Consider the following 72,089-nt stretch of genomic DNA (forward strand, 5'->3'; position numbering starts at 1 on the left):
TCTGCAGCTTTATGCTGATGGGGGTTACCAGCTGAGAATTAGGCGTCTTGAGGGTACCCCTAATTATGGTCCCTGACAAATCCCTATGGAATGAGCGCTGCCCCGTACACATGTTGGCCCGTGTTTTTATCCCAATCAATCTCCCCCTGGTGTGTGCTTTCAAAGGTAGAATATATTCGTGTCATTGATAATTCCCGGACACCCGGGGAATAAAATGGGTGTGTACATGGAGCCTTTGATCGATGAATTGGTACGTGCCTGTGAGGAAGGGGTATGGACGTATGACCGAGCTACGAAGACAAACTTCAGAATTCATGTTTGGTACCAGTACTCCATGCATGACTTACCGGCCTATGGGCTATTCTGTGCCTGGTGTGTTCACGGTAAGTTCCCATGCCCAGTTTGCAAGGAAGCTCTCAGGTTCATTTGGTTGAAAAAGGGTGGCAAATATTCGTCCTTCGATAAACATCGATAATTTATTCCTGCTGACCATCCATTCCACCTAGACATTAAGAACTTTACGAAAAGTGTTGTAGTGACAGACCGCCTACCTGCAACGATGACTGGTGCCGAAATTCGTCAATAGATAAATGGGCTCGTGGCCAATACAGAAGGTGGTTTTGTGGGATATGGTGAGCAGCATATGTGGACACATAAGTCTGGCTTGACTCGGCTCCCCTATTATGACGACCTGCTCCTTCCACACAACATTGACGTGATGCACACTGAAAAGAATGTTGCCGAGGCACTGTGGGCAACAATTATGGACATTACTGATAAGTCAAAGGATAATGTGAAGGCAAGAGTGGATCTGGCAGCGTTATGTGATAGACCAAAACTAGAGATGAAGCCGCCATGTGGCGGAAAGACGTGGAGAAGGCCTAAGGCCGATTTCGTCCTAAGCAGGGCCCAGAGGAAGGAAGTACTTCAGTGGATCAAGATGTTGATGTTCCCTGATGGGTATGCAGCTAACCTGAGTAGGGGGTGAACTTATCTACTATGCGAGTCTTAGGGATGAAGAGTCATGACTTCCACATATGGATTGAACGGATTCTTCCTGCGATGGTTCGAGGCTATGTCCCTGAGCATGTCTGGCTAGCACTTTCAGAGTTGAGCTATTTCTTCCGTCAGCTTTGTGCAAAAGAGTTATCTCGGACCGTGGTTGCAGACTTGGAAAGATTGGCACCCGTGTTACTGTGTAAGCTTGAGAAGATATTTCCACCCGGCTTCTTCAATCCAATGCAGCATTTGATTCTTCATCTCCCCTATGAGGCACGATTGGGGGGCCCGTGGAGGGACGTTGGTGCTATCCAATCGAGAGATGTCTAAAGACTATTCGAAAGAAATTTAGAAATAAATGCAAAATCGAGGCTTCCATTGCAGAGGCATACATTCTAGAGGAGGTCTCAAACTTCACAACAACTTATTATGGTGACAAACTGCCGAGCGTGCATAATCCACTCCCTCGTTACAATGATGGCGACAATGAATCGAACCTTAGCATATTTCGAGGCCAACTCGGAAGCGCAAGTGGCTCGACCACCAAGACCCTGACACATGAAGAGTGGCGGCATATCATGCTATACGTATTGACCAACCTTGAAGAGGTAACGCCATACATGGAACAATTTCTTCATGAATTTTGGCGTCGATCAAGGGACTCCACTCGGAAAACAACGTGTTCTGGAGTCTTTACGCCCGGCCTTGACAATGCCGATTATTTTGGACGAATCGAAGAAATATATGAGCTCAATTTTTATGGTTCCAAACCTCTTACTCCAGTGATATTCAAATGTCATTGGTTTGACCCTCAAGTGACGAGACGAACACATTCTAATCTTGGGATAGTCGAAATTCGACAAGATTCCACCTTAGCAGGAGACGATGTCTATATCGTAGCCCAACAGGCCACACAAGTGTATTATCTCCCATATGCGTGCCAAACGAAAGAACATCTTAAGGGTTGGGATGTTGTGTATAAGGTATCGCCACACGGGAGGTTACCTGTTCCTAACGATGAAGATTACAACTTAGACCCGGACACATATGATGGAGAGTTCTTCCAAGAAGATGGGCTAGAAGGGCGATTTGAGATAGACTTAACTGAAGCTATCAGAATGGACGTAGATATTGAAATGGTCGTTGATGAGGAGGAGGATGAGGTGCAAAATGATAATGACTTAGTAATCCTTGAAGGCAATGACATTAATGACGAACTTGCGTCTTCCGATGGTGTTGAGATTGAAATGCTTGATAGTGATGATGAGAGTTATGATCCGGCTAACCCCGACACATATGAAGATTATTTTTAATCGATGTAATGCTATATGACTTTTTATTTCGCATATGTTTTTAAATACATCTTTTTATATGTGCTTATTTGTTTACTCTTAATTGCAAGTTGTTGGACAAATATGGTGGGCGGTTTCCTGAGGAGGAGTAGGACGGCGGACGATGCAGAGCAGGTCGAGGCACAGCAGGCGGCGCAGCAGGACGACCTTGTCCAGCAGCAGGCGGAGCCTCAGGTTGACGACGACCAGCAGCATGACGCCTCAGGTTCTGGTGGCTCAAGTTCGAGGAGCATCTACCTGCGAGGCCCCGCGAGTCTCCCTCCGCGTCCCATACTTCGGGACAGGCGACCGCTGATTCAGCCGGATGGGGAGAGGTATGTAACTTTATGTTCTTCATTCTATTATGTGTTCAAAATCATAATATAAACTAATACTTTTATTTATCACTTGGACAGGTCTTGGACGGTTCTGGATTATGCTGGGGGTCATCGTCACCCCCCAATGGCATCCTCGGCCTGTTGTGCAGGGAACACTTCCCTGGACTGGTGGAGTACGCTGGAGTGACGGGCCCAGCTTTCACCTTCGACCACTATGCCATCGCCCCCGATGCCGTAGACCGGGACGGCCGGGAATTCACAAACAAGGCGGAGCGGGTGAAGCAAGAGCTGTGGGTAAGTCTTAGTATAATGTAAAATATGTCGCATTCGTTGCAAATTCTTGAAATAATGTATGGATACATTGTTTTTGTATGCAAGATTTCTTCAGAAGCAATGCTGGATACGAGGCTAGGGTGGATGTGGTGGCCACCACGAGCTGTAAGAAGCTCGTCGTGGACATGCACTATGAGGCCCGAATCCAGGCCATCGTCACCTACCATGGCTCCGTCCTTGGGGAGAGGGTGAACAAGCAGCAAGCCCGAACCATGTCGTTGACCAGGGACCAGTACCTGCAGGTAAAGTCATGCATGTTTGGTTCCAGCACTCCATGCATGAATTTTATTTTATCTTCTGATATGCACTTTACGTGTTTACTTTGTAGGTGATTCCACATTGTTGCGCCGCACATCCTCTGTGCTGGGAGCAGATGGTGGATAGGTGGTGTTCGGCTGAGTGGGACGAGGCACACACCGCTAGCCGGGAACGACGTTTGATGATGCAAGGCCCCTCCCACCACCAAGGTAGCCAGAGCCTGGGCCAATATGCCGAAGCATGGGTACGCCCTCTTTTTTATTTAGATATATAGCACTGAATTAGATATTATTTCTAACTATCTCGTTGGTTTTCTTTGCAGTCGGCGTCACATGGTGGCTGACCTTACTCCACCTTCTCGGCCTATGCTATGGCCCATAAGGGTAAGGCGACGTCCGACGTCACCTACAACCCAGATGACGGGCCCGAGGCCTACACCAACCCCGTCGTCTACAACCGCCTCCATGACTACACCGCCATGGCGCAAGAGGTCCATGGCCCAGACTATGATCCGAGCACCGAGCCGATCGACCCCGATGTGCTCATGAGGGTCGGAGGAGGCAAGAGACATGGGCGGTACTGGATTGCCGACGGGGCAATCGACTCGTCTTCCACTCCCACTCTGTCTCAGGTGAGAGCAAGGAGCACGAGCTCGAGTCCAGCCATACGACCTTGGCACGATAGCTCACAGCATCGCATACAACAACTCGAGGTTAGTGCTTCTGTAACTCGTCCTTCCTTGAGTTATATACCTTCTCTTTGAGTTACTATAACGTTGGCTTGTAATATTACAGACCCAACTAGAAGAAGAGAGGAGGGAACGTCACGAGATGGAGGCGAGGATGATGGCGGAGTGGGAGGCGGAGCGCCGGGCAGATCATCAGAGGATGGCGGAGATGTTCCAGTACATGCAGAGCCTTGGCGCCGCACAGGGCATCGCTCCGCCACCTCCATTGTTCCCTCTAGTTGACCCTGCTCTCTTCCACACTCCTATGAGTATCAAAATTGTAGTTAGATGTTTGTAATGCATCTGGTATAACACATGCAATCTCTTCTCTGTGCAGGGCCAATCTGGGGCGGCATCCAACAACCCTCCGGAAGGGTTCAGCCCAACGCAGCCCCGGTCAAACCGCCCACCTCCATGAGTTTGTGTTGAATACTTATGTCTGTGTGTTTGAAGACTTTAAAACTTGTGTTAGTCACTTATGTTTGTGTTGGATATTTATGTCAGAGATTGAGACGTATGAGACATGTTTGTGTTGGGATTGAAGTGTTGAACACTTATGTTTGTGATGTATATTTATGTTTGTGTTGGCTATTTATGTTTGTGATGATATCTGTGATGTATATATGTGATATATATGTGATATCTTTTGTTTGTGTGGATGGAATACAAAAAACAAATAAAAAAGGTGCATACTGGTCACTTTGCCGAGTGTTGCACTCGGCAAAGAGGCGCTTTGCCGAGTGTCAAGGCCATAACACTCGGCAAAGAACCAAGACCTGGGCACCGGCATAGGTTCTTTGCCGAGTGTAATGTCTCTGACACTCGGCAAAGAACCTAACATGGGGACCCTCCCTGACGATTTCTTTACCGAGTGTCTTAGGTGGCACTCGGCAAAGATGGATCCTTTGCCGAGTGTTGTCGGGCAAACACTCGGCAAAGATAACTACTTTGCCGAGTGTCCCCAGGGACACTCGGCAAAGCCACCGTCTCCGTCACCCGGTGCCGTACCGACTGCTTTTCTTTGCCGAGTGCTCTCTGGCACTCGGCAAACCTCTTTGCCGAGTGCCCAAGAAAAAACACTCGGCAAAGAAGGCTTTGCCGATGCACTGTGTGTGGAGCCTTCTTTGCCGAGTGTTTTTGCGGCTTTGCCGAGTGCTTCGGGCACTCGGCAAAGCCTGCGAATCTGGTAGTGCTCCCTCCGTCCCAGTAATATAAGTTGTGATCTCTTCAGTTATACGTACATTGATTTAGTGCTATATAGAGAATTAAATATATTTTTTGGTCTTCAAATCAGAGGTGGTTACGGCTTATATATTGGAACGGGGTAGTATTTATTTTCGGTGTGCGTATATCGTTTGGTTTTTTCATAGAACAGTAACATGTGAAAAATATATGGACTCCTACCATGAAAGGAAGGAGGAGTATGATAAAACTTTTGGATCTCTCTAGTAACCCTAACTACTAGATTAAAACCATAAAGCATAGATCATACCTCTATTTAGATCTGATGTTGTCTCGTTCGTCGGTGAAGCTCTGCGCTAGGGCAGCGACGTTCGGGGAAGCGATCTAGTCGGCGGTGAGCTTTGCGTTGCCGACAACCTCCCTCTAGATCATAGGGTTTGGGGTGGGGAATAGGTATGGTAACTACTGTGAACCTTGTACTAAGCCATCAACTCTCACCTCTCTAGTTTTAGCCTGTGCAACGGGGGCCCACCAACCTCTTCTTGGGTTGGACGCCCCCGATCAAGGCGCGAGGTCAAGGGTCCAGTTCACCGTTGGGCTAACGCGCGGAGATCACTTCCTACATTCTCCCCCTTGATCTCATCTTATACTTTCAACTTTATACTTTTTAATTCTTTTCGTATTCCATTACAGATTAGTGCATAGAGCATGCTTCGTCGTCACGGTCAATCGTCGATAGACTTAACAGCTACAATACACGTCTCCGTCCTGAAATAGATTCGTTAACTTTGGGCCCTTTATAGTCCGAAAAACATAGGCTATACCATAAACCCATGTCAACTATGTTCTCTAGACGCACTGGGTGGTAAGCCTTTAATAAGCGAATCCGCAATCACTTGCCTGTTACTTATATGTTCAATACTTTTAATAGGTTTCTGGACTTTCTCCTTTACAACGTATAACTTTGTGTCAATGTGTTTGGCAGCACACTTGACCCGTTGCCATTGGAGTGAACTATTTGAATGGTTATTGCTGTTGTCAACCTTTATCAACTCCAGGTACAATTTCATTTAACCACTTTGCCTGTCCCTTAGCCTCATATCATGCTTGTAACACCCCAGGATCCACAAACACCCTGAAATGCTATTAAACTACACAACTAACATTCATATATAAAATTTCAACAACATCTCCTTTGAAAATTTGCATAAACGTGGAAGCAACAGAGTATAAACAGATATCATGATAAGAAAACATACTAGTCATTAATAATCTGCTAGCAATGAGAAGATAACCATAACGACATGAACTGAATTAACTAATGTGCACCACTAGTTAAAAAAACAAACATCCTTTGACAAGAAGTTTCTAATTAAATTATGGTTGTGCCTGGGCAGCGTTATTATGAGAGTGAATGTGGACGTGCTGCTACTTCCCTCATTCCCAACATGAATCAAGTACCTGCATTGAGTAATGCAAGAGTGAGATGAAACATCTCAGCAAGTAAATTGTTTTGAGGAGATATTTAAACCAAAAAATTGGATTAATCAACATTTTAAAGTGATCACAATTGAGATCAGAAATACTTCTAGATATAGAACTCAATAGTCCCAAAATAACCAATGCCATCTCATTTCCACGAACAACCACAATATGTTGTATAACACTTCCCTACGTCAACATTACCTGCAAATATCACTTCAATGTATTCATAGGAATGCAATGTATAAGTCCTCTGCTTTCATACCTCTTAGAGTATAAAACCACACCATCTGCAAATATCACTTCAATGAATGCATATGAATGCAATGCATATGTCCTCTGCTTTCATACCTCTTAGAGTATAAAACCACACCATCTGCAAATATCACTTCAATGAATGAATATGAATGCAATGCATATGTCCTCTGCCTTCATACCTCTACGGGTATGAAGCCGCATCGTACCCCTCCTCGGGCAACGTACGATGCTAAGTTGTACCGGTACGGTCGGACCATAGGTCACGACAAAACTTCAGATGCAAGTGAATCATGCAATGTATATGGCATGCTGTATTTATCAATATACTTCACTTCCTTCACATACAATACAAATCTCAAACAATACTTCGTTTACCTTCAGATACAATATAAACCTCAAATAATACTTCATTTACCTTCAGGGGTGTGAATTAATCTCGTGGGTCATACTCAAATCATCATCATCATCAATATATGATTAAGAATCAATATAATACAATCAAGTAAAGCATCACCATAGGGTTCAATTATGAAAGGATTCGATGATTCTGAATATTAGAGTGTAGGCGATGAAACAACAAGTCAAAACGGTAGCAACCACCGCTACATTCACTTGCCTTCATCGAAGAAGAAAAATGTACTAGGCATGATCCAGAGTGTAGACACCTGTTGTGGGGCATAAAACTTAGTACACATATTTCACTAACATTTGCCAACAATCAACAAATCACTACTAAACCAAGATCCGGTGTAATGACTCCCACCCTGAACCACATGTCAAACAGCAGCAGCGCTGTTTGTTAGTTTTGTATCTTAAAAATTATAACAGTAGTGATATCAAACAAATACTCTAGGAGTATCTACACAAAATACTCTACAACTTCGGTATTCAATGGATAATTAGATTCTGCCGTCTATAAGTTCTAAAACATCTGACAAGATAACTGACTGAATCTGTTTCAGACATCAGCATAGTTAACTTCAAAATTCGATATCTCCCAAACTACTCAACCAAAAATAATGAAATTCTGCTGTAAGTAAGAGCTTTTATCCCTCTACAAAAGTCTCCATAGTTGGAACAGCCAATTCAGCCATTTACTAGATCAAACCTACCAGTGAACAGACCCGCTCATTTTTGTTAGGCAAACAGGAACAGCCACAGTAAAACAAACATAACTGGAGTTTCAAAATTCATATGAATGCACTCTTTAACAATCTGGAAAGCTTATGAAATTATCTACAACTTCTTTTACCAACCTAAAGTTTAATTCTGTCGATAAAATTACCTAAATCTTAAGAGAACAGATTCTGCACAGAATTATGAGACTGAAAAACTGCTATAATCAAACTGCAATAACTTTCTGATCTAATATTCGATTGAGGTGTTCTTCGCGGCCACGGAAAGATCTACAAATTATCTACGACTTATATATAGACTTTTTATTTTTTTGAGGCCACTAAGACCACGGAAAACTGGCATGAACAGAAACTGTTGAATCTGCCATTCTGCAGGAAACTAAATTCGAGATCAAAACCTAACCCCACATCTAATCCAACCTCTAATCCTTTAATCCCCATGATCCATAACCTCCAAAAGCACATAATTACAGGGAGGAACAAGGATCCCATCCATACCTAGGGTTTCCCTGAGAAATTCTGCAAGAAGAGATGGGGAAGAACATCTCCTTGATCCTCTCTTCCACTTTAATTCAACGTGCTCCTCCTCTTCTCGATCCTTGCTGCGTGGGGAAGATTAGAGGGAGGAGGAAGCCGTGGAGAGGGTAGAGGGCGGCTGCCCAAGGGGAGGAGAGGAAGAGGGAGGGGGCGGCCAAAGGGGTGGAAAGGGTGGGGGCGGCTGCAACAATTGGGAGAAGAGGGGGTCGGCTAGGGTTGGGGAGGGGCGGGGCTCCCATCCATCGGATCGAGATCAAAGGCCCAAACATGCTCTCCCATCTGAGCTCCTGACCCCAGCGGAAAAAATGCCAAAATATCTACTATTTCCCTAAGGAATGCCTCCTGAAACTCCAAACCCCAATGCCACAGAACATGAAAGAAAAGAGAAAAATAAATTTAACTTTTTTCAGAAAATTGGGATATCACACTCTACCCCCCTTAAAAAGAATTCGTCCTCGAATTCGACCACTCCAAGCAAAGCATCCAAGGTACCCCATATATCACCACCATTCAAAACATGGGTCCATTATTGGTCTTAATTAACACAAGAACTTCTACCTCGGACTAATTGTCTAAGGAAACTACACAACCTGATATCCAGCATGAAACAACATGCAATGAAGCTCAAAGCAAGTCATAGATGCAATCAACACTACGATTTCACACCATCGAATTTGGATGCAGCTATACATCAACATCAATGTCTTCAAACAACACTCTTTTATGAAGGGGTAATATGCACTAAGCACAACCCTTACCAGCTTCAACAATTCATTTTAATTCAATGGTGAAACATCCACACCAGATGAATATATAAGAAGATCAAACACCTCACCTCAAAGCACCACAAAACAAATGGTTCTATTGAAACAAAACTCCTAATCTTCCTAAAACTTGTTCTTGCCATCATGAAAAGATAATCATGTAATCTCACATTCTTTGCACCCCACAAAAGGGAGATAGTCTATAGAACTAATGGAGCAATAAAGTCGGCAAGAAGCCAATAACATTCTATGCGGCACAGTTCATCAAAGAAATGCCAAAACTCCACAAAGAGCACTGACAGCACAATAACAACACAATACTTGCTTAACCAATGTCACTATGCTTCATCCAAAACTCAACTAAGAAAATATCCAAACTAGTAAGGTTAACCTACACATAATATAAGACTTCATCTACTGTAGTTCAGAAACTTACATTTCATTCTATCATACGATGCACTCAAAATACCAGACATACATGGTCAATAATAACCATATGATCCTTCACACATTGACAAACATCTCAAGCTGATGTAAAAACCACATCATTTAGGAATAGGTGACTAACCACACCCAACCCACTCTAGGCTAGGCAATAACTTCATTCAAACTAATAGATAAGTGGTCCAACAATGGCTCCACAAGCATGCATCAGGGAGATAACCATCAGATCCCCAACGTATTAATATATAATCAATGGATCAGGAAAATCAAAGATTTATTCTACAATTAGCATGACTAACATGCAACCACTTTAAACCACATCTAGGCTTTGTGGCTACTAAAACACAAGATAGAAGGGAGACATGTAAGCCACTCTGGCTAGCTATGTAAAGACTTCCCCCAAAATCCATATAAAAGTACCAATATTCATTTCTTTCAGAACTGGTTTCTCGGCATAAACAATCATTCTTTGCAAAGATAGTTGGAGCTATCCACCAAACGCCCAACAACTTAAATTCAAATTGATGGTTACCTTGTAACCCAAAACACGCAATTCACACTCCTCTTAAAAACATCCTCAATCAAGCATATATAACAATTATTGTAATAAAACTCAACCATGAAAAACATGTTGAAAACAACATAGGCATGCATGTATATCACAAGCATAATAACAACTTCAATCTCACAAAAGACCAGCGATATCAATGGTATTAATAAAACAATATCAAAATTTAGAAATGAATTATATCAGCCATTAAGTCATAAACAACTTACCACATCACCGTAAAGGAATATGGAGGGTGAAATTATTTCATCTGCACTTCAAAAACATTAACATATATCAAAGATATTTGAACCCATGCCCTTCCTATATGTGCATCTGTGCAATTTCAGGTTCAATTTACCTAGAATCTAAAGCCTAAGCTTTGATACCAACTGTAACACCCTGGGATCCACAAACACCTCGAAATGCTACTAAACTACACAACTAATATTCATATATAAAATTTCGACAACATCTCCTTTGAAAATTTGCATAAACGTGGAAGCAACAGAGTATAAACAGATATCATGACAAGAAAACATACTAGTCATTAATAATCTGCTAGCAATGGGAAGATAACCATAACGATATGAACTAAATTAACTAGTGTGCACGACTAGTTAAAAAACAAACATCCTTTGACAAGAAGTTTCTAATTAAATTATGGCAGTGCCTGGGCAGCGTTATTATGAGAGTGAATGTGGACGTGCTGCTACTTCCCTCATTCTCAACATGAATCAAGTACCTGCATTGAGTAATGCAAGAGTGAGATGAAACATCTCAGCAAGTAAATTGTTTTGACGAGATATTTAAACCAAAAAAATTGGATTAATCAACATTTTAAAGGGATCACAATTGAGATCAGAAATACTTGTAGATATAGAACTCAATAGTCCCAAAATAACCAATGCCATCTCATTTCCTCGAACAACCACAATATGTTGTATAACACTTCCCTGCGTCAACATTACCTGCAAATATCACTTCAATGTATCCATAGGAATGCAATGTGTAAGTCCTCTGCTTTCATAACTCTTAGAGTATAAAACCACACCATCTGCAAATATCACTTCAATGAATGCAATGCATATGTCCTCTGCTTTCATACCTCTTAGAGTATAAAACCACACCATCTGCAAATATCACTTCAATGAATGCATATGAATGCAATGCATATATCCTCTGCCTTCATACCTCTAAGGGTATGAAGCCGCATCGTACCCCTCCTCGAGCAACGTACGATGCTAAGTTGTACCGGTACGGTCGGACCATAGGTCACGACAAAACTTCAGATGCAAGTGAATCATGCAATGTATATGGCATGCTGCATTTATCAATATACTTCACTTCCTTCACATACAATACAAATCTCAAACAATACTTCATTTACCTTCAGATACAATATAAACTTCAAATAATACTTCATTTACCTTCAGGGGTGTGAATTAATCTCGTGGGTCATACTCAAATCATCATCATCATCATCAATATATGATTAAGAATCAATATAATACAATCAAGTAAAGCATCACCATAGGGTTCAATTATGAAAGGATTCGATGATTCTGAATATTAGAGTGTAGGCGATGAAACAACAAGTCAAAATAGTAGCAACCACCGCTACATTCACTTGGCTTCATCGAAGAAGAAAAATGTACTAGACATGATCCAGAGTGTAGACACCTGCTGCGGGTCATAAAACTTAGTACATATATTTCACTAACATTTGCCAACAATCAACAAATCGCTACTAAACTAAGATCCGGTGGAATGACTCCCACCCTGAACTACATGCCAAACAGCAGCAGCGCTGTTTGTTAGTTTTGTATCTTTAAAATTATAACAGTGGTGATATAAAACAAATACTCTAGGAGTATCTACATAAAATACTCTACAACTTCGGTATTCAATGGATAATTACATTCTGTCATCTATAAGTTCTAAAATATCTAACAAGATAACTGACTGAATCTGTTTCAGACAGCAGCATAGTTAACTTCAAAATTCGATATCTCCCAAACTACTCAACCAAAAATCATTAAATTCTGCAGGCAGTAAGAACTTTTTTGCGTCTACAAAAGTCTCCATAGTTGGAAGAGCAAATTCGGCCATTTACTAGATGAAACCTACCAGTGAATAGACTCGCTCATTTTTGTCAGGCAAACAGGAACAGCCACAGTAAAACAAATATAACTGGAGTTTCAAAATTCATATGAATGCACTCTTTAACAATCTGGAAAGCTTATGAAATTATCTACAACTTCTTTTACCAACCTAAAGTTTAATTCTGTCGATAAAATTGCCTAAATCTTAAGAGAACAGATTCTGCACAGAATTATGAGACTGAAAAACTGCTATAATCAAACTGCAATAACTTTCTGATCTAATATTCGATTGAGGTGTTCTTCGCGGCCACGGAAAGATCTACAAATTATCTACGACTTATATATAGACTTTTTATTTTTTTGAGGCCACTAAGATCATGGAAAACTGGCATGAACAGAAACTGTCGAATCTGCCATTCTGCAGAAAACTAAATTCGAGATCAAAACCTAACCCCACATCTAATCCAACCTCTAATCATTTAATCCCCATGATCCATAACCTCCAAAAGCACATAATTACAGGGAGGAACAAGGATCCCATCCATACCTAGGGTTTCCCCAAGAAATTCTGCAAGAAGAGATGGGGAAGAACATCTCCTTGATCCTCTCTTCCACTTCAATTAAACGTGCTTCTCCTCTTCTCGATCCTTGCTGCGTGGGGGAGATCTAGAGGGAGGAAGAAGTCGTGGAGAGGGTAGAGGGCGGCTGCCCAAGGGGAGGAGAGGAAGAGGGAGGGGGCGGCCAAAGGGGTGGAAAGGGTGGGGGCGGCTGCAACAATTGGGAGAAGAGGGGGTCGGCTAGGGTTGGGGAGAGGCAGGGCTCCCATCCATCGGATCGAGATCAAAGGCCCAAACACGCTCTCCCATCTGAGCTCCCGACCCCAGCGGAAAAAATGCCAAAAGATCTACTGTTTCCCTAAGGAATGCCTCCTGAAACTCCAAACCCCAATGCCAGAGAACATGAAAGAAAAAAGCAAAATAAATTTAACTTCTTTTCAGAAAATTGGGATATCACAATGCTATACTATGTCTTTGCATCACATTGATGATAACTGCTTGTTTAGAGCTTTTCCACACAAAAAACTTCAAGTGTGAACGTTAGCGACAATTGTGAATTTCGCTACACATTTCACAAGGTTCTATCTTTGTACTCACAATCTTTAAGAGCACTAGTTCTTTCTTTTTAGCATGAGACCGATATTCGTAATTCCATTCCAATGATCTATATCTGGACTAGACACTGCCAAAACAACCCGAATACGTGAACTACGTCAGGGTAACACCATACTTGTGCATTTTTGAGCATCCAATAGCTGAAGCATATGGTGCCATATTCATTTAGTCTATTCCATATTGTCTCTCGGAACATTAAAGTTACCAAATCTATTACCCTTGATTATTGGAACAGTAGGTATTCTTGCATGCATACTTTATTTCTTTCGAACCTTTCGTATTATGCCTATTCTATAATCCTAATACCCCTTTTCTCTTCTATCTCAGTGAATCTCAATTCTTAGGATGAGAGACACTTCAATCGAGACCAATTTCATTTAATCTTGAGGACAAGAAATTTTCAACGGTAGATTGACATCACTACTAGCAAGTAAGGTGCCATCCATATATGTAGAATTAGGGAAAGCGGAATTTCCCATTCTATAACTTTGCACAAATGCAATTGTCCTCTCATTCTCTTTAACCCAAACATTCTTTTGGCTCTTCAACTTTAAATGCTACTATCTAGAGACTTGTTCTAGTCGATAAATGAATTTTCAAGTAGCATCCCTTACGTACTTTTACTATCATGGTAAAACTTTTAGCTTATGCCATGTAATCATTTCATACTAATCCAATTGGTGAATGTTGCCTTTACTTTCATCTGATGTAAATCAGATCATGGTGTGCCACTAGCACTCATTGCAATCTATCCATCCTCTTCAAGCAAGAACTTTCGATTCGAATTATGATTTTCATCTTTACATATTCCCTTTAGAGCCACATTACATCTTGTAGACCCTTTATAGCCTACTATTTTGGCTCTATTAGGAAATATTTCTGAGTCACAAACATTATTGATCATTAGTGATTCTTTTGCCATTTAGATGAGTGAGTGCCTCCATGGCTTCTTCAAACAAGGTGGGATTGTCCTCTATCTTATAGACTTTGTAATATCTGATTTTCTTTTCTTTTAAGACCATTTAGGCCTCAGATATTGCCACTTCTTTCATATGGGGTTGGTGTTGCTCTTTATTGCCAAGACGTAATTGATTCTACAATCTCCTATATCATAGGATCCTTGTTTACTTTTTCTTTGTCTTTGAATAGCAACAATAGGTGTTGCATATGTCGTACAACATCAACATGTATTGAGCAATTTGCCATTCTTAAATCATTGGAGTAGGAACACAATCCCACTTCTCTTCAAATCATAGGTTTCTATATACATGCTCCCCCAGATTACTCCATCTTCTCTAAAGATAGTGTATCTTCAAACTTTCTCAATTTTGGTTAGGTTTATTCTATTAAACTTAAATGACTCCTTAAGCACCGCTTTTAAACTGTATTCTTTGGCAGTATGAATACCATATGACTACGCTATCTTCCTATCGGAACCATAAAATGTCCATTTAGGAATTTAACTATTTCTTTTGCTTTAGGGGTATCGTTATTATGATCGTCATACTTCCCCTACAATCACATTCATCTTTTATTGATCACTCTTGCCTATGCATCTCATTATCTAAAGTATAGGGGAGTATCTTTCTTAATTGATCTCACACATATCTCCCCCTCAAAATGTGGCATGAACTTTTCTGCCACAATTTCTAAAATCATTCAAAACTCTTGTGAATTAGGAACTTTGATTACTTTCTTCATCACATGATTACATCATGCAAAATAAAATTATTTCTAAATTTGTATGGGGGTACTCTTTCCTCATTTCACTTAAAGAACTCAACATAGTCCTTTATCATTGGTACTTTTGCAAGCCATGCTCACATATCATTCTTATCTTTAGGTTCGTATGTAACTTTCAGTGTGAGTTATTTTTCATGATCGATCATTGCATTTCATCAGGTCATTCATTATACTTATCAGTGTGAGTTATTGTTTATCACTATCGGTCATTCTGATTAAATGAAAAATGAAAAAATATATAGCATGTGTGGTCTAATTTTGACCATAAAATCGTAGGAACATAAAAATTAAATAATTTGGTGAATAAATTTGTTAATTTAAAAATACAACAAAAAAAACTCTCTCTCGAGCCTGTGGCATGCGCGCGCGCGGGGGGGGGGGGGGGGGGCAGGATCGTCTCCAGGCATACATGCGGACTGCATGCTTGAGCGTCTCTCGATAGACATGGTGTCAAATAACTCCAATGCTATCAAATAGCACTTGTGTATATATATATATTCTATATTATGAGACTTAATTTTACAATAACTATAGAAAGCCTAGGTCAGACAGTGTCATTCGGTCGAGTCGGACCAGGTTCGGGCGTCTATAAAATAAGACCAGGAGCGCTAGGGTTCTGTTTTTGACGCCCATCCTGATTCACGAGCGACGGTGCCCACCTAGGCGCAGGCGGCAGCGGACCCGCGACCAGCAGTTGCGGTGGCAGCGGCTCCCCGACTCGGACAGGTAGTGACGGCGGTTCCTCGATCCGGAGTAGCGATGGCGGTTCCCTATCGGTGGTGCGGTGACGACGGCTCCCCGATCCAGAGGGCGATCAACGGCGGGGCAACGGTGCGAGCGAGCGGCGGCTACCCCGAGGCCTCAAGGCGGTGCATGAGGCTTGAGGTTCGAGCAGTGTCATGGAAGGCGCGAGGTGCGTGCGACGATGGTCGCACGTGACATCGTCCGATCCAGCGTAGTTCGGGCGACGAGTGATGGCCTCCATCCGTTCTTGTGTCCTTGACGGCGTCATTCAGCGACTACTTTCTCTGATCCGTGTTATGTCTTTTGATTATTGTGTTTTATGTCTACCACATGCACTATTTACGCTAAAAACTGTAGGATTTATGCTTGAACACGGAGTTCGTACATCAGTTCACTGCATGCATATTTTTGCATTGACATTAAAAAGGCAATTCCTTGATTTATGTTGTTCGTAATTACCGTAAAAATCAAATCAAATCACTTATGTTCGTAACTGCCAGATTTTTACGTCTGCCATAAAACTGTCCCTAATTCCCGCCTATTCGTAATTAACATAAAAAATCAAATCAAATCACTTATGTTCGTAACTACCAGATTTTGATGTCTGTCATAAAAGTGTCCCTAATTCTCGCACGACGTTTTTAGTTATTATGTTTTTTATCAACTATGCTACACGGTGTAAATATTTATGCGACTTTGTATATGAATGTATGCTCTACGTGACTCATATCATCCATTTTTTGCGCGCGTGCAGTGGAAACGAAAATATCATCCAAAATTTGCGCGCATGAAATGAAAACTCACACGATCTGCCATAATTTTTAGATCTGCATAAAAATAGAAACCAAATGCATGGGACTCCCATATTTTTCGAATTTGCCATAAAAATAGGATCGTGAATACAACCCACCAGAGCTATCAACCTCTCACATTGGCTCGGTATTTACACTTATAACTGAGAGGTTTTATACTCAAAACTTAAGGTTTTTACGCTCGAACCTGGATATGCTCCACCAGTGAACCACATGCCAGATTTTTTACACAGTGTACCGCATTGCATAAATACTTACACCGTGTAGCATAATTTGTATACGTATATAACATAAACTGGTTCTAATGAGCCTAGTTGTATGGCTGTTGGAGCGATCCTATATTTATGAAGGAAATAAAGCATTTAAATAAGATTTTTTGTTTCCATGCATGCCAAGCCATTTTCTTTCATCATACATTTCTGTCATCCTAAATTTGTGTGCATGCAGCAGAAAACATATTTTTATAAAGTATACTGAATTGCATAAATACCTACTCCGTGTAGCATAATTAGTACCAGTATATATCAGAAACTAGTTGTAACGAGTTTAGATGCATGACTGTTGGAGTGATCCTATATTATGGAGGAAATAAAACAATACATACAATTTTTTGTTTCCATGAATGTCAATTCATTTCCTTTCATCATATATTTTTTCATCATAATTTTGTGCGCATGCAACAGGTAACAGATTTTTACGCAGTGTACCAAATTGCATAAATATCTACATCATGTAGCATAATTAGTATCAGTATATATCATGAATTGATGCTGATGGGCCTAGCTGCATGGCTGTTGGAGCGATCCTATATTTATAGAGAAAATAAAACATTTAAAAATAGAAACCACCACACAACTCTTTTCTAAATTTAGGCGCATGCAGGGGAACGTGTTTGACTCATGCATGCCTTCCTATTTTTTCGCGCACACAGATGTGGGGTGTAGGGATGGATCCGGATATTTATTCGGATGTCAAATCGTCTTCTTGTTTTTATTCACAAAAAGTATTGAGGCTATTAATCTTCACAAAAAGTAAACATTAAATTCATTCTATATATTTTTAAATAATTGATATAAACTTCGGATGTCTATTCGAATACGGATTCGGATGTTTTTTCACCTTTTTTGTTGTAGGGAGAAAATAATATACATAAAAAATTATATAAAAATTTATTTAAATACTTCATAATATTCTTAATAACATTGCCAAAAATTAGCTTTCAATTCTATGTATATCTATGCTAAAATGTTAGATTTGTGATACAAGTTGGATGTTTTAGGAACATCCCTAGTGGGGTGGGGGAGCACCCGACAACCTGGCTTGGGGTGTGGGTGGGCGCGCCGGCCTAGACCAGGTCGCAGTGGCGGTCGGCCAGGGCTTCCTCTAACTATTTGAAGCCAAGTGCTTCTAATATACCTACCCTATATCTATATATATACTTTTTTGGTCAGCAAATATTTTAACTTTCGGATAGGGAGTTAGTTAACTATACATAAGTTTACCTCTTTTGATGAGAGTGAAGAGTAGGCTCAGCCTTTTTACCTTTATCAAAATGCACTTAATAGTTTGCTTCAAATCTTATGATGGTAATCACTATGTAGAATCTTAAAATATGATGAATAGAGAAAACTATTAAATGTTTTCCTAAGTGCATTTATACTCAGTGTAATAATTGGTTTTTGGAATCATAATGCTTTAGATTGAATGAATATGATAGGATCCGACAGTAAGTGAAACAATAGAACACATATAAGATGTTGCAGTTTAGCAACATAGCGCTTAACATCTAGCAATTTATTAGTCCGGTCATATGTGCTTACTTTCATGTAGAGAGCAAATTTGTATAAAAATATTTGCAAAGGGTTGTAGTAAAAATAAGGGAAAAGGAAACCAACTATTAGTGTTCCTTCAGCTCATAACCAATTAATTTAACTTCATTTCAACTTGGATCGGTGATTAGTGTTCCTTCACCTCATAACCAAATGATTTAACTTCATTTCAACTTGAATAAATCCAAACAAGGAAACGTTGGATGTAGTACAGTAAAGATAAAATTTCTGAAGGCCAAAGCCTTATGTCCGACGGCACTTGTCCCTCAGTCGTAACGGGTCAGAAATAATGCTTGTTGGTCACTTGTTCTCAAATGTTGTGAATTAAGAACAAGGCAACACACTCGTTAAGGATTAAAGACCTTTGTCATCCGAAGCATTGTTTTCTCTTAGATTCAATGATCATCGGATGAAGATCATGAAGGACATGCCTTCATCATATTATAAATAAACAAGAATGTAAAGAGATGAATACAACAAATATTACTCTTTAATTCATTCATACTCGTACTTCGTAAAACATGTATGAATATCAACAAAATTCACACTACATTGATACCTTCGGCTTGCTCGAAGGTGAAGACACGAGAGAGAGATTATAATTCAGTGTGAACAGTACGGTGTTACTGTTCATCTATTTATAGGCACGGGACACAGCCCGGGTAAAATTACATTCATGACCCTCAACATTTATTTATAGACATAACTTAGACTACTAAGGTCTATGTAGTCTTTTTCTCTTCTGCTTGATCTGAACCAAAGCTGATGGTAGCTTCGGCATTTGACATCGTTGCTTCTACACAAGGTCTTCGTCTTAAGAACCTTCGGTAGAGGAAGGGAAGACTTCTGTATCACTTTGCCGAAGGTGTTTTGTCTTGACGACCTTCGATGGGGAAGAAGACCCCCAACAACGCTATTTCCGTCTACGGTCGTCGGAAATAACTTATGTCCGACAGCCGCAAAGGGTCGTCGGCATTTACCTAAGGTAATGATCGTAACGAACAATTGTAGGTCCCGCAATTCTTATGTCCGACAGCCCAAGGCTAAGCCGTCGGAAATAAGCCTTTCTTATATCCGACGGCCCAAGGTAAAGCCGTCGAACATAAGACTATTCAGCAGGGACAAAAAAACCTATTTTTGTCCATTTCTGACATTTACAAAAAAACACAGATTTCATATATACACATTTCATATACAACCACACATTCACATTCACAATTACATTCACAAACATCAATTCACATTTGCATTCACATTCTCAAACATCAACTCACATTTACAAACATATTACAAGTTTTTGACATCAATATATAGTTCCAACATCCGTCACACATAATATCTTCATAGTTCTATATTCACATAATATCATCATAATTTGAGATTCACATAGTCTTTGACATCAACATTGACATAGTTCCAAATCAAACACAGTTGAAGAATTGTCACACATATCCGTCACCTAGTTGGTTGGAGTTGTAATCACTTCATCCGACTAGACTCTGGGTGTTGAAAATATTGTTCACCCAAGAAGTCGAGGCGTCGTCTTGACCAAACACATCTCCAGGTGCGGCAACTGAAACGGTAGGTGTCTCAAAGCCCTGTAACACACACACATGAAATAGTAACCACTAAGTTCTTCATTTTAACACATAAGACATATATGAACATAGCACACACGCATATGTGTACATACCATAGGGAATTTTGGCGGAGGTGGAGGCGACAACATTGGACGCATCAGTGCAAGGTGCGGAGGCGGCATCCGATATGTTGGCATCGGGACGTCCGCTTGTTGTGCTAGTTGCTACAAATTAGATACAAGCAATGGTTGAGAAAATAAGGTACACATAATGTGTTTTTAGTAGTTACGAACAAAATGTTACTTCAACTTACTGAGAGTAGAGCTTGATTCTGTGCCAGGAGGTTCGAATAATACTCATCCTTCTTCTTCTGGTACTCAGCTTGCTGCCTCTGGTACTCCATTTGTTGCCTCAAAACTGATTGATGATAATCTGCCTGCTGACGCAACACTGCAATCTCTATCTCTTGGGCTGATGATCGAGAACGATATGACTGCGAAGACGAGGATGTGGATTGTCGTCCACGACGTCTCAACTCCCTAGAATCAATCGTAGAATCAAAAATACCCAACCTACAAGAGTGAACCATGGACTTAGTATAGTAAACCATGGACTTAGTAGAGTAAACCATGGACTCAGTTCAATCACAAGCATATGAGAATAATTTTGAAATCCAAATGAAATACTCTCACCGTCCATGGGTTTGTCCTCCTGCGCTAGCATATGCTGCTTGAGGGTCGATTGGTTGGCTCCTCCAGTCGTAGTCCTGCCTATGGCGCTGAACCATCTCCTGCCCATATGAAGCTTAGAGACAAACATAGCAAATATAAGTGCATCACTAAGTTGATGCACAAAACATACTAGAGTACCAAAAACTCACTAGACGGTCGGTGGTTGTCTGAGTGCATAAAATATCAGGATTCTAAGGATCAGAGCCCCTATGCCCTTGCATATACACCTCCACATCTGTGGGCATACGACCGATTTTTACTTCTTGTACATACAAGTTAGAATGGCACATTTCTATGTAATTCGAAGTTATAACATACTATGACATACCATTCGCTTAGCCAAGCGCACATGCCCATCGCCGCCATAGTTGTGGAACGACTCAGTACCACGTTTTCCCTTGTTTCTTTCGAAAATGGCACGAAACTCAGGGTAAGCCCACCACCTGCACAAGGCTCGATAACCCTCTGATTGGGTAGCCATCCAAGGCACAGCCACCTACATTAAATGTTTTTCAATCAAGCAAATAGATGCATTAACATGTACCCAAAACAAGAATCAACAAAAAATTATATAAGATGCAACAACTTTTTTACCTTAAGGTATTGCTCCTCCATAAGGTAAATTGATGACCACTCCGCCTTGGTCTTCGTCATCGGCAGATCATCATCACTTGCCTTGTACCATGCCTTTATAGCCTAAAATTGTGCATAGTACATTGCATCTGCAACGACATCGTTCGCGTTATACTCAAACACGTAACGAGCGTTCAGATCATATGACCCATCTTCCGGCAACTTGTACCATTTCTGCAAAAATTAGTGTTATCATACAAGCAACCACATATGGGATAACGAAATTAGTAAAACAAATTCATACCCAGAATGCATCCCAAACTAGCGCCATGACATCGGGATTCTCATGTACGCCTTCTTTGTGCCACCTCATGTGTCTGTCTGTATTCTTGGAGATAAACAAACGTTTCAACCGAAGTATACGTTTCAACCGAAGTATAAGAGGCATGTAACGAAGCTGCTTACGTGCTACCTCGGTCGTAATGGTCAAACCATCGTCGTTTTCAACCTCTACGAATCTACGCTCACCACATATTGTACACTTCTTCTCACTCGCGGTCTCCTTCCAGAAAAGCATACAGTTATTGTCACAAACATTGATTTTTTCGTAGTCCATACCGAGACCTGAGAGCAACTTGGACTGGTACATGTCCTTTGGCATCTTGTGATTCTCCAGAAGTACATCACTGATCAAGTTCAAAAGCTCCTTGTAGCAGTTGTTTGAGAATGCAAACTTGGACTTAATAGCTATAAGTCGAGTAACGAACACAAGGACGGTCACTTTCGTGTGCTCGTGCAATGGCTCTTCGGCAGCTTTAAGGAGCTCGAAGAACTTTTGAACCTTAAGCATAGGAGGATCCTCATAATCGAGGGGTTGACGAGGGTTCTCGGAATCGACGGGCAGAAGCTCATGGCGTACATCGTCAAGCATCTCTTCCATCCTATCGTAGTCCCCCTCTTCATGTGACTGAACTACCGATACAATACCAGGAGGTGGGTCCTCACTGTGGTGCACCCACACCTCATAGCTAGGCATATAACCGTTCTTACAAAGATCTATCGACATAGTCCTCCTGTCAATGAAATAAATGTTCCAACACTTGCTATAAGGGCTCCTAACATCGGTTCCAGTCTCTGACCGAGCAAAAGCATGGTCGAGAAACGCGTCAGTCTTGACAACCCACTCACTTGATAAATCACCTCTTTTCTTCCAACCTTCATACATCCATCGACGATCCTCCTCCATACTACATACGAGACGTTAACTTTATTAGTTAAGTAAATCACGCCTCTACATCTATAGGAAAGGATAGGTTATAAACCCAGCCAAGAGTGACCAACGAGCCCGTGTTTATGGCAAGACATGTGCTCGTGGGAAATTTCGGCAGCATAACCCTGCTGTTCTCCACTCGTACGCCTATAAGTTGTGCAATTGGAGAACAGAGGGGTTATGCTGCCAAAACATGCCTTTGTCACAAACACGGGCTATGACGGTCACCCCGAGGCTATCCAATAGTGGGACAATTCCAGCCCAACACACCTCACATGCATCATATGTGAGGTGTGTTGGCCCAAAACAGACGACGTCTAGGTTTCGTTTGTTGACACTACAATAGTCTACGAATAACTAGAACCATCGTAAACTATTATGTAGTTAAACTAATAAACCACACCAATACGATATTATACAGAAAAAAACATTTCACGGGACCCTAAATCATATAAAATGACCTTATTTCCGAGGGCATAATAATTACCCTCGGAAATTAAAAGTTTAAATTATCTAGGCACCACTACATGAACTAAAACAAGCTAATTTAATTACATAATCAAACTCTGGCTGTCGGACATAACAAACTAAAGAATATTTAACATATAAATCATTTAATATTAAAAATGACTACTACTAAACAATCTATATGCATTTACAAAATTATACTAACGGCCATAAAATTACTCACTTAGCCGGCGACAAACGACGTAGGATAGGACGTGTGTTGGAGCTAGCGGGGGCGGTGTAGGCGGGGCGGGCGCCTGTGGCTGGGCATCCGTCGGTGGTGGGGGCGGGGCGGCGACGGCGAGTGAAGGAATTGCGAAATGAAACGGCACGGTCCGGCGCGACGGGCTTAAAATCACTTATGTTCGACGGCCTGTTTGACGTCCGTCGAATATAAGGCTATGTCTCACGGCTTGTTTGACAATCGTCGGGCATGAGGTTATGTCCGATGGCTTGTCTGACAGCTATAGACCGCCATCGGACATAATGTTACGTCTGGTGGCCGCTAAGGAAGCCGTCAGACATAAGAAGGCTGACGGAGATTTTTAATTTTACTATTGTGATGAAGAGGCGTAGGTTAGTTTGAATATAACTAATTTTTTTTATCAAAAGCGCAACTGCATATGGAAGCTAGTATGGAAAAAAAATGTCAAGGTGGACCAAGAATAAATTTGATTCATTATTATTTTCTTTGAGAAAAAACGCATGAGAACTGAGCTTGTTGTGAGTATATTGTCACTTTAATTTATAGAACAGTGAGTTTGAATCATTTAATAGTTCTCTCTATTCATCGTATTTTAAAGGGCCAATTCCCTGTATGTCATCGAAAAATATACTCATTACTTGTATGTCACTAGCCCTATATGTCATACACACAAAAAATATATCTATATGTCACTCAGTGACACATAAAGAATGAGTATAAAATCTGGTGGCATATCAGAAATTTTTCCTTTTTTAAACGGTTCCCTCTACTCATCGTGTTTTTATTCTTTATTGTTTGGTACCAGCCTGTGTTCGTCCTGCAATAAATATTTCTCACCATTTAACATACTGTACTACGTTACTATATAGCATATGCTGTTTGTTACTGTCTGTACTGTGCTATTAGCACGCACGAATCGCACAGCTCAGTTGGGGGGAAAAAATAGAATGCAGTATTAGCAGCAAGTCATGTACAGTAGAACTGTGCATCTCGCAAGCAAGGATAGGAGCGGGCATCAATGATCCAAGCGCCAAGAAGAAAGTAGTGGGATGGTTAACGAGGAACCATCCATACCCATATTACGCGCGACGGAGGAGGAGGCGCAACAAAGAAGACAACGACAGAAACACGCACGAAGAAGAAAACAACGAAGTAACCCTAACAGAGGGAAAAAATAACTGATCTGACTAAACGTGATGAAAGAGATTATTAGTTACTTGTAAGAAGCCGCGACGTGGCATGGAGAGAGAGGCTGTGGAGCGAGGACGGGCTGTAGTCGTCGTTGCTGTCGCCGACCGCCGTGTCGTCAGCTCCAGGCACGTACCAGCTTCGACAGCAGGAGGCGGCGAAGAACATGAAGATGTGGGTTGAGTGGGCTGGGCTTATAAACGCTGAATACTTAAAAGAAGTATAGGCAATAGGAAAGGGGCATGACGAGAAAACAGTAAACAATTCTGAATCCCGTCAGCTGCTCTTCTCCAATCTGTCTTCCTCCCTTCCCTTTTTGTAATTCTCAGCTTCCTAGTTCCTAGATTGCTGATAATTGGTATCAGAAGCACCGATGGAGTCTAATCTCAGGCCGCCGCCTCCGACCATGTTGTTCTTTATATAGAACGAAGCAGTTCAGAGCAATGAATAATAGCAGTGTAGCTGTCCAGCAACGGTTTCTCGTGGGATCCAGGTGGTGATCGGTGTTTGCTTACTGAATCTCAATCTATTAATGGCTTGGGAGACTTGAAAACACAACATGCTAATAATCTCTCCTGTCAAGAAGAAAGGGTGGCTAGTTTTCTCTGGTGGTCAGCACAAGCTATCTAAAGAAATTATGGTGTTCTCGGTACATGTTCTAATAATTTCAGGTTGCAGTATTGTCCTGGCGATAGATGTTGAGTTTACATGTTCTATGACTGAAGATAGACGACGACTTTTGGAAAGTCTTCGAGTGATATGCAGTTTTCAGCGGAACAAATAACTGTAACTGTGTTACTTACTGCTAGACACAACACAAAGCCTTCTCTGAACAAAGCTTGCACACATGTTATTAGTTCAGCTAGCAGCAATTTCAGACAGCTATATAGCGTGCCTCATTGGTTGACTGAAGTGGTGAATAGCTATGCTCATGACCCAAATTAAAGGCGATGCAACTTCTTCTTGCTACGTTGTCAGCTAGCCGGATCAGTTTCTGGAGGTCATTATCGGGGCTTCAAGACGGTCATATCAAATACAAAGGTCGGATATATATATATATATGGAAGAGGTAATGGAAGCCCTGAGCTTCCCGTACTAATGGAAGTTCCAGCCAGGACGCGGTCGACCCAGCACCCGCGTGATTGTGTCAGTCATGCAGTCGACAGCCAAGAATCCAGGACGATAAGCGTAAGTCAATATACGAATGCATATATATATGGATAAAGATGTGTAAACAATGTAGAAAGAAATCTTTTGACGCTCGAATCACGTGTAACGAATATGACACTGTGGACAGCGTTTACGACTGCATAATGACATGCAATTGACAGCATAAATCATGCAGTATGTGGTTCTGGTTCTGGCCGAGCGGATTCCAGCGTAAACCGTGAGCTAAAACAGCGTAAATGAGTACGAAATTTAGCGTAAATCCTATATCTGTTTTGTAACAGCAAACGGGGCCTAAAATTACTACGTAAAAATCGCGTGCAGCCGATCGGGCGCGGGTCCTGGCTCAGGCCGATTCCAGCGTAAAACGTGAGCTAAAACAGCGTAAATCCTATATCTGTTTTGTAATAGCAAACGGAGCCCAAAATTACGGCATGAAAATCGCGTGCAGCCGATCGTGCGCGGGTTCTGGCTCGGGCGCATTCCAGCGTAAAACGTGAGTTAAAACAGCGTAAATGAATACAAAATTAGAGTAAATCCTATATCTGTTTTGTAACAGCAAACGGGGCCCAAAATTACGGCGTGAAAATCGCGTGCAGCCGGTCGTGCTAGGGTTCTGGCTCGGGTGGATTTAATCATAAAACGTGAATCGAAATAGTGTAAATGAATACGAAATTTACGTAAATTATAGACCTGTTTCGTAATAGCGAATGGGGCCCGAAAATTACGGCGTGAAAATCGCGCACGTTCGATCGTGCACGGATTCTGGCTCGGTCAAATTTCAGCGTAAAGTGTGAACCAAAACAGCGTAAATGGGTACAGATTTTAGCGTACATCATCAATTTATTTCGTAACGACGAATAGGGCCTAAATTACGGCGAGGCGCGGGTCGAACTCCTCCAAGCAGCGGGTGATGCGGGTGGGCACGTTCTCCGATGACATGATGACGACGAGGATGTCCCTGATCGCAGCCGACTCCTTGACGCGCTTGAGCAACTCGTACCTAGTCATCCCAGGCACCACCGCCTTCCTGCTGTTGTTGGTCTTTGGCGTAGGGGACGACGCCATAGACGCTGGAGCGGCAGCGGCGGTGGCCATCATAGAGACAGACGGGACAAACGTCGTTGCCATCGGGCCTAGGGTGCGCTGCCGCCGTCCGTCCACTTCGAGAACGTCGTCGCCGCTTGCGCGCCCTCCTCGGGAGCGTCACTGTCGCTCGTTCCTGGTGGAGCGCCACCGTCGGTCCCTGCCTCGGGGCGGCACCACTGCTGGCCCCCAGGATCACCGGCGCTCGCACGCCTGAGGGAACCGCCGCCGCCGCTAAAACCTAATCCCTGGCGGCGTGGGGGTGTTTTTATAGTGGCAGCGTGAGACTGGATAACTGCGAGCGCGTGGGTGGGATCGTGGGCCCTATGCACGTAATATGCTGGACAAAATCTACGCGATGGCCCATAGATTTGCATAAATTGTTACACACATCAGCATAACTCGTATTATAATTTGTCGTAAGCAGTTAGGTATAATAAGCCAAAAAGGGTCTGGTGCGGTCTGCGCACCTGGTCGATACGTGGTTGGGGCTTCCTATAGTTAAACAGAGCCCAGGGCTCTAAATACATATACTATATATAGTATTAGGAGCTCTGGGCTTTCATAAATGCAGGGAGCCCCGGCCAGGCTAGGTGTGCGGGCGCGGGACGACGTGGCAGGAGGTGGGAGTCCCGCGTTCATGAATAAACGCGTAACTGCCACGTTGGGTCCGCTGGGTCCGCGTGCGACGAGTTGGGTGATGACGTGGCAATGATTCCGCGCTGGTTCTTCGGGGTCGTGGTGTCGTCGCGCGTGGGTATTAACCGCGTTTATACTTGCATATTATGACTCCAACGGTTACATAAATTGACACAGTGATGTGGTCTGGTCGGTGTGGTATGTAGTGTTTGCGATTTATGCTTGTATATTTCGATGTTAACAAATGTGTTTACGATCATATACACAACTAATTATGATCTTTGTAAACTGTGTTATATTACATACTTTGGCGTGGTTATTGATTAAGGCTTTTTTTTGTAAATTGTTTACGACACTTTGCACAGTTGTTTATGCTTAATATGAACATGCAGTAACCAAACGGTCCAACTGATTGTGCGCTGACTAGTGGATCCCATAGTCCTGCGCCGCTCCCCCCGCGGGCCGATCGAGCCAATATGGTCAACGAGCGAGACCCACCAGATCACTTTCAATTAACTCCGCTCGGGTCCACCCAAACCCTAAAAAAATCAGCTCCTCCCCGTCGCCGTCACTCGCTCTTGCGATCGCCATCGACGGCCGCCCCCACCGCTTCCACCCGACGTAATCTCCACGCTTCATCGATTCACCGCCGTCGTTCTCCTCCCCTGGTTTGTTTCCCCTCTCCTTCATTCGAGTTCCCCACATTCTTTTGCATAGTTCAGTCGCCAAAGGCCATCAGGTTCGCCACGCCCCTTCTACATCCCTCCCATTGATTCGAAATTAATTGAATGGCCTCATTATATGTAGTATCCGATAATGGCTTCCAATTTTTTCAACTGCATATTTGTTACATACTATTCATTTTTATATAGGTTCTGAATGTTGTTTATAAACAAATTATATTTTTTTACAATAGCAATCAATAGATTAGTGATGTTATGTTACTGTGTTCTTATTGTTTTTTCTGAGAGTTATACTACATATAATTTTATGAATTATATTGCATAATTTGTTTATGCACATTATGTTCTGTTTTATTTAAAAGTGTTTTTTCACATATCTGTTGTTATGCATTTCTTCTTCACATTTATGTTGTCTACATCTACTGTTATGCACAATATACACACTATACATACCATAGCAGTTTCATAATGTTATATTTAATCAATTATTATTTATGCTATAGTATTCTTACCTGATGTTTTTTTTTTCATTTACGAAGGGTGTTCTATCGCAACATGAAGTCCGTGGATCGTCCTCCGGTTAATCCTAAACGTATAACCATTGAGTCAAGCCAAGAATTCTTCGGTGTTGAGATACAGCGTTCGGCCTCTACTGGAGATCCTCCAAACACAAAGCATTCTTTTCATCGGCCTGCACACGTCGAGAGACCATCTGTTATTCATGAAGCCAATGACAAAAGTGGATCTGGCGATGACGATGATGATTTTATGACACCTACAAAGAAGCGTAATACTACTGGAAGTCCTATCAAAATCTTACGGAAGACATGCACAAAGAGGATGAAAGTAGTAGAAATTTCACGGCAGGTTATATGTTATACTTATGTTTTCATATATATTAAATTCTAATTAGTATTCACTAATCATGATCTGATACACCATATTAAATACTGTTTATTAGTATACACTAAGATGAAACTAGTCGAAATTTCACGATAGGTTACAAGGGCTGAATTGCAGTTACAATATCATATTTAGTTTACAACCTTTTGCCACCTTTTTTTTATTGTGTACAGACAATGCAGGTATTATTTAACTAGCTATTATGTTATATTAGTTTCACCCCATACATTATGAGTGCTAATTTGATGGCTCATGCCCCATTTATTTCATTATTTTCATACAATTTAACATACATTTTTTCAGAAACTCAATGTTAGATGCAACCCTCAGGATGTTATTATAACCATTAAGATATTGAATGAGAGGCAACGACAAGCCGTTGCTAGAAAAGGTTTTTCCAATACTCTCGACATGACCCTTGATGCACTGGGTAGCCGATCTCATCTTCGTTGGTTGATGGATAAGTTGGGCCACAAGGATATGACAATTCGCCCCGGTCAAGGCAAGGAACTAAAGATTATGAAAGAAATTGTCCACCTTATACTAGGCCTACCGAATGCTGGCGGTGGTAAGCCACTAGGAATTGATGAAGCAGTGGCGAGCAATAACTTGAGGGCTGAACTTGGCTTGTCTAAGGATGAGTTCGTTGTTGCATCTCTTCAGGACCGATTGAGAAAAGTAGACGATGATGACCTCTCTATCAGATGCTTCTTTTTGATATTATTCAATAGATTGTTGTTCTCCACTTCTAGCTGGGGCATATCTAACCATGAGGTGTTACTGACGGAAGAAATGGATCGTTTCCATGAGACAGACTGGTGCCACTTAATTTTTAATGACCTCTGCGAAGCTGCTCAAAAGTGACATACCAGAAGCACTACTAACGTGTTCACGACAATATATGGATGCTTAGTTGTCATACTAGTAAGTAAATAATATTGGACTGTTCATTTTTTGGCATTTCGCATGGAATCTATTTTAGTTACGCAGTTACCATCCATGATAGTATAAATTAATTATTGTTTTTTTAGTTGTATTATTTGGACCACTTGCATGATGCTGCAGCCCCCCACAACAAACGTGGCAAACCCCGCATAAAATTCTTTGATAAAAACATTATCCAAGCTCTGACAAAAGCAGATAGGAGGAAGCCACGCCAAAGCGGTGAACCTTTTGGCCATTGTGAGGTATGTCATTTGTACAAAAAACAATATGAATGTATTACACTGCATAAATATGTATTTTCTCTTATTATATGAATGTTTTATACATGTAGCATCACTATTAGTTTTCGTACCAGTCCGAATAAACTCGCAATAGACACAATATACTTCATTTTTTCAGTGGGTCCCTCAATATATTTATGGTTATCTTTCATGCATTTATTTATATTACATTTTTTCAGTTCTGAAGCACTTCAGAAACTTGCTATTGTGTTGTCCCTAGTGTCCATGTACAATCAGAGGTTAGTTTATGACAAACCATACATGACATCCATGTGCATAAATAATTGATGTGCATTATAGATGTTTTATGTATTATTATATCCATATGTTTCTAAGAATTAATTATGACATATGCATTATCATTTATTATAACACAGCATAGGGACAGGACAAACATTTTTGATGTCCCTCGTCCCGATCCTTGTGGTCATCATACCATTCATATCCAGCTCCCATTGATCAAGGATATGCTTTCAAGTAAGATCAAGCAGCTCCAACCACGTGACCGGCCGAAATTCATAAAAAAGTTTGTTGAGTACGATTCTGAAGTTGGCAAAGCGTGTTCCATCATACAAAATACTCTTACCAAGATGGTTGTGAAGCAGTATGAATTAGCGGACACATTTGCTGAGTTGATTGATGATGTCCTTCGTGCGGAGTTTGGCGACCCAGACAATGTTGCGGAAGCGCCTCAAACAGCTAAACCTCCAGATATATCTCATCATATGTCGTCAGGTTACCTTCCGTCATTGTCATTTTTTTCAATTTATGTACTTAACTGTATGCATTTCTCAGTTGTTTATGTTTAATTACTACAACCTTTTCATTATAGAGGCACGCATCCATAAGGGTACCTAGAATACTCCGGACCTGACTATGCCATCTACGCAACCGACTACAGAGTTGACAGGCACCCAGTTTGAGGAAATACATGAAAAGCAACAACAATTGCACCGTGCATTTGATGGGTGCCCTGACGATTTGGACGTTACTGCGCCCATGGAGACGAACACAAACTCAAACGCGGAAAAGCAGGTATTATATACAATCTCATCATGGTTACATTATATGTTAATTTCCAATTTGCATCCAAAATATTAGACAAAACCATAATAATGTCAACAGGATTACCATTTTAATGTTGGCAATAATATGTCGAGGGACATAAACATGTCACATCAACATATACCAGATTGCAACACTATGAGCTCGTATCCGTCTTCCCACTTGCCGAAGTTTGACGCCACACCGCAAAAACATGTATATGTTTCATCTTTGTTTTGTCCATTGTAATCTCAATTATCGATTAAATTTAATTGACACATGACTGAGGGTTTAAACATAGTACCATTGCTTTTTTGGGGCAGGGAGGTGACATTGATGCATCTCATGACACTCCAACTTAAACGGGCCCCCTTTTTGATCAGACACCTAGTGGTCATGTAAGTAATCCAATTATACATTTATTACATTCATGCTTCTCATAACTCATTCATAAATTACTATACTCTCTACCTGCATTGTGTTTCAGGTTGCATCTGATGAGGAAACACATAGCTTGCACACTACACATGTGCACTCACTGCCACGTTTAACAGAATTGGATTGTGCTCGGTCGCTTCGTGATTTTTTGTGCTCCTCAAAACTCGACCCAAACAGGTTTTAGTCTTTAACTATTAAGACCAAATAACATGTAGGTTGTTGCTTGCATATATAATGACTAACATTTCTGTTTTTACATTATTATATAGGAAGGTCATAGAATTCGGTGAATGTATTGGAAATTGTCTCGATATTCAACAATCATTTGCAGACGGGATGTGTCTGGATAATGTTTTCATGCAGTGTTTCATTCAGTGTTTTCGCGATGAAGAAATAAATCATTGCTCGTCCATCAACAAAAATAGACTTTTACTGGATGTCAATGTTGGTGTATGTACATTTCATTAATACCTACCTAATTTTGCAATAATTTACATACAGTTTTATATGACACAGTAATTATGATTATGCAGACTCTCCTCAATTTTGAGGAGCATGAACGCTACAGCAAGTCTCCTCAGATTTTTGATCAAACTGTCCTTGATGCTTACCTGGACAAGACACTGCCCCAGCTGGACAACTTTGTTGACTACAAAACGGTATAAATATTTTTCATTGTATCAACATTTTTTCTGTTATGCATTTATATTCATCACTCACCTACACACTAATGGTATCATTTCATATCTCTAACTCATGATATTTGACAGATCATGGTCCCTATACTTCATATGTGCCATTGGACATTGTATGTCATCAATATTCAATTTCGATGCATTCACATTTTAGATTCCAATCCATATGGTCCGGAATTGGGTGGTACTACATATAAGATGTTTCATTACTCCCAAAAGGACATAGGATCCAGGAAATTACCATGGGCTAGGGTTATAATGAACAGGTTGAACAAATCTTTGCAACAAGTCCGGCCCAATTCATGTATCCCTAAATTTGGAAACTTCCCAATTGACATGCCACCTATGTGTCCCACCATGATAGCTAGATCTAATGACTGTGGCTTCTTTGTCATGAGGTACATCCAGTACTATGACTACATGGATGGTTCTATCAAGCAATATATACAACGAGTAAGTGAATTAATGGTTATGCAGTTTGTATTTTTACATTCCACATTTCTGATATAACCTATTCACTTCGGGATAATGTGTATTATGCAGGAAAACTCTCGTGACCTACGATCTCTTGCTCTATATTACCTCACCTTTCATAGCAAGAACAAGTGCCTCCCGTTGCCTCCAGAAATTCAAAGATTCAAGTTTGCACGCAAGTAGTGTCGCTGGATCAACCTTTTGTGAATCACAACTGTTTGTTATGGAACAACCTTTTGTGGCTTCTTTGTTATGGAACAACCCTTTGTGAAGCCCAACTATCTGTTACATGTCTATGATATTGTAATTAAACTTTCTATGTTTATTAACCAAGCTATCAAGCCACTCATGTTTAATGCAGTTCTTAGATAAAACTTCGACCTATGTGTATTAATCAAGTTATGAAATCACTCTTGTTTAATGCAGTGTTCAGTTCAAACTTCGATTATCCGCTTATATTTGTATCAGTCATTTACTCACTAGTTTTTGTTATTTTGTGTTTTCTTCACAAAGATATTATTCTCCAGTATTTGTCACGAATTCATCTGTACAGACGAATTATGTTGTTTTGTTAGCACAATTACACAAATTCGTATACAGTTTACAATAACTTCCACTATAGGCAGTACATCATTTTTACTTATACTTTGTCAATATCCACTGGTATCAGATACATAAACTCGTACACATGTGTGTGTTTTCATCACAAAGACAGTTTTAGCCAGTATTTGCCACCAAGCTTTGTACAGCGTCGAATTACGCTGTTTTGATAACACAATTACGCATAATTCGTATACAGTTTACAAAACCTTCCATTTCATGCAGTACATCATTATTACTTATACTTTGTGAATATCGACTGGTACCAGCTTTTTTAAATTCATCCATATTTGTAATAACAAGTATGGCACTACATTACATTTGTCATAAAATATGAAATCATCTACTCCCCACTAGATGAATCATTGTCTGTGATACCACCGTGATGTTTTTTTGAAGTGCAAGTCTCATTCCAATTTGGAGCATTAGATGAACCCTTGTTCCTAGAACCTAGGGGCTGCCCTCTCTTTCGACCAGTAAGGCTGGCCAACCGAAGCCTATTCTCCTCCACAGATAGACAAGTGCGACTATTATGACCATCAGCAATGCCACACCTTTGACACTTTATGTTCTTTTTCTTGTCTCCTTTTGACCCCAACTTAATAACTCTTTTTTTGTTATCACTTATTGTTCTGCCCTTTGGCTTCGCGTTATCTGGTCTTCTCAAGCTTACTCCACTCACATTAAAATCTAGCTTCTACAATTAAGAAAAAAATTCTCATTTTTTGAAATATTAGTACATAAATCCACTTCTTTGTACGTAATCTTAAAAAATACCCATGCACATGTGTTTGTAATAATAACATTACCTTTTTAATCGTCATATCTGTTGCACACTCATCTCTCAGTGGTATGCCAGTGGTCAACTGTCCAGCATCGTGCTGCACACATATACGATTGATGTTAAATTCATAATCAGCATCAAGGTCCAACCGTTACTATTTTGTATTGTAACAACTTTTCCTCTTTTATAATCATGTATTACCTGTTCCAAAATTTGTAGTGGCATAGCACATCCGGTATCGCTCACACCACCTTCTTGTAAAGTAGGCACCAATTGAATTTCCTGACAAATCATACAATTGACAATAAATAGTTGTGTTTCTAACAAACAATACACACTATTATACATAGTAAACATCATATAAAATATGTATACATACACCAGCCTGCGCCCTTCTTGTCGTTAGATTTTCTCCTGGCATGTCTCTTACATCATCCCTGTCGCCCTGTACCAGGCAAGTTTCACATATTTCCCATTTACTGAAACTAAAAACTTAGTATATCATTTAAAATACACGGTTATTTCAAATAATATAACAAATACCTGCATTCCTTCGCCATCACTAGTACTATCATCACCTTCTATATCTGGCTCCAACCGTGATAGTAGCAAAAGCAGTTCATCCATCATCTCTAGGGCTCTATCATGTCCCGCCTTTGAAAGACTTGCATGATGTACTACTTTCATTGCCTTTTTAAGCAACATCTTTTGCCTATATGATTTAGTCTCATTGTCTTTACCCTTCAAACTCTTATCATCCCTTGAAAAAGTCACATCTTGTATAGCAGAGTAGGTGTATCTCTGAAGGATGTATTCCGAAGGAATTCGATCAATCTGAAGATGCATAAATGTTCGTAAAAGATGCACACAAAGCAGACCTACAACAAAACATGTAAATAATGTGTTCGTTTATGTTCACTCATTATAAATAAATAGTTTTATACAACAATTACCCAATATGACATACCTGTATGCTCCCAATGCTTGCATTCACATTCATACTTTCCAGCATCTACATCAGCCATTACTTTGAATTGGTGTTGCCCCCACACAATCTTATTCGACCTTGAAGTATGTTGAACCACCCAATCATTCACACCACCATCTAGATCATGTGATATCTTGTATGCAGTAGCATACTTCAAAGATTCATGAAACCTATTCATTACAGCCCTTGTGTATGTCCTTGCTACACGTATCTCAAACATATACAATGTATTTGTTTCCTTTTGACCCTAAAGTAGACAAAAATAGACGTTATACTACGCTACGTTAAATATTATGACACAATAATATTATACTTACTCACCATGCATCCTAGTGCCTCTTTTGCCTCTTTCATCTTCCTACTGTGTAGAAGCTTCAACATTTGCTTAGCGAATAGATGTAGTGGCATGTTTGCATCGACATGCACACTTTTTACTAGTTTGTTCATGCTCTCACTACGCTGTGTAGAGACCATCAACCCACAATAATCATGTTTGAAAAAAGCTGGTATCTAATCATTACGAATTTCATACATTCTGGAAAGACTAATGTTATCATGTAGGTGGAAATCATCAATCAGCATTGCACAGGCAGTCTCAAACTCAGTTACAGTTAAAGGATGATGTATTATAGATTGGAACCTTAATTTGAAATCCTCTTCCTCAAATCTAGCGTACAACTCGTTTAAATACGGCATATACCTGTTCTGAACATGCCACAAACACAAACGATGGATTGTGTTTGGAAATACCCTGCCTAGTGCTGGGTCTACAGTTTCTGGGTCTTGATCTGAAATCATAAATTTTCACAACATTATGCAACACATTACCAACTATAATTGCATCCAATACAATCATAGTAGAACGTAATAATTGATAAGCTTATTAATCATACCTGTAAGCATTACTCGTGGTCCTTCAGCTCCCATGCACGTTTTGAATGCATTGAAAACCCACTCGAATGTGTCTACAGTTTCGTCTCCCAACAATGTGAAACCAAATACGGTGCACTGCAGATGGTGGTTACAACCAACAAACATTCCCAGGGGTTTGTCATATAGATTTGTCTTATGAGTTGTATCAAAGGTAACTGCATCACCAAAGTCATTGTAATCTGCTTGCTGGCTAGCATGGGACCAAAAATGCTCAAAATCTTTCCTTCTTGGTCCAGTTGGAAGTCAGAGAAAAATTATGGGTTATCTTTTTTACACAATGCAAAAAAAGATAGGAGCTTAGACACATCATTGGCATTTCTTTCTCTTTGTCGCGCTTTCTTCCTGTCAACATTAAACAATATGCCATACGTCAATATGTACACAGCGTTATTATGTCATTATACCAGTGTAAATAACAATATGACTTACAGGTTAATCATGTCTTGTGCAGCTAACGGGACATTCTCTGGTCCACCATGCATTTCTGAAACAAAATCCATAATACAGTGTTACGGAATCCTGCTTTCTTGCATCGCACTAAGAAACTCCATGTATTCTGGATCATGTGTCTTGTTGCACTGTAACTGATTCTTTTATGTATCCTTCCTGAAGTACTCATGATTGTGTTCCAAATGAATAAGACCAATTCGCACTAAAATAATATTCTCTTTGGCATCGTCATAGATTTTTTAAGTTTCATTCCAGCTTTGCATTGTGTTCGCTTGGAACTTGTATTATGCACTTTTGGATTACCATATCCTCTTTCGGCACGCTTGCCTTCCATTGAACAATTCAACCACTTGCAATTTTTTCTCTCCCTATATCTCTTCAACGGAAATTCAACTTCATATGCATATCGGCTATAGAATTGGTACGCCTCGTCCACATTACTAAATGTCATACCGACCTTCGGTACCAATCGTTGATCTATACTATCATCCTATTCAATTAATGGAGTCGTCATGCAGTGCACATATATATAAAATAATCTTATAGCATGGTGAATTTCTAGGACTTCATAACTTGCACGGACAATATAACAAATACATGTGTATTCGGTGACTTCATAACTTGCACGGACTGTATAACAAATACATGGGTATTCATTTGAACTTACATGGCTTTGGAGAATGTGTGGTGTGTCTTGGTCATGTTCACCAATTGTCCTCATGGGTATCCGCTGAGTTGCTCCCACCAAACTTGGATGAATTGTGTTGCTGTCTTCAAGAATTCCTGGCGTCGGTAACACAGTTGGGGGAGTTACAGCATGCCAGCCATCGGTCGTACAGGGTGCCGTCGTCGCCGTAGCTTCTCCACACTGCTCCGATCCCCTGGTCGTCGCCATCATGTATGCCCTAACTCTCCCAGAGCATTGAACAAAAGCAACGGCGACGGTGTGTAGCCCGTTTTTTTTGCAACTATTCTCCTATACTTGCCTAAACCGTTCTGGCCGATATTCATGGCATGATCCAAATATCCTGCGCGATTTGCATGTCGCGAGATTTACGTGAACCGACACGTTACGATTACATGCCTTCTGTGTTATAGTTTCATAAATGAGCCACCACGTGCGACCCCCCCCCCCCCCCCCACGTTCCCGGATGACACGCGCGACACCCCCACTACCCGATCTGACCACACACGTCGCGTCAGATGATTATGCATTTGTTATTAGTAATTTAAACAAGCATAAAAGCTTAACCACCTCCCGATCACGTCCCGAGACACAACTATCCCAATTTACGCAGCCAATATCGGCAAAATACGCAAGCATAAACGCGCGACCCACGTCTCCGTACCCGAGCGCACCCCCAATTACCATTTACGCATCCTTTTCATTCAAATTCTGTATGCATAAACGCCTAACTGCCCACGTATGACCCCACCTTGACTCAGTGCATGCGTGCGGTACTCCCACCTCCTGCCACGTCGTCCCTCGCCCGCACACCTAGCCTGGTCGGGGCTCTCTCTAGTAATGGAAGCCCAGGGCTTCCATTACCTCATCCATATATATATATATATATATATATATATATATATATATATATATATATATATATATGGCTTGGCAACAACTCAGCTCTCTGAGTTTCCTGTCAAGTAGTCTATGCATGGTATGTGCATGAACATGAAATAGGCATCGTGTATAAAAAGCAGCATGGGCTAGGTGGGGAGCAGAGAGAGCAAACTAGCTAGCAAACCCGATCGAGCGAAAGAGAAAAGCTAGCATAGAGAGTAGTGGCAGCAAGAAGGCCGCAGCCGGTGTGTTGGCACTTGGCAGGCGCCACTACAGTAAAACTATAAAATTCCGACGGTCGTCTTATGTCCGACGGCCCCGTAGGCAACCGTCGGACATTAGGTTATATCCGACGGCCAACAGCGGCCGTCGAAAATAACAAAATATAGCCGACGGCTGTCAGACTGGTCGTCGGACATTACCTTATGTCCGACGGCCCGCCCCCTGGCCGTCGGACATAAGCTTATGTCCGACGGCCTCGTACCGAGCCGTCGGACATAAGGCTTTTTAACGCGCGGATCCGACCCGCGCGGCTTTAGTTTCACCCGACCGCGCGTCTCTATCTTCTCTGCCGCCGCCGCCGAGCACGCCTCCGCCGTCCGAGGAGCAAGCCGCCGTCGCCGCCATGCTCGTCGCCGCCACGCTCGTCGCCGTCCCGCCCGGTCGCCGTACCGCCCGCCCCCACTGCTCGTGCTCCGGCCGCCGCCGCCCCACCGCCCCGAGCTCGTGCTCCGGCCACCGCCACGCCCGTGCTCCGGCCACCACCGCCACGCTCGTGCCACCGCCACGCCCGTGCTCCGGCCACCACCGCCCCGAGCTCGTGCTCCGGCCACCGCCACGCCCGTGCTCCGGCCGCCGCCGCCGCCCCGTTCGCCGGTCGCCGCCGCCCCGTGCTCCGGCCGCCGTCCCGTGCTCCGGCCAACGGCCCCGTGCGCCCGCCGCCCGCCCGTGCGCCCATCGCCGGCCGGCTCTCCACACCCGCTAAGTGAGTATACTTAATTAGCAATTTTGTTTATTAAAATTGTATGCTTGTATTAATGTATTTGATTAGAATTGTATGTTTGTATTAATGTATTTGATTAGAAATGTATGTATGAATGTATTTGATTGTTTAGTTTGTTATGTCCGACGGCCAAAATTTGATTACGTAATTAAAGTAGCTTGTTTTAGTTTATTTAGTGGTACTTTAGATAATTTAAATTTTTAATTTCCGAGGGTAATTATTATGCCCTCGGAAATAAGCTCATTTTATATGATTTGTCATTTATAACAATGTTATTTCGTATGTAATATTGTATTGTGGTTTATTAGTTTAATTATTTAATAATGCACGATGATTATAGTTAATCATAGTGTATTGTAGTGTGAACAAACGAAACCTAGGCGTCACCCGTTTCGGCCCAACACACCTTACAAGCGACGCATGTGAGGTATGTTGGGCCGGAATTGTCCCTTTATTGGACAGCCTTGGTGTGACCGACAGAGTCCGTGTTTATGACAAAAGCATGTGCTCCTGCTTAGTTACGGCAGCATAACCTCTCTGTTCTCCAATTGCACCATTTTTAGGCGTGCGATTGGAGAACAGCGGGGTTATGCTGCCGAAATTTCGCACGACCACATGTTTTGTCATAAACACGGCCTCGTCGGTCACTCCTGGGTGGGTTTAGGACCTATCCTTTCCTACAGATGTAGGGGCGTGATTTCTTCGTAAAAACGGATGGTCCGTGCATTACTTATCTAATTAAGTTAACGTCTCGTATCTAGTATGGAGGAGAATCGTCGATGGATGTATGAAGGTTGGAAGAAAAGAGGTGCTCTATCAAGTGAGTGGGTGGCCAAGACTGATGCTTTTCTCGACCATACTTTTGCTCGGTCAGAGACTGGAACCGATGTTAGGTGCCCTTGTAGCAAGTGTCGGAACATTAATTTCCTTGACAGGAGGACTATGTCGATACATATTTGCAAGAACGGTTATATGCCAGTCTATGAGGTGTGGGTGCACCACGGTGAGGACCCACCTCCTCGTATTGTATCGGAAGTTCAGTCACATGAAGAGGAGGACTACGATAGGATGGAAGAGATGCTTGACGATGTACGCCATGAGTTTCTAACCGTCGATTCGGAGAACCCCGGTCAACCCACAGAGTTTGAGGATCCAGCTACACCTGAGGTTCAGAAGTTCTTCGAGCTCCTTAAAGCTGCCGAAGAGCCGTTGCATGAGCACACAAAAGTGACCGTCCTTGTATTTGTGACTCGACTTATGGCTATTAAGTCTAAGTTTGCATTCTCAAACAATTGTTACAAGGAACTTTTGAACTTGGTCAGTGATGTACTTCCGGAGAATCACAAGATGCCAAAGGACATGTATCAGTCTAAAAAACTGTTATCTGGCCTCGGTATGGACTACGAAAAAATCGATGTCTGTGAAAATAATTGTATGCTTTTCTGGAAGGAGACCGCAGGTGAGAAGAAGTGTACTGTATGTGGTGAGCGTAGATTCGTTGAGGTTGAAAACGACGATGGTTTGACCATGACTACGAAGATTGCACGTAAGCAGCTTCGTTACATGCCTCTCATACCTCGGTTGAAACGTTTGTTCATCTCCAAGAATACAGCCAGACACATGAGGTGGCACAAAGAAGGGGTACGTGAGAATCCAAATGTCATGGTGCACCCAGCTGATACAGATGCATGGAAGGCACTAGATGCTTTTGATTCCAGCTTTGCTGATGAAGTGCGGAATGTCCGCTTCGGTTTGGCAACAGATGGTTTCTCGCCATTCAATGTAACTGCAACGTCGTACTCATGTTGGCCCGTCTTTGCTGTTCCATACAACCTTCCACCAGCTCTTTGCATGAAATATGAATTTATTTTCTTGTGTCTTATAATACCTGGTCCGGATCATCCTGGAACAAAGATCGATGTGATGATGAGACCCCTGATTGAAGAATTGAAAATTTTGTGGGAAGGAGTCGAGGCGTACGATTGTTACAAGAAACAGAAGTTCAACTTGAGAGCCGCGTTTTTATGGTCTATTCATGATTTTATGGCTTATGGTATCTTTGCTGGATGGAGTTGTCATGGGATTTTGACATGTCCTATATGCGTTGAAGACACTTTATGCTTTCGACTAATGTTTGGTGGAAAGATATGTTACTTCGATTGTCATAGATGTTTTTTGCCAGAGGATCACCCGTTCAGGTTCGATAGGAACGCTTTTAAAAAGGAAACGATTGTGACGAGGGGACCACCCAAGCGTCTAAGTGGTCCAGAGATTCTCGCGAGACTTAATGATTTGAAACTAAACGAACATGGAAATCGTTTTGAAGGTTATGGAACCGAGCATAATTGGACTCACAAATGTGGTCTATGGGAACTCCCTTATATGAAAGCCTTGATTCTAATGCATAACATTGATGTCATGCACCAGGAACGAAATATGGGTGAAAGCATTATCAGCACTTGCATGAATATCACCGACAAAACAAAAGACAACCCTAAGGCAAGGAAAGACTTGGCCTTAATCTGTAGAAGACCAACTATGGAGATAGGAGAGAATCAGAAGAAGCCACGTGCTCCTTTCAGTATTAAACCTAAAAGGAAGAAACAATTGATGAAATGGTTGAAAAATTTAAAGTTCCCAGATGGTTACGCCGCGGGCTTTAGAAGGTCTGTGAATTTGAAGACGGGCAAGTTTTCTGGGTTGAAGAGTCATGACTACCACATAATAATGGAAAGACTCCTTCCTGTTATGTTTCGTGGTTTTGTAAAAAATGATGTCTGGAAAGCATTAGCGGAGCTAAGCTACTTTTATAGACATCTTTGTGCCAAAGAAATAAAGAAAGAGATGATGGAGAAGCTTGAGCAAGAAATACCGATTTTGGTATGCAAACTTGAAAAAATATTTCCACCAGGTTTCTTCAATCCGATGCAACATCTACTTGTTCACCTACCATACGAAGCTAAGGTAGGAGGTCCTGTGCAATATAGATGGATGTATCACATCGAAAGGACACTAAAGAAGCTACGTGCAATGGTTGGTAATAAGAGACGAGTTGAAGGGTGCATCGCTGAAGAATTCAAATACAAAGAGATAGCATCGTTCACGGGCCTGTACTTTGCAGAGGAACACAATGTCAATGCCCATACGTTGCGGTATCATGTCGACGAGCCCCCTATTAGTGATATTGAAATTTTTCAATGGAGGGGCAAAACTGTAGGACCCAGCACAACATACTGTTTCACCAACGACGAATGGAAGACTGCTTTACTCTACATGTATAACAACATGGAAGAGATGAGTCAGTTTCTCCTGTAAGTGTAAACTTTATTTTAGTCATTGGCGCTAGAATTTGTGTTGTGATACTAAAAGGTTTGTTTCCTTGTACTAACAGGGAATTTGATTCTCAAAATTGCATCTCTGGCTGTGAACGTGACCAGATTCGTCGAGAGGGAAAAGATGGGGGACTTAATTTCTTGTGTTGGTTTCGAGATTATGTAGATAAAAATGACAATATACACCCGGACCTTCGACAATTATCCCTAGGAGCAGTAACTAGCAGACGTTATGGTCGGTATGATGTCAATGGTTTTAGATTCCGTTCCACAAGGTTCGAAGATGATCATCCTCTAGCAGCCACGACAAACTCCGGAGTTGTAACTAGAGCTGTCGACGATGAAGGGAAGGTGACTAATTATTATGGAGTCATTAATGATATAATCGAGTACAAGTTTTTTGGAGATAAACAACTCAAAGTGGTGTTCTTCGATTGTGATTGGTTTTCTCCAAATACAACGCGAGAAAATCAATATGGCATGGTGGAAGTCAAACACAACGATAGATTAAAAGGCCACGACACTATAATCCTTGCCCACCAATGCGAGCAGGTGTATTATATGACATATCCATCTAAGAAAAACGGTTTGGTTGATTGGAGGGTAGTGTACAAAGTTAATCCTCGTCAACGACTATATGCTCCTGGTGATGCTGGTTATGTTGAAAGTCAAATCGAGCAGGAAGTGGGGGCTGCTGAGATTTTCCAAGACGAAGAACTTACAAGCACGTTTAATGTACAAACTGAAATGTTGGAAGAATCTTTATTAGGCGATCAAAATGATGTCGAGGTTCCTCCAAAAAGAAAACGAGTGACGAGAAAGAAGAAAGCTACTTGGCGTCCATTACATCGACGAAAGCAACTAGATCCTGATTTTGATTACGATTACGATTGACGAGTATGGATCATGATTTTATTGCATATTTTATGAATTTATTGCATATTTTATTATTTTATTGTCGATTTATGTACTAACTTGTTTTTGTTAAAATAGGATGTCAAAGAAAATGAAGTCTTTAGCTCGTAGTTTGCTTGGGTCGAGGAGTAGCTCGAGGAGCAGCTCGAGGGGTGAGGATTCAGTTTTTCAGGGCACAGGTTCTACCATGAGCAGACGGAGAGCGCTGGCAGAACATTTGCCTCCACAAGATGTAAGTTAGTTGTTAAATTACATTATTTGAGTTACTTAATATTGTATGATGTAAGTTATTTGTTTCATAGGATGCTGAAATTGAGGAACCAGTGGTAGAGGATCATGCAAGAGATGATGATGAAGATGATGGTGGAGATAATGTGGGAGATGATGCTGGAGACGACGCTGGTGGAGATTCTGGGGCTGGGGATTCTGGGGCTGGTGGAGATTCTGCAGCTGGGTCTGGAACTTCTCGAGTTAAGAGAACGAGGAAGCTACATTTTGTTGGACCACCTCCAGAGCTTCCACCGGAATCTCGGGTTGTGATAAAGCCTAGTGGAAAGTGAGTGACATATCTTTGCTTAAATGTTATTGAAAGTTATGTTTTAATTTCTACATTGGTTTCTGTTTGCAGGACTTGGATCGACGACTCGTTCACAGGCACAGGACACTACAGGCAGGTGAACATGGTTCTTGGTAATCTTGTTCGTCTGCACTGGCCTGGTCTTGTGACTTTGCCTACTGGCGAGTCTGTCCCCGCCACCACTTGGGAGCATTATCGCTATGGTGTCTGTAGAACGTTTGGCAACACACAAGCACTAGTTTGGGATGCATTCTGGGTATGACTTGTTTATACTATTTTAGTTATTCCATATATGTTTGCTTTTATGATAACACTATGGTTTTTGCAGAAACGGTACAAGTTGCCGGACGATGGATCATATGATATGAACGCTCGTTACGTGTTTGAGTATAACGCGAACGATGTCGTTGCAGATGCAATGTACTATGCACGAATTCAGGCTATAAAGGCATGGTACAGAGCAAATGCTCATGATCGACCGATGCCAAATACAAAGGCCGAGTGGTCATCAATTTACTTGACGGAGGAGCAATACCTAGAGGTAAACAGGTTGTTGCCTCTCATATCGCACGAAGCCATGTATTTGCTTGCTTTATTTAAAAAATTTCATGTAGGTGTCGGTGCCATGGATGGCCACCCGATCAGACGGTTATCGGGCATTGTGCAGATGGTGGGGTTCCCCTGATTTTCATGCCATTTCCGAAAGGAACAGGGGAAACCGTGGAACTGAGTCGTTCCACAACTACGGCGGTGATGGTCATGTGCGCTTGGCTAAGCGAATGGTAAGTCTCAGTTTGTCGTAACTTTGAATTACATAGAAATGTGTCAATATAACTTTTATGTACAGGAAGTCAAATCCGGCCGTACGCCCACGGATGTTGAGGTGTATATGCAAGGCCATAGGGGTTCTGATCCTCAGAATCCTGATGTGTTATGCACTCAGACGGCCACCGACCGTCTAGTGAGTTTTTGATACTCTATTATGTGTTTGATATTGTTTGCAATGGCATAGGGGTTATGCACTTATATTTGATATTGTTTGCCTCCAGGCTTCGTATGGGCAGGAGATGGTTCAACGCCATGGGGAGGAGTACGATTGGAGGAGCCAGCCAATCGACCCTCAGGCAGCATATGCTAGTGCAGGAGGACAAGCCCATGGACGGTGAGATTATTTGATTTGGTTTTCAAAATTGTCATCATATGCTTGCGATTCAACTGAGGCATGAGTTACTATACTAAGTGCATGGTTCACTCTTGTAGGTTGGGTATTTTTGATTCTACGATTGATTCCAGAGAGCTGAGACGCCGTGGACGACAATCCACATCGTCGTCTTCACAGTCGTCCCGTTCACGATCAGCAGCCCATGAGATAGAGCTTGCGGTGTTGCGTCAACAGGCAGAGTACCATCAATCAGTCTTGAGGGATCAATTGGAGTACCAGAGGCAACAATCTGAATACCAGAGACAACAAGCCGAGTACCAGAAGAAGAGGGACGAGTATTATGCAAGCCTCCAGGCCCAAAATCAAGCTCTTCTCTCGGTAAGTTGAACTAACATTTTGTAGCTTATTTTGCAAAACACTTGATGTGTATCTTGTTTGCTCAACAATGACTTGTATATAATTTGTAGCAACTAGCCCAACAAGCGGGCGTCCCGATGCCGACATATGGGATGCCGCCTCCGGACTTTGCACTGCCAATGCCAATGTTGGCGCCTCCACCACCGCCTCCGCCTCCGTCACAATTCCCTATGGTATGTACACATATGCGTGTGTGACATGTTCATAGATGTCTTATGTGTTTAAATGAACAACTGAGTGGTTACTATTTCATGTGCTTGTGTTATAGGGATTTCAGACACCACCCGCTTCAGTTGCCGCACCTGGAGATGGGTCTGGTCAGGACGACACAACACATTCGTGGGTGAACAATCTTTTCAGCACGCATAGTCCAGCCGGAGGAGGTGGCGATGGATATGAGTGATACTGATGTAAAACACTTGTTGAAACCTTTCATGTGAAAGCCTACCCGTCGAAATAATGTTCATTTTGGAGTTTGGACAACTATGTTTATGTAAACACTTATTGCAACCATTTGGAACTATGTTGTTATGTTAAATTTTGTGAATGTGAATGCTTATGTGATTATATTTGTGAATGTGTATACTTATGTGAGTATATTTGTTAATGTGAATGTGTATATGTGTATGAATTCTGTTTTGTATTTGCAAATGTCAGATTTTTTAAAATTCAGATTTTTGTGCAATTTCTGAAAAACGTTATGTCCGACGGCATAGCGCAGGTCGTCGGACATAAGGTTTGTGTTATGTCCGACGGCTTAAAGCCGTCGGACATAACATATAGAATATGTCCGACGGCTTTAAGCCGTCGGACCTAGTAGTTGTGGGCCCAGGCAGCGGTTAAAACGGTTACTCCGTCTTATCTCCGACGGTTGGATAGGGCCGTCGGGCATATCTTATGTCCGACGGCAGCCGTCGGACATAACGCTATTTCCGACGCGTTAACTCCGACGGCTTAAAACCGTCGGAGATAAGTTAATGCCGTCGGACATAGCTTATCTCCGACGGTTTAGTTCTTATGTCCGACGGTTTTAGCCGTCGGAAATGTCCTCGTTTACTGTAGTGCGCTGCTGCTTCTGCAGCTGATGGTAGCTCCAACGACGGCGTGGCCCGTGTTTGGCCTGACACCTTCGCGAGGGAGTACGTACGTTCGGCCATCTCGTGTGTCTTGCTACCAGTATGCACTACGGCAATCCTGGGTTGCCAAAACGGCACTTCCTAGGCTATCCACGTCAGCTTCTAATTTATCATCCGTTGGATACTACATCAACGACAAAGCGCAACGGCCAAAAAAAAGTGTCGACCGTTAGTCGCTGGAGACTTCCACGAGCTCCACGAAACAAACCTCCGGACCCTTCGTCCTCGCCTTTCCACACGCTCAGATCGCCGAGAAGATGTGTCGCAGTGCATCCTCGTACGTGCTCCTCTCGTCCCCTACCGCTGCCGTCGCTGCCTCGTCGTCGCAGCATCCTCGTGCACTTGCTCGCTCTCGTGCTCTGCCTTGGCCTGCCACCACCACCACCATCTCGCCTGCTGCTCACCAATGCCCCTGCCTCATCGTCGATTGCAGGCTCTCCTCCACTCGCTCCGTCACCTCCACCACATCCTCGAGATATGACGTTGTGTCCCCTCCAGATCCGTCTATGATTCCTCGTCCCTGCCCCTCCCCATCCCTCGCGGCACTGAAGTGGGCCTCGCGCGCCACTCTCCTAGCGTCATTCGTCGCCCCCTCCGCCCACGGCGGTGTCTGCGTCTCCAAGTGACTCTTTGTGATGTTTTTCATCGACGAGTGTGGCTTGCATATGTCATGCGAGATGTCTCCCCCTTCTTCTTGACTGGTTTAATTGCAACATAATGTTCATGCGGAGAACAAGCAAGTCTTATGGTGTTCAAATGGCAATGTATTTATTGATGAAATTGTCATTTTTAACATAATGTGCTGGTACCTGCAAATGGTTGGAATGGCTAGAGCAGGAGATGTTGTTGGAGAAATTGGGGTTCTTTGCTATAGGCCTCAAGTATTCACAGTTCGAACAAAATCATTATGCCAGCTTCTGTGTATGAATCGCACTGCATTTGTTAGCCCTGTTCAATCCAATTTTGCAGATGGAAGAATAGTAATGAACAACCTTATGTAGGTAGGAACCACATTATTCTTCTTAATTTTTTTATACTTCATAGTTAGTTATACTCGATATGTACTTTTAGAGTTTTGGCCTACAAAAAGGTAAAAAGGAATCTGAACCAATCTAATAATAACTATGTCGTATATATGGTTATTAAGTCGTGTTACCCGTGGCATGTTTTTTCCCTAGCATTTTTTCTGATATTCACCAGCCACAACAATAATGAGAATATTTTTTTACATTCTATTGGTTTTAAATCTACTACTGAGTTTGTGATTTTTCTTTCTTATTTTGGTTGTCCAGTTACTAAAACAACAAAAAGACAATAATGTAATGGCTGGTGTTCAAAAGGAGTTTGGGAACATGCTAGCCTATGGTCGTCTAAGACTGTCCGCAACGTATGACCATTAACCACCTCTCCTCTAGCACTGTTCATCGTTTAGGGGCTACGTTCCTCCTCTTCGACCCGCATCGTTGCCCTCTATGACGTCCTTCGCAACGCTCTTCTTCTCTCTCACGCTAGATGGAGAGGAGCACTGTTCACCGGCGGCTTTCTCTCTCCCTTTCGCGCGCGCATTTGAAGGAGCGGAGGCGGCTTCCTTGCTAACGACGACGGCGGCGCATCGATGGGTCTTGTGGAGCCGAGCCCCCTCGAATGCGGGAGTGGGAGATGCAGCCGCTCTGCTGCCTCACTGGGGAGTGGCCGGCCTACGGTGTTGGGCTCGCCGCCGGAACTGCTGCCTACTGCCCGACAACTCGGCAACGGCCGGAGCCTCGTCGGAAGAGGATCCATTCAGCCGCTTCGAGATCTGCTGTTGGCCGTTGGGGTTCCTTGGAGCTGCAACTGTTGAGTTACGAATCCGCTAGTTCTTGGTTGATTTCGTACCACTCAAGTATGTTTTTGGGTGCAAATCGCTAGAACCGTTACTATTCAATGAAAAGATTTTTTATTAACAAACTTCAGGTACGAATTATTGTAGTTTGTGTGGATAATTATTTTACATATTATGAATTATTTACTAAGTGGTAATCACCTTCAACTATGAACGGTGCAAAAATAAGACAAAATATGGAAATTTAAAAAGAAAGGATGGTGGCTGAGGTAGTTGAAGGGAAATGTATATTTTATTGGTATGGTGGGGTTTAGAGGATGTTCTAGAGGAAACCACTGCAGACGGTGAGAATATAGAGGGAGAGAGAGTGATAACCTGGCGCGTTAGTGGGATATCTGCAGAGAGTCTAAATGTGTGCATATGGATGGCAACGGGTTTAAAACCCGCGGGTACAGATATTACAAACCCGTACCCGCACCCGCTACCCGCGACAGGTAGCGTATGTTACCCAAACCCGCAGGCACAGTACCCACAATGTCGGGTACCGTAATTAGGGGTACCCCCAACACTCCTAAACACGGTTGGTAACCACCCTCAGCACGAACCGCAAAGACTGATGGACACGGTTCAGGTCAAAACCTCGTCTACCAAGGGACGCAATTTCGCCTCGCCCGAGCCCGGCCTCGGGCGGGAACAGTAGTCCCGGACGAATTCACGACTCGCCCGAGGGCCACCTCAGGCAGTGGGCGCACCCTCGGCTCGCCCGAGGCCCAGCTCGGGCAGGCTTCATCGAGAAGCAACCTTGGCCAAATCGCCTCACCAACCGACCGTATCGCAGGCGCATTCAATGCGAGGATCGCCTGACACCATATCCTGACACGCGCGTCTCAGTCGGCAGGGTCGAAGTGACCGCAGTCACTTCACCCCTTTACTGTCCAATCTGACAGGAAAACAGCGCCACGCACCCTGCTCCGACTGCTGTGCCAGCCACCCGGGTAAGGCTGACAACAGCAAGTTCAGCCTCGGGCGCAACAGGAAGCTCCGCCTCGCCCGACCTTAAGCCTCGGCCTCAGGAGGAGGTCTCCGCCTCGCCCAACCCCAAGACTCGGCCTCAGCCTCGGCCTCGGGAGGAATCGTGTCCTCGCCCGACCCCGGTCTCGACCTCAGGAGAAGTCTCCGCCTCGCTCGACCTTGGGCTCGGACCGACCGTGCCACAGGGGATACATCATTACCCTACCCCTAGCTAGCTCAGGCTACGAGGGAACAAGACCGGCATCCCATCTGGCTAGTCCCGGTAATAGGTAATGATGGCTCCCCGCGTGCGTCCATTACGACGGTGGTTCTCAGCCCCCTACGGAAGCAAGGCGACGTCAGCAGGATCCTAGCAGCACCGTCAGCTGTGCTTCTACAGGGCTTAGGCACTTCTCCGACGGCCACGTTATCACGTACGCAGAGCTCAAGCACTTCTCCGACAGCCACGTTGGCATGTACACAGGGCTCAGGCACTTCTCTGCCAGACACGTTAGCACCTAGCTACACCCCCCATTGTACATCTGGACCCTCTCCTTGCATCTATAAAAGGGAGGTCCAGGGCCTTCATGTGAGAGGGTCGAGCGGGCGGAGGGACGAGCAAACGAACAGGCTCACTCTCTCTCTCGCGCGAATGCTTGTAACCCCTACTATGAGCACCCCCCCTGGTGCGAGATAACACGAGCCGCCGTTTTCCCCCTTGTGTTCCATCTTGCGCCAACCCATCTGGGCAGGGACACGCAGCGACAAAATTCACTGGTCGGCCTGGTTGAGGATCACCCGGGGTCCGAAATGCCGACAGTTGGCGCGCCAGGTAGGGGCCTGCTACGTGTTAACGAACACTTTCCCGTTGAGTTCTAGATGGGGAGTCTTCAGCAACCTCTTCAGCCCGGGACGCTGCTCCGCTTAGGGAATCTCGAGTTCATGTCCCTCGACGGCAGCTACGACATGGTACTCCTCCCCCCGCAGCGCAACAGCAACAACGACGGTTGTTAGCTCGCCCGGCGGCGGTGAACTCGACGACGTCTTCCCCCCGTGGCGGAAGAGCAGCATCCGGTTTCACCCAGCCACCCTCCTCGCCGCAGGAGGAGGAGACGGGGCAACCGTGGCCAAGCAGGAGGCGGCACCTCGTCAGCTGTCGGTCCAGAGCGAGTCGGCGACGTCGGCACCCCAGCGGGGGACATGTCGGGCGTTGTCCTCGCACCTGAGACAACGACGGATGTCGTTTCCCCGCAACATGTCAACCCCAAGCGGACTGATGACGCCAGCACTCTCGCGAAGGACTTGCTGGGCGTTAGCCTCGTACCTAAGATAACGGTGCAGTTCGTCCCCGACTCGACTTCCCCATCGTCCATCGACCAAGAGGTACCGTCCATTTTCCACCCTGTGCCTTTTAAATTCAGCTTCGATCCACCAAGCGACCCCGCTTCGATGAGCGCTTTTGTAAAGGCATATCCTAACCTTCCGGGGTACCATATGTGGTCATCTTGGGACCGACTGACGGCCGTCTCAACCTACGGCCCCCCGGGTTCCGAGGAAGAAGACGACCCCGACTCCGGTTGGGATTTCTCCGGGCTCCGTGATCCTAGTGCCATGCGAGACTTTATGACCGCATGTGACTACTGCCTCTCCGGTTGCTCTGATGATGGCCACAGCCTTGACGACGAAGGTTGTGGCCCAAGTCGCGAATGTTTCCACGTCGATCTGGGGGATCGCAATGAAGGCAACCACCTTGGTATGCCGGAGGACGACGATCCCCCTGTGCCGGCTTCTCGCGTTGACATCCCGCGAGAGCTAGCTGTGGTCCCAGTCCCTGCGGGGGGTCAGGACACACAGCTCGAGCAAATCCGCGAGATGCAGGCCAGGCTCGACGAGGAAGCAGGGCAACCTGTGCAGCTCTGGCAAAATATCGAGTAGGAGTGGGCAGGTCGAGCACTCGCCGGAGAAGCGTGTCATCGGGCCCGGGATGTCCAACGACGTATCGTTGACGATGTCAGGGCAAGGCTGCCCCCGACCTCCAGTGGGGTCGGCTAGAATCTAGCTGTAGCGGTAATACTACTCCGAGCGATGTCGGAGCCATCCACCACCAAGGGGTGGCGTATCCAGGGAGAACTCAAGAATCTCCTGGAGGATGCCGCGGTCCGACGGGCCAAAAGTTCTGCCTCCCGAAGGCAAGGGTGCTCCCCGGAGCATTGCGCAACGACTTCCCGACTCATGCGGGAGGCTTCAGTCCACACCGGGCGCACGTGGGACAGGACGCCTGCAGCCCCAGGTCGCCTCGGCGACGAGCCACACCATCGCAACCGTCAAGCCCGCCTCGATGAGAGGGTGCGCCGAGGCTACCACCCCAGGCGCGGAGGACGCTACGATAGTGAGGAGGATCGGAGTCCCTCGCCCGAACCACCAGGTCCGCAAGCCTTCAGTCGGGCCATATGATGGGCGCCGTTCCCGGCTCGGTTCCGGGCCCCGACTACCATCACCAAGTACTCAAGGGAGACAAGGCCGGAGTTGTGGCTTGCGGACTACCGGTTGGCATGCCAGCTGGGAGGGACGGACGATGACAACCTCATCATCCGCAACCTCCCCCTGTTCCTCTCTGACGCTGCCCGGGCCTGGCTGGAGCATCTGCCTCCTGCACAGATCTCCAACTGGGACGACCTGGTCAAGGCCTTCGCTGGAAACTTCCAAGGTACGTACATGCACCCTGGGAACTCCTGGGATCTCTGAAGCTGCCGCCAGCAGCCAGGGGAATCCCTACGAGAGTACATCCGGCGGTTTTCAAAGCAGCGCACCGAGCTGCCCAACATCACCGACTCGGATGTCATCGGGGCGTTCCTCGCCGGCACCACGTGCCGAGACCTGGTGAGCAAACTGGGGCGCAAGACTCCCACCAAGGCGAGCGAATTGATGGACATCGCCACCAAGTTCGCCTCTAGTCAGGAGGCGGTCGAAGCCATCTTCCGAAAGGACAAGCAGCCTCAGGGACGACAGCAAGAAGACGTCCCCGAGGCGTCCGCTCAGCGTGGCACGAAGAAGAAGGCCAAGAAGAAGTCGCAAGCGAAGCACGACGCCGCTGACGCAGATCTTGTCGCTGCTGCCGAGCACAGGAACCCTCAGAAGCCTCCTGGAGGGGCCAACCTGTACGACAAGATACTCAAGGAGTCGTGCCCCTACCACCAGGGTCTCGTCAAGCACACCCTTGAAGAATGTGTCATGCTCTGGCGCTACTTTCATAAGGTCGGGTCCCCTGCGGAAGATGGCAAAGGCCAAGACAACAACAAGAAAGAGGGCAACAAGGAAGAGGAGTTCCCCGAGGTCCACGGCTGCTTCATGATCTACGGTGGGCAAGTGGCGAACGCCTCAGCTCGGCACCGCAAGCAGGAGCGCCGGGAGGCCTGCTCGGTGAAGGTGGCGGCGTCAGTCTACCTAGACTGGTCCGACAAGCCCATCACCTTCGACCAAGGCGACCACCCCGACTGCGTGCCGAGCCCAGGAAGGTACCCGCTTGTTGTCGACCCCATCATCGGCAACGCCAGGCTCACCAAGGTCCTCATGGACGGAGGCAGTAGCCTCAACATCATCTACGCCGGGACCCTCGGGCTCTTGGAGATCGATCTGTCCACGATCCGGGCTGGTGCGGCACCCTTTCACGGGATTGTCCCTGGTGAGCACGTCCTGCCCCTTGGACAACTCGACTTGCCCGTCTGCTTCGGAACTCCCTCCAACTTCCGCAGGGAAACTCTCATGTTCGAGGTGGTTGGGTTCCGAGGGACCTACCACGCGGTGCTGGGGAGACCGTGCTACGCCAAGTTCATGGCCATCCCCAACTACACGTACCTCAAGCTCAAGATGTCAGGCCCCAACGGGGTCATCACCTTCGGATCCACGTACCGACATGCGTACGAATGCGACGTGGAGTGCGTGGAGTATGCTGAGGCCCTCGCCGAGTCCGAGGCCCTCATCGCCGACCTAGAGTGCCTCTCCAAGGAGGTGCCTGATGCGAAGCGCCACGCCGGCAACTTCGAGCCAGCTGAGGCGGTTAAGTTCGTCGCCCTCGACCCCAGCAACGACGCCTGCAAGCAAGTCCGGATCGGCTCCGAGCTCGACCCCAAATAGGAAGCAGTGCTCGTCGACTTTCTCTGCGCAAACGCTGAAGTTTTTGCGTGGAGTCTCTCGGACATGCCCGACATACCGAGGGATGTCGCCGAGCACTCACTGGACATCCGAGTCGGTGCCCGACCCGTGAAGCAACCTCTGCGCCACTTCGACGAAGAAAAGTGCAGAGCCATAGGCGAGGAGATCCACAAGTTGATGGATGCAGGGTTCATCAAAGAGGTATTCCATCCCGAATTGTTAGCTAACCCTGTGCTTGTGAAAAAGAAAGGTGGGAAGTGGAGGATGTGCGTAGACTACACTATTCTAAACAAAGCATGTCCGAAGGTTCCCTACCCTCTGCCTCGCTTCGATCAAATTGTGGACTCCACTGCTGGGTGTGAAACCCTGTCATTCCTTGACGCCTATTCAGGTTATCACCAAATCAAGATGAAAGAGTCCGACCAGGTCGCGACTTCTTTCATCACACCTTTTGGCATGTACTGTTATACTACTATGCCATTTGGCTTGAGGAATGCAGGTGCAACATACCAAAGGTGCATGAACCATGTGTTCGGGGAGCACACCGGCCGAACGGTCGAGGCTTACGTCGATGCCATCGTTGTCAAGACGAGGAAAGCCTCCGACCTCCTCTCCGACCTTGAAACGACATTCAAGTGTCTGAGAGCGAAGGGCGTGAAGCTCAATCCCGAGAAGTGTGTCTTCGGAGTCCCCCGAGGCATGCTCCTAGGGTTCATCGTCTCCGAGCGGGGCATCGAGGCCAACCCGGAGAAAATCGTGGCCATCACCAACATGGGGCCTATCAAAGATTTGAAAGGAGTACAAAGGGTCATGGGATGCCTTGCGGCTCTGAGCCGCTTCATCTCGCGCCTCGGTGAGAAAGGATTACCCTTGTACCGCCTCTTAAGGAAGGCCGAGCGCTTCACTTGGACCCCCGAGGCCGAGGAAGCCCTCGGAAACTTAAAGGCGCTCCTTACAAACTTGGTGCCCCCCGCTGCGGGAGAAGCCCTCTTGATCTACGTAGCCGCAACCACTCAGGTGGTCAGCGCCGCGATCGTAGTCGAGAGACGAGAAGAAGGGCATGCACTGCTCGTCCAGAGGTCGGTCTACTTCATCAGCGAGGTGCTATCCGAGACCAAGATCCGCTACCCACAAATCCAGAAGCTACTGTACTCAGTAATTCTGACGCGGCGAAAATTGCGACACTACTTCGAGTCTCATCCGGTGACTATGGTGTCATCCTTCCCCCTGGGGGAGATCATCCAGTGCCGAGAGGCCTCGGGTAGGATAGCAAAGTGGGCGGTGGAACTCATGGGCAAGACAATTTCATTCGCTCCTCGGAAGGCCATAAAATCCCAAGTCTTGGCGGACTTCGTGGCTGAATGGGTCGACACCCAATTGCCAACAGCTCCGATCCAACCCAAACTTTGGACCATGTACTTCGATGGGTCGCTGATGAAAATAGGAGCAGGTGCGGGCCTACTCTTCATTTCACCCCTCGGAAAGCATCTTCGCTACGTGATTCGCATCTATTTCTCAGCGTCAAACAACGTGGCCGAGTACGAGGCTTTGGTTAATGGGCTGCGCATCGCCGTCGAGTTAGGGGTTCGGCGCCTCGACGCTCGTGGCAACTCGCAGCTTGTCATTGACCAAGTCATGAAGAACTCCCACTACCACGACCGGAAGATGGAGGCCTACTACGACGAAGTTCGGCGCCTGGAAGACAAGTTTTACGGGATGGAGCTCAACCACAACGCTCGAAGGTACAACGAGACTGCGGATGAGCTGGCTAAAATAGCCTCGAGGCAGACAACAGTTCCCCGGACGTCTTCTCCAGAGACATACATCAACCCTCCGTCAAGATCGATGACACGCCCGAGCCCGAGGAGGCCTTGGCCCAGCCCGAGGTACCCTCGGCCACCGAGGGTGAGGCCCTGCGCATCGAGGGAGAGCGGAATGGGGTGACGCCAACCCCGAACTGGCAGACCCCGTACCTGGAATATCTCCTCCGAGGAGAGCTACCCCTCAACAAGGCCGAAGCTCGGCGTCTGGCGCGGCATGCCAAGTCGTTCGTCTTACTGGGTGATGAAAAGGAGCTCTACCACCGCAGCCCCTCGGGTATCCTCCAATGATGCATATCCGTCGCCGAAGGACAAGAGCTGTTGCAAGAGATACACTCGGGGGCTTGCAGTCACCATGCAGCACCTCGGGCCCTCGTTGGAAACGCTTTCCGACAAGGTTTCTACTGGCCAACCGCGGTGGCCGACGCCACTAGGATTGTACGCTCTTGCTAAGGGTGTCAATTCTACGCAAGACAGACACACCTGCCCGCTCAGGCCCTGCAGATAATACCCATCACCTGGTCGTTTGCCGTGTGGGGTCTGGACCTCGTCGGTCCCTTGCAGAAGGCACCCGGGGGCTTCTCGCACCTGCTGGTCGCCATCGACAAATTCTCCAAGTAGATCGAGGTCCGACCCCTAACCAGCATCAGGTCCGAGCAGGCGGTGGCGTTCTTCACGAACATCATCCATCGCTTTGGGGTCCCAAACTCCATCATCACCGACAATGGCACACAGTTCACTGGGAAGAAGTTCCTAGACTTCTACGAGGACCACCACATTCGTGCGGACTGGGCCGCCGTAGCTCACCCCATGACGAATGGGCAGGTGGAGCATGCCAACGGTATGATTCTGCAGGGACTTAAACCGAGGATCTACAACGACCTCAACAAGTTTGGCAAGCGGTGGATGAAAGAGCTACCCTCGGTGGTCTGGAGTCTGAGGACGACGCCGAGCCACGGGTTTCTTGTCGTTCTTTCTAGTCTATGGGGTCGAGGCTATCTTACCCACAGACTTAGAATACGGTTCCCCGAGGACAAAGGCGTACGACGACCGAAGCAACCACACCAGCCGAGAAGATTCACTGGACCAGCTAGAAGAGGCTCGGGACGTGGCCTTACTACACTCGGCACGGTATCAGCAGTCTCTGCGACGCTACCACGCCTGAAGGGTTCGGTCCCGAGACTTCCAGGTGGGAGACCTGGTACTTCGGCTGTGACAAGACGTCCGAGGGCGCCACAAGCTTACCCCTCCCTGGGAAGGGCCGTTCATCATCGCCAAGATTTTGAAGCCTAGAACATACAAGCTGGCCAACGATCAAGGCGAGGTCTACAGCAACGCTTGGAACATCCAACAGCTACGTCGCTTCTACCCTTAAGATGTTTCGAGTCGTTCATATACCTCGCTTTCTTTACATACGTAGATAAAGTCTAATCGTCAAGGAAGGATCAGCCTTGCCTCAGCAAAGCCCGACCCTCCCTCGGGGGCTAGAAGGGGGGAACCCCCTCTGCGTCAAAATTTTCCTCGGAAAAGTCTTTTGCCAGAACGTCTTTCACGCTTTTCGACTGCTTCGATAGCGGGGTCCTAAAAACGACGAGAGTACACGTAAGCGGCAAGGCCAACCGAGCCGAGGGACTCCTACGCCTCTGGGATACGGATACCTCACTCATCACCTTCCGTGAAAAGTAACTCACGCTCGGACGAGGGATTCTGCTACCGAACAAGTCCTAACGCTTGAAAACTTTTCTGTCAGAACGACTTTCGTACCGTTTCGATTGCTTCGATAGCAGAACCCTAAAACGACGAGAGTACACGTAAGCGGCAAGGCCGACCGAGCCGAGGGACTCCTATGCCTCCGGGATACGGATTCCTCACTCATCGCCTTCCGCGAAAAGTAACTCACGCTCAGACGAGGGATTCTGCTACCAAACAAGTCCTAACACACGAAACGAGAGGAAAGAAAACACAGCTTTATAATCCGGCGTTAAAATGTTTAGGCCCCAGCGGCCACAAAAAACATACGCATACTACAGACAAACTGTTCCTGCAGGTTTAGACTTCGGCAGGGGGAGTAGCAGCACCCTCAGCGATGTTTCCACCCTCGGCGGAACCCAGCCCAGCCTCAGACGGCGACACGGGCGGAAGGATCTCCACCTTGAAGGAGGATGCCGGCACCACGCTTGGGCCCTCACGGCCAGGTTCTCCGCAAGGGTTCCAGCCCAAGCGGACACCTCGGTTGGCCGCTCTGTAGCCTCAGCCAGCTGTCCCCCGAGGACCTCAGCCCGGCTCACGGCCTCGGCAGCGTGACTCCAGGGTTGGTCCCGCCCGCGGATGACCTAACCAAGCTCTAGCCGCCGCTGCTGCACCTCCTCGGCCTGGGAGGCCACATGCTCCCGGGCTGATGAAGCCTCTTTTCGAGCCGACTCTGCCTTTGTCCACGTCGACACCGCTGCCTCCGGCTTCAGCTCATCGCAGAGCGGCCGAAGGTTCTAAAACTGAGTAAGAGAAGCCTTGAGCGGCAAGGCCGACCGAGCCGAGGGACTCCTATGCCTCCGGGATACGGATACCTCACTCGTCACCTTCTGCACAAGGCAACTTACGCTCGGTTAAGTGGTTCAGCTAGACGATAGGCGAGTCTTAGTGCTCGAAATAAGGAAGAAACACGACATTACGCTCAAATGCCCAAATGTTCAGGCCTCAGTAGCCACAATGAACAAACACCCATACTCAGGGTACCATTACAAACGGGACTCCGGTTCCACTCCCGCGGGTATGAACAACCTCCACACCAGAGGGCCTGCGGGATAACAAACTCCAGGTGGCTCGCCGGTGACCACTGCAACAATAGCACGGCAACGACCTCCGTCTCGGGCGGCAAGACAACTACAACGATGGCCTCAGGGCAAACACTGCTGCTGAAAGGCCCTCGTTCACGTCCCCTCACGGGGCACGAGAACCAGCCATTAAAGCCAAAGAGTCGGGGGTCCGACCGCAGGTGGCGCCGACGGTCTCGTCGGCGGAGAAACCTCCTCCGGCTACCACCTCCTCAGCACTGATGACAGCGACCACCTGCCCACCAACACCGCGCCAGCGAGCGGCAGCAGCAGTTCGCCTTCCCCCGCATGGCTGGAGGACGCCTCCTCCGCAGAGCTGGAGGATGCCCTTCTCCCCCGAATGCCGGAGGAAGAAGCGGGTCGCCAGCCCACGCGGAGGTAGGCCCCAACTCGGTGCGCCCCCCCTCCCCAGCCCGGATGATGAACATCCTTGAAGCTGAGAGCGGGGCAGAGGCCGCAGCCCGGCTTGCTTCTCCCCACCACAAGGCTGGTGATCATCCCTACGGATGACCATTGGTGAGGGACTGCAGCCGGGCTGCGTGATGAAAATCCTTGAAACCGAGCGATGTCTGGAGAGCGCGAACCCCCGCGAGGTCGCGCTCCTCCAACAGCAGCAAGAAGAAGGCAACACGAATGCTCCCCATCCGGGGGCTCGGAAGGTGTAAGGGCTCAATGCATGTGGGGAGTGCGGAGGCATGTCCACTGCCCGGGCGATTGATCCCTTTTTAAAGGCGGCTCTCCCCACTCGCATCCCAAGCATCACGGGCAAAGTCTCCACCGACGAGCTCCAGGGTTCCCACCCTCCGACGCGGGGGCTGGGTCCCACATGTCATGCGAGCAAACCGGAAACAGAAGAAGCCAAATCCCCTGCACGCGAAGCAGGTAACCGCCCCACGGTTATAAGCGTCCCCCCATCCTCGCCGAAACCAGCGGGCGAAAGGGTGGACCGCCATGCAGGAGGTGTGCAACCGCACCACAGTTGTGCACCCTTTCGGCTTCATCGCATCCGATGGGTCAGCGTGAAGGCCCGGGCCCGCATGTCATGCAACCGGCGCAACGGTTACTGCATGCAAGGAAACCGCACCGCCACTTGCGCCAATGCCGCGTCTTCTCGAATGAGGAACCAGTGCCACGACTTGAGGCAGCCCTGCGCATGACCCAACAGTGCCAATCAAGCACAACGATCACGGGTCAGTCAGCCGCGGGGGGAGGCGCGACGGTCGATATGGCCAAAAGTGGGCCGGCAGTAATTGCACCGGCAGACGGACGGAAGCAGCGGTCAAATCGCCTACAGGCTCGCGTCTCCTCCTGAAGCGGCAGGAGAGCCCTCTCCCAAGACATGAAGACGAAGCGCCCGTGTTCCGTTCCTCGAACGACTCGAGCACGCGCAACGGTCGCCCCGTGAATCGCCCGTCCCGTCGCATTAACTACTCGGCAGGGCAAGCGACACCTTTGGCAGGCGAAGCGGGCATCGCTTCACCTCCGCCATGATGACCGCGTCAAAAAAGGTGTGCCGCCTTATTTAAATTCATGTCCTTTCTCTTTCCCTCTCTCTCTCTTGCCACAGGGACCGAGAAAGGGGGTATTTCGAGAAAGGATCCTTCTCAGCGAAGGAGACGGGCCCCGAGCCCTCCTACTGATCAGGGGTTCGAAGGCTGGCCCCTCGGAAGGGTTCGACAGCCGCCCCAGAGCACTCGGGCTCCGCGCCCTCTACTGATCAGGGGTTCGAAGGCTGGCCCCTCGGAAGGGTTCGACAGCTGCCCAGAGCACTTGGGCTCCGCGCCCTCTACTGATCAGGGGTTCGAAGGTTGGCCCCTCGGAAGGGTTCGACAGCCGCCCAGAGCACGCAGAGTGAGGGATGACTCTAGGTACGTCCGTTACATGGCCGAGGCTCGGGCTACGCTCCTGAGGTACCCTAGGACATTTCCGAGACTAGCAGGAGCAATTTTGTAACGGAATCCCACCAGAGGGAGGCATCGAGCCCTCGGACCCTATCAAATGGGTCCGGGTCCGGCAAATCACCTGTAGGTACTTTTGGAGCGCGCCTCTGGGCCACTAGCCGACCCTTATCGAACGGGGCATGGGCGTCCACTCGGATCACCCGTTAGCAACTCACTGGAGACACCATGTTCGGCGCCCTCCGAGGGCAACATGGCGCTATCCCCCCTTCCTCCTTGCGGAAAGGAGACGAAGGGGCGTATAATAAAAGTCAAGACAGTCCTTGATCGTCCTCTCGCTCCGTGCAGAGGCTCGGGGGCTACTCTCGCAATCCGGCTACGGCCAAACCGTTGACAGCGTCAACAAACCAGCCTAAAAACTAAGAACCTGATCATGCACCCGGGCTACGACCAGACCGCATGAGGGAACAACAAGGCCGGCCGAAGCATCACAAAAAGCATTAAGACCTCAGAGGAGTCAAACCACTCCTCCGAGGCCTCGGGGGCTACACCCGGCGGGTGCGCTCGCGCGCACCCACCGGAACAAAGTATAACTGAGAAAGGTCGATCCCCTCACAGAGTAATGCGGTAAAGCCTCCAAGCGAGTACCAACACTCCCTTCGAGGCTCGAGGGCTACTGTTGGGTACCGTAATTAGGGGTACCCCCAACACTCCTAAACACGGCTAGTAACCACCCTCAGCACGAACCGCGAAGACTGATGGGCACGGTTCAGGTCAAAACCTCGTCTACCAAGGGACTCAATTTCGCTTCGCCTGAGCCCGGCCTCGGGCGGGAACAGTAGTCCTAGACGAATTCACGACTTGCCCGAGGGCCACCTCAGGCAGTGGGCGCACCCTCAGCTCGCCCGAGGCCCAGCTCGGGCAGGCTTCGTCGAGAAGCAACCTTGGCCAAATCGCCTCACAAACCGACCGTATCGCAGGCGCATTCAATGCGAGGATCGCCTGACACCATATCCTGACACGCGCGTCTCAGTCGGCAGGGTCGAAGTGACCACAGTCACTTCGCCCCTTTACTGTCCGATCTGACAGAAAACAGCGCCGCTCACCCCGCTCCGACTATTGTGCCAGCCACCCGGGCAAGGCTGACAACAGCAAGTTCAGCCTCGGGCGCAACAGGAAGCTCCGCCTCGCCTGACCTTAAGCCTCGGCCTCGGGAGGAGGTCTCCGCCTCGCCCGACCCCAAGACTCGGCCTCAGCCTCGGCCTCGGGAGGAATCGCGTCCTCGCCCGACCCCGGCCTCGGCCTCAGGAGAAGTCTCCGCCTCGCCCGACCTTGGGCTCGGACCAACCGCGCCACAGAGGATACATCATTACCCTACCCATAGCTAGCTCAGGCTACGAGGGAACAAGACCGGCGTCCCATCTGGCTCGTCCCGGTAACAGGTAATGATGGCTCCCTGCGTGCGTCCATGACGACGGTGGTTCTCAGCCCCCTACGGAAGCAAGGAGACGTCAGCAGGATCCTAGCAGCACCGCCAGCTGTGCTTCTACAGGGCTCAGGCACTTCTCCGACGGCCACGTTATCATGTACGCAGAGCTCAAGCACTTCTCCGACAGCCACGTTGGCATGTACACAGGGCTCAGGCACTTCTCTGCCAGACACGTTAGCACCTAGCTACACCCCCCATTGTACATCTGGACCCTCTCCTTGCATCTATAAAAGGGAGGTCCAGGGCCTTCATGCGAGAGGGTCGCGCGGGCGGAGGGACGAGCAAACGAACAAGCTCACTCTCTCTCTCTCTCTCGCGAACGCTTGTAACCCCTACTACGAGCACCCCCTGGTGCGAGATAACACGAGCCGTCGTTTTCCCCCTTGTGTTCCATCTTGCGCCAACCCATCTGGACAGGGACACACAGCGACAAAATTCACTGGTCGGCCCGGTTGAGGGTCCCCGGGGTCCAAAACGCCGACACACAAGTTGTCATATTATATATATATATATATTGATGAAAACGGTCGGTAAACACTAAAACCATTACCGTTTTCACATTTTTTATCGGAAACAAAATCGAAAACGGTAACTCCAGAAACGGAAACGATATTGGTATTTTGGAAACATCGGAAACGAAAGTTCGGTGCGGGAAATACTCCGGTAACGGTCGAAATCTAAAATACGATCAGTAAACATATCAAACTTCACAAAACAACAAAGTTGACAAAAGATCACAAAGACCACAAGTTCACAATTCATGATATAACAAGTTCACAAGGATCACAAATTTATAATATAAAAAGTTTACAAAGATCACAAGTTCACAATATAATAAGTTCATAGTATAACAAGTTCATAAAGATCACAAGTTCACAGACTCAAAGTTCACAATTCACAATATTCACTCGATTTAGCTGACATGGCATGCTTACTCATGAAATATTTTTTCTACCCATAAAGAGTTTTTTCACAGCCTCAAACGAAAACCCTAAAGTCTAGTGTGTGGAAAAGACAGACTCTCGGATCTCTATCATTATATATTACTAATACATAACATGTGCATAGAAAAAAGTGGATTCGTTCGAGAGACCAAATCGTTAATGTCAACTGCCTTCCAACACCATCTATCCCCCCAAAAAATCTTAAAGCGTCCAAAAAATACAAAAATAAGTAATCCTTATCTAGAGATGTACATGCGATGCGAAAAAATCACATGCTGGAAAATTCCGAAAAAAATTCCGAGACACAATTCCGAAAAATTCCGAGATATAAATCCGGTAATTTCCGACAAAAACCGGTAACCGAAGGAAACAGTCGGTAGAACACCACTCCGATTCCGATAGAAAACTCCGAAAACCGATTCCGTTTTCGAAAAATACCATTATCGATGAATCCGATCGAAAAATTTCGAAATCGGTTTCCGGAATTCCGAAAAATTCTGAAACCGTTTTTGTTGGGGACTTGTTCTCAAATGCTATGAATTAAGAACAAGGCAACACAAAAAATAGGTTAATGGTTAAAGCCCTTCGTCCTTCAAAACATTATTTCCCTAAGGACATAATGATCTTCGGATGAAGGTCATGAAGAACGTACCTTATCATCAAAGCATATATCAATGAAAGACGAAGCATATGAAACATGAAAATTAACATGGATAATCATATGACACCATTGATATATTTTTATTATATAATCATGAATGAATAAGAACAATATTGAATTACATTTGTACCTTCGGCTTGACAGAAGGCAAGGGTACAAGTGTGATGCACGAGCGAATACAAGTCAGCGTGATCAGTACGAGGGTACTGTTATCTATTTATAGGCACAGGGCGTAGCCTGTGTGAAATTACATTCATGCCCTTCTTGTTTACTATTGACTTAAGAACAATCTATTGGGGACTAGATAGCCTTTTCCTCCTTAAGTCGGTTCCTTTTTCTGGTACTGAGCTGAAGTTCCCTTGCGCGCAGCTTCGGCGCTGGTTCAGCCTTCGTTCTGACCCTGCTTCCCATATTGTGTACAGCTTCATCCTGTGTCCGAAGGTGCCTATATGTGTATTACACTTGGGAAACATTATTAGTCATGTTTTTTAGGAGCTTCGGAAGATGAAAGCCCCCAACAGTAGCCCCTTGCAGTATTAATTTGTTATGACAACGAATTCAGACTGCGACGTGAACGAAGGCCTTAAGCCGAAGGTCCGAAAAAACACCTTCCCTTTGCTAGAAGAGCAACAATCAATGACAGATGGGGCCCTCCAAGTTGCATCGTTCTAGGCGTATAAATATGAACTCACACAACATCATTTGATACGCTGTTTCTGCCATTTGCATTATTTTCTCAAACTTTTAGCTCTTGCTTACTAGCGCTCGCTAGATTTTCATGCTTTGGCTAAAAGACGCGGTTTCACCATGTCTGGAGAAAAAATGTCCAGGGAAAAGAAGGTTGTTGCGGAGATGAAGCTGACTGAAGAGACGAAGCTCTATGAGGAGAAGAAGGTTGTGGATCCTTATGTTGCTGGATTTGTTGAGTCGATGGCAAAGACAAACACAGAGAAGATCACTAAAGAGATACTGGAAGGTTTATCTGAAGATACTGGTGACAGCGATATCTATGATGTGGAAAGTGGGGATGAGGATTCTGAAGATCGGCCCTGGCGACCAAGCCATTCTGTCTTCGGAAAATCAACCATTAAACAGAGTCATCTTGAGAACATGAGAGGAAGGAACTTTCGGGACATGTCTATTGTGAGGGCTGGCGGAGACAACAACGTCCCTGCCCCTAAGGAAAACAAAGTTGTAATTTACCAAAGTTTCTTCAAGGCTGGACTTCGGTTCCCTTTGAGCAAGTTTGTAGTTGAAGTGTTGAAAACCTACCAGATCTTCCTCCATCAGATCACCCCCGAAGCTATAATAAGGATGGGGATTTTTGTCTGGGCAGTAAGGAGTCAAGGGCTAGAGCCAAGTGCGAAATGCTTCTGCAATATGCATGAACTTTTATATGAGACGAAGGACATTGGTAAAGAACAGTACCATAACAACTTCGGTTGTTATGGATTTATCGCTCGCCCCAACGCAAGCCACCTGGTGCCAACATTTCGGAAGAGATGGCCCAGAGCCTGGATGGAAGAATGGTTTTATATGAAGAATGATTTAAAGGTAAGGGAAGACATTAAAGAAATCATCATGCGCCCCATCTGGTCCTGCTTCGGCCTCCGAAGGCCGAAGGTAGAAATTGATGACACCACCGAAGCGTGTTAGAAGGCCTTCAGCACTGTTTGCTCCTTCATTAGTATAAGAGATTTGATTCAAGAACATATAGCCTTCAGGGTATGGCCGCTTGTGGAAAGCTGGGAAATGTCGAAGGAGACCATCGCTGACTCCGGTGAGGGTAATTTAGTCCGACTGAAATATACCTTCAGGTTTGGGGATAAGTTTGATGAGCCAAATGATGATTGGCTGAAGTGCATTGAAGCTACTAGCGACGAGCTACTCGGGGCATACTCCAAGGCTGAGGACAATGCCTTGTCCGCATCTTTCGGGGGTTAGAATAAGAAAAGATTGAACATGGTATTTGATGCTATTGGCTTCGTATACCCTGACTATTGCTACCCACTGCGAGGGAAAGGGGTAAAAAGAAAGATTGCTGCTTCGGGAAAGGTTGCTGCTTCGGCTATTACAGCTGAGCCGATGGGCAAGAATATAAAGGTTCTGACTCATCGGTCGCGTTACATTGAATCGGTCGTGATACCTGAATTCGACAAAGGGACCCGTTCAGCTGCCAAAGTAAAAGAAACTGTCTCGACTGTGCAGAGCACTAAAGAGCCGACTATAGTGCCGAAGGTACTTACAATCGAGCCAGTTGAGAGGAAGATTGAAGAGCCAAAAATTGAAGAATTAATGAAAATGCCAGAAATTTTGAATCCTTCAACAGAGATAAAACTGCCGAAGGTGCAAAAGGCTTCTGCCGCAACTCACAAGAGGAGAAGGATGGCAAACGTGCTGGATGTTGTGATGGAAACGACGAAGGCCTTGAGTCCTGCTCTCGCAAAGAAAGTTGTTCCAACTGAGACCAAATCGCAGGCTGGAACCGAAACTAGGCAAGCTGAAGCTGCATAAGTACAAGTTGAAGCTAAGGTTGGGCCTTTAGTGCCCACTGAGATAGAGTCTGCCGCACTTGAAGAAAAGGCGACAGAGCAACTTGCATCTGAAAAGATCGAAACTCCTGCTCCAGAAGCTTCGAACAAAAGTATTGAGTACATTATTCGTCATGCTTCGGGGAAAGAATTATCCCAAGGAGAAATACTAGAAGCACGACACTACGCCCAAAAATTGAAATATCCGAAGGGGGCGTTAGTGTTTAATGGAAGCAATGAAGATTATTTCTTATACTGTCTTCTGGACAACAAAGAAATATCTGTCTGCCGGGAGGTAGGCAAGAGCATGGGATTCCCGAAGCTGGAAGATGGCCTTTCAATTTTATCAAAGGATGAACTTGCTGACAGCCTAGCATACAATAGCATAAAGGTATAAAAGTTAAATTTGAATTTGAAAATGAGGTATTTCATTTGCCATACTCAATTCTTTCCTCCACTTGCAGGGCTTGATTCTTAGTAATGCCCTTAGGGCACAGAAAAATATTGAGGGCGAAGGCTATACAATGGCCCTAAACAACCTTCGTCAGAGGTGATTGAATTGAGAAACGAAGGTCTTGAAAAAGACAAAATCTTAATTTCTCTGGTTAACAAAGTCAAAGAAGATGAAGCTAACTTCAAAGCTCAGGCCGAAGCCCAAAAGATCGAAATTAAAGACCTTCGGAGGCAACTGGCCAAAACTAAAGAAAAATGCACACTCGCAGAAGTTAACCGAGAAATCAGCGAATATTGGAAAAATCATTTAGAGAAAAATGTTGAAGAACTTCGCACATCCAAGGAAAGATGCTTTGAAAAATACTTGGACTGTGTGAAGAAAATAAAAGCTAGTTTCGCCAACGTGGGTGCCTACTCTACCGAAGAAAACTTCATATGAGGCGACCCCGAAGGCGTTATTGAATGGATAAGTGGGGAGGCCGATACCTTCGAAGAAATTTTAAGTGATCGCGGGGATGTTTGCACATTTTCCGGTGCACGGGGAATTTCAGCTATCTTGGAGAAGGCGGGATGCGACCATATTAAAACCATGGCCCAGACCAAAGCTGCCTTCTCCATAAATGATACGAAGGATCCTTCAGCTGAAGCAACCTTGATGGGCGGGAAATTTTTCAATGATGTCTGGGTGAATGGTGGCCGAGAGATGGCCCATGAAATTATAAAGAAAAGTGAAAAATATACCCATGATGCCCGAGCAGAAGCATGGCGAGTTGTAGAAGCTGCAGAGCGTGAAAAATGTATAGGTATTGCTTTTTTGTCTTTTAGCTTCGGCATTTATTTTTGTTGCTTCGGACTGATTAACTTTTCCTACTTCAGCTGAATTATCTCCGCCGCCGGAACCGTTTGATCCCCTAGCGGATCCAGAAATGAAGGAAGCGCTGGACATTATAAACATGGCTGAATCTGTTATTGATGAAGTTGTTAACAAATTACTGCACGAAGTTGCAGAGAAAGTCCTTAAAGAGGAATGGCACTTATTGTAAAAACATTTTGAGATGGTCAGTGTATGAAACACTAGAATGGACATTGTACCTTTATTGTAACAAGGTTGTAATATTTGATGTGTATAGATTTTAATCAAAAATGTAAATTATTGTAATTCATTTCTTTGCGATGCATGAAACTTTACATACATACCGTTTTTGAGCCTTCGGCGAAAAAACACCTTCCCTTCTTTTCATGCTTCGTAAAGAAAAAGATCCATGCTTCGTTGCAATATCCATGCTTCGTAAAAATAGATCCCTTCTTTTGTGACAAGGCTGATGAAGCTGTATTTCCCGAAGCTTACTTCGTGCCTTAGCACATTTTCATTTTTACGAAGTATTCGCCGAAGATCAACTCCGTGTTCAATTCTCGTGTCATTGATGTGATATGATGTATGATGTGATGCTATGCGGAATGATGTGATGATATGATGCAAAATGATGTCAATGCCGAAGGCACACACCCACACGCCCACACTGAAACACACAAGCTCTGCATCCCCTTAGGAATGACTTTTGAGCTTCTTCACCGTTTACTTTTTGGTGTAAGTTCTGCATCCCCTTAGGAACGACTTTGAAACTTCTTCGCCTTATATTTCGGTGGTATTTGGCTCTGTATTCCCTTTGGAACGACTTTTGAGCAGAAAACTTACGCTGTGCTCCCTTAGGAACGACTTTTGTAGCTTCGGCAATTTTGGCTATGCATTCCCTTAGGAATGTCTTTTGAGCTTAAAATTTAAGCTGCACTCCCTTAGGAACAACTTTTGTAGCTTCGGCAAGTAAGAGAAGCCTTGAGCGGCAAGGCCGACCGAGCCGAGGGACTCCTATGCCTCCGGGATACGGATACCTCACTCGTCACCTTCTGCACAAGGCAACTTACGCTCGGTTAAGTGGTTCAGCTAGATGATAGGCGAGTCTTAGTGCTCGAAATAAGGAAGAAACACGACATTACGCTCAAATGCCCAAATGTTCAGGCCTCAGTAGCCACAATGAACAAACACCCATACTCAGGGTACCATTACAAACGGGACTCCGGTTCCACTCCCGCCACCAGAGGGCCTGCGGGATAACAAACTCCAGGTGGCTCGCCGGTGACCACTGCAACAACAGCACGGCAACGACCTCCGTCTCGGGCGGCAAGACAACTACAACGATGGCCTCAGGGCAAACACTGCTGCTGAAAGGCCCTCGTTCACGTCCCCTCACGGGGCACGAGAACCAGCCATTAAAGCCAAAGAGTCGGGGGTCCGACCGCAGGTGGCGCCGACGGTCTCGTCGGCGGAGAAACCTCCTCCGGCTACCACCTCCTCAGCACTGATGACAGCGACCACCTGCCCACCAACACCGCGCCAGCGAGCGGCAGCAGCAGTTCGCCTTCCCCCGCATGGCTGAAGGACGCCTCCTCCGCAGAGCTGGAGGATGCCCTTCTCCCCCGAATGCCGGAGGAAGAAGCGGGTCGCCAGCCCACGCGGAGGTAGGCCCCAACTCGGTGCGCCCCCCCTCCCCAGCCCGGATGATGAACATCCTTGAAGCTGAGAGCGGGGCAGAGGCCGCAGCCCGGCTTGCTTCTCCCCACCACAAGGCTGGTGATCATCCCTACGGATGACCATTGGTGAGGGACTGCAGCCGGGCTGCGTGATGAAAATCCTTGAAACCGAGCGATGTCTGGAGAGCGCGAACCCCCGCGAGGTCGCGCTCCTCCAACAGCAGCAAGAAGAAGGCAACACGAATGCTCCCCATCCGGGGGCTCGGAAGGTGTAAGGGCTCAATGCATGTGGGGAGTGCGGAGGCATGTCCACTGCCCGGGCGATTGATCCCTTTTTAAAGGCGGCTCTCCCCACTCGCATCCCAAGCATCACGGGCAAAGTCTCCACCGACGAGCTCCAGGGTTCCCACCCTCCGACGCGGGGGCTGGGTCCCACATGTCATGCGAGCAAACCAGAAACAGAAGAAGCCAAATCCCCTGCACGCGAAGCAGGTAACCGCCCCACGGTTATAAGCGTCCCCCCATCCTCGCCGAAACCAGCGGGCGAAAGGGTGGACCGCCATGCAGGAGGTGTGCAACCGCACCACAGTTGTGCACCCTTTCGGCTTCATCGCATCCGATGGGTCAGCGTGAAGGCCCGGGCCCGCATGTCATGCAACCGGCGCAACGGTTACTGCATGCAAGGAAACCGCACCGCCACTTGCGCCAATGCCGCGTCTTCTCGAATGAGGAACCAGTGCCACGACTTGAGGCAGCCCTGCGCATGACCCAACAGTGCCAATCAAGCACAACGATCACGGGTCAGTCAGCCGCGGGGGGAGGCGCGACGGTCGATATGGCCAAAAGTGGGCCGGCAGTAATTGCACCGGCAGACGGACGGAAGCAGCGGTCAAATCGCCTACAGGCTCGCGTCTCCTCCTGAAGCGGCAGGAGAGCCCTCTCCCACGACATGAAGACGAAGCGCCCGTGTTCCGTTCCTCAAACGACTCGAGCACGCGCAACGGTCACCCCGTGAATCGCCCGTCCCGTCGCATTAACTACTCGGCAGGGCAAGCGACACCTTTGGCAGGCGAAGCGGGCATCGCTTCACCTCCGCCATGATGACCGCGTCAAAAAAGGTGTGCCGCCTTATTTAAATTCATGTCCTTTCTCTTTCCCTCTCTCTCTCTCTTGCCACAGGGACCGAGAAAGGGGGTATTTCGAGAAAGGATCCTTCTCAGCGAAGGAGACGGGCCCCGAGCCCTCCTACTGATCAGGGGTTCGAAGGCTGGCCCCTCGGAAGGGTTCGACAGTCGCCCCAGAGCACTCGGGCTCCGCGCCCTCTACTGATCAGGGGTTCGAAGGCTGGCCCCTCGGAAGGGTTCGACAGCTGCCCAGAGCACTTGGGCTCCGCGCCCTCTACTGATCAGGGGTTCGAAGGCTGGCCCCTCGGAAGGGTTCGACAGCCGCCCAGAGCACGCAGAGTGAGGGATGACTCTAGGTACGTCCGTTACATGGCCGAGGCTCGGGCTACGCTCCTGAGGTACCCTAGGACATTTCCGAGACTAGCAGGAGCAATTTTGTAACGGAATCCCACCAGAGGGAGGCATCGAGCCCTCGGACCCTATCGAATGGGTCCGGGTCCGGCAAATCACCTGTAGGTACTTTTGGAGCGCGCCTCTGGGCCACTAGCCGACCCTTATCGAACGGGGCATGGGCGTCCACTCGGATCACCCGTTAGCAACTCACTGGAGACACCATGTTCGGCGCCCTCCGAGGGCAACATGGCGCTATCCCCCCTTCCTCCTTGCGGAAAGGAGACGAAGGGGCGTATAATAAAAGTCAAGACAGTCCTTGATCGTCCTCTCGCTCCGTGCAGAGGCTCGGGGGCTACTCTCGCAATCCGGCTACGGCCAAACCGTTGACAGCGTCAACAAACCAGCCTAAAAACTAAGAACCTGACCATGCACCCGGGCTACGACCAGACCGCATGAGGGAACAACAAGGCCGGCCGAAGCATCACAAAAAGCATTAAGACCTCAGAGGAGTCAAACCACTCCTCCGAGGCCTCGGGGGCTACACCCGGCGGGTGCGCTCGCGCGCACCCACCGGAACAAAGTATAACTGAGAAAGGTCGATCCCCTCACAGAGTAATGCGGTAAAGCCTCCAAGCGAGTACCAACACTCCCTTCGAGGCTCGAGGGCTACTGTTGGGTACCGTAATTAGGGGTACCCCCAACACTCCTAAACACGGCTAGTAACCACCCTCAGCACGAACCGCGAAGACTGATGGGCACGGTTCAGGTCAAAACCTCGTCTACCAAGGGACTCAATTTCGCTTCGCCTGAGCCCGGCCTCGGGCGGGAACAGTAGTCCTAGACGAATTCACGACTTGCCCGAGGGCCACCTCAGGCAGTGGGCGCACCCTCAGCTCGCCCGAGGCCCAGCTCGGGCAGGCTTCGTCGAGAAGCAACCTTGGCCAAATCGCCTCACAAACCGACCGTATCGCAGGCGCATTCAATGCGAGGATCGCCTGACACCATATCCTGACACGCGCGTCTCAGTCGGCAGGGTCGAAGTGACCACAGTCACTTCGCCCCTTTACTGTCCGATCTGACAGAAAACAGCGCCGCTCACCCCGCTCCGACTATTGTGCCAGCCACCCGGGCAAGGCTGACAACAGCAAGTTCAGCCTCGGGCGCAACAGGAAGCTCCGCCTCGCCTGACCTTAAGCCTCGGCCTCGGGAGGAGGTCTCCGCCTCGCCCGACCCCAAGACTCGGCCTCAGCCTCGGCCTCGGGAGGAATCGCGTCCTCGCCCGACCCCGGCCTCGGCCTCAGGAGAAGTCTCCGCCTCGCCCGACCTTGGGCTCGGACCAACCGCGCCACAGAGGATACATCATTACCCTACCCATAGCTAGCTCAGGCTACGAGGGAACAAGACCGGCGTCCCATCT

The 72,089-nt window shown here is 46.1% G+C and overlaps 1 protein-coding gene and 1 long non-coding RNA gene across 3 annotated transcripts; one reads left to right on the plus strand and one right to left on the minus strand.

Annotated features, from left to right (window-relative positions):
• Positions 1-19,959: 19,959 nt before the first annotated feature.
• LOC109945282 (uncharacterized) lies at positions 19,960-22,141 on the minus strand. 2 transcript variants are annotated; one of them, XM_035966309.1, is made up of 8 exons: positions 22,091-22,133; positions 21,930-22,006; positions 21,647-21,859; positions 21,202-21,548; positions 21,014-21,111; positions 20,635-20,893; positions 20,435-20,545; positions 19,960-20,339 (listed from the first exon to the last, which is right to left on the minus strand). In XM_035966309.1, the coding sequence occupies exons 5-8, from the start codon at positions 21,106-21,108 to the stop codon at positions 20,226-20,228; spliced, it is 579 nt and encodes a 192-aa protein (XP_035822202.1). In that variant the 5' UTR covers positions 21,109-21,111; positions 21,202-21,548; positions 21,647-21,859; positions 21,930-22,006; positions 22,091-22,133; the 3' UTR covers positions 19,960-20,225. The 2 variants fall into 2 exon arrangements, with proteins under 2 accessions (XP_035822202.1, XP_020406717.1); XM_020551128.1 differs by having other exon boundaries at positions 21,930-22,141.
• Positions 22,142-45,935: 23,794 nt separating this feature from the next.
• Positions 45,936-46,485, plus strand: LOC109945283 (uncharacterized). Its single transcript, XR_002268410.3, has 2 exons — positions 45,936-46,051; positions 46,147-46,485. It is a non-coding gene; the product is annotated as an uncharacterized lncRNA (long non-coding RNA).
• The last annotated feature ends 25,604 nt before the right edge of the window (positions 46,486-72,089 follow it).

The sequence above is a fragment of the Zea mays genome, chromosome 3 (genome assembly GCF_902167145.1).
Source record: "Zea mays cultivar B73 chromosome 3, Zm-B73-REFERENCE-NAM-5.0, whole genome shotgun sequence".
Lineage (NCBI taxonomy): Eukaryota > Viridiplantae > Streptophyta > Magnoliopsida > Poales > Poaceae > Zea > Zea mays.

Bases quoted from the DNA above. Each gene is read 5' to 3' on its own strand.
- LOC109945282 (XM_020551128.1), bottom strand. From the start codon at position 21,108: ATGGTTCAGCGCCATAGGCAGGACTACGACTGGAGGAGCCAACCAATC. The intron at 20,894-21,013 runs GTGAGAGTATTT...TCACTCTTGTAG, and splicing joins GGAGGACAAACCCATGGACG to GTTGGGTATTTTTGATTCTA. The intron at 20,546-20,634 runs GTAAGTTGAAGT...TCTAATTTGTAG, and splicing joins AGAATCAAGCTCTACTCTCA to CAACTAGCACAACAAGCGGA.